Below are 72,089 nucleotides of genomic sequence, written 5' to 3'. Positions count from 1 at the left end.
TTTTTACAACAAGATCAAATAACAATCACCCAAGCCATCCCAAAGGTCTTACTTGGAACTTTATTGAAACAAAAGCTATAAAACATGATTACTACAGTAGCATAATCATGTGAACACACAAAAACAGTAGGTATAAATTTTGGGTTGCCTCCCAACAAGCGCTTTTCTTTAATGCCTTTCTAGCTAGGCATGATGATTTCAATGATGCTCATATAAAGGATAAGAATTGAAATATAAAGAGAGCATCATGAAGAATATGACTAGCACATTTAAGTCTAACCCACTTACTATGCATAGGGATTTTGTGAGCAAACAACTTATGGGAACAATAATCAACTAGCATAGGAAGGCAAAACAAGCATAACTACAAAACTTTAAGCACATAGAGAGGAAACTTGATATTATTGCAATTCCTACAAGCATATGTTCCTCCCTCATAATAATTTTCAGTAGCATCATGAATGAATTCAACAATATAACCATCACATATAGCATTCTTTTCATGATCTGCAAGCATAGAAATTTATTTACTCTCCACATAAGCAAAATTCTTCTCGTTCGGAATAGTGGGAGTATCATAAGAAACTCGAATACTATAAATTGTTTCCACATTAAAGGAGTAATGTTCAGAAAAAGGGTAATCATAATCATGACAAGTTTTATAAATATAATCATCACTACTTTTTATAGCATAAGTATCATCACAATAATCATCATAAGTAGCAACTTTATTCTCATCATAATCGATTGAAACCTCTTCCAAGATAGTGGAATCATTACTAAATAAAGTCATGACCTCTCCAAATCCACTTTCATAATTATCGCAATACGATTCAACACCCTCCAAAATAGTGGGATCATTACTTCCTAAAGTTGACACTCTTCCAAACCCACTTTCATCAATATAATCATCATAAGTAGGGGGCATGCTATCATCATAACAAATTTGCATATCAAAACTTGGGAGGCTAAAAATATCATCTTCATTAAACATAGCATCCCCAAGCCTGGGACAAACATTAATTGCAGCAAATATATTCTCCAACATGTCATTCTCATCAAACATAGCATCCCCAAGCTTGGGCCTTTTCATATCATAAGCATAATCATTCTCATCATTAATAGTATGGATAGCACCAATAGTATAATAATTATCATCCTCACAATGAGTAGTAGGAGAAACATCATTTGGGAGGGATACATTTTTACCTTTACTTCTCCGTCTTTTCTTTTTCTTCTCCACATTATGTGTGGGTTCGATCCTCTTTTTGGAGCTCCCTATTGATGAGATTGGTTGAATAGAAGGCTCCTCCTCGTTACCTGATTCATCATAAGAAATAATAGGAGCATATTGGGAAGCCTCTTCCCTTTCATTAGTATTCTCTTCATCCTCTATTTGTTTTCTTTTCTTTATGTAATTGGCAATATGAGGATTTTCAATGCAATTCACTGCATAATACATAAAAATTTATTCTAGATCAATGTCGAGGAATTTCTCAAGGTTATATTCTGGAATATGCTTAGTTATACGTTTCATTTCTTCATAGCCCAAAAGCAAACTAAGTTCATTATGATGTGCAAGGGAAATCAAATCATCACAATTTTTGGACACGACACGATCATGAAACAATTTACATTTGAGATTTAAATGACCATGTTCATTGCAAAGTTCACAAGTATGGTGAAGAAATTTTAAATTTTCAGCACAAACATCTAGCCTCTCTTGCAACCATTTAGTTTCTAAATACTTATGCCTCTTGCAAAATCTATCTTACCTATTTGGTGTGTACTTGCAAACTCTATGTGACGCCCCCGATTCAATCGTACACCAATCATACACGCAAACGTGTACGATCAAGATCAGGGACTCACGGGAAGATATCACAACACAACTCTACAATTAAAATAAGTCATACAAGCATCATATTACAAGCCAGGGGCCTCGAGGGCTCGAATACAAGAGCTCGATCATAGACGAGTCAGCGGAAGCAACAATATCTGAGTACAGACATAAGTTAAACAAGTTTGCCTTAAGAAGGCTAGCACAAACTGCGTTACAGATCGAAAGAGGCGCAGGCCTCCTGCCTGGGATCCCCCTAAACTACTCCTGGTCGTCGTCAGCGGGCTGCACGTAGTAGTAGGCACCTCCCGAGTAGTAGTAGTCGTCATCGATGGTGGTGTCTGGCTCCTGGGCTCCAACGTCTGGTCGCATCAATCGAGTATAGAAAGGGGGAAAAGAGGGAGCAAAGCAACCGTGAGTACTCATCCAAAGTACTCGCAAGCAAGGAGCTATACTACATATGTATGCATTGGTATCGAATGGAATAAGGGTATCATATGTGGACTGAACTGCAGAATGCCGGAATAAGAGGGGGATAGCTAGTCCTATCGAAGACTGCGCTTCTGGTAACCTCCATCTTGCAGCAGGAGAAGTGAGTAGATGGTAAGTTCACCAAGTAGCATCGCATAGCATAATCCTAACCAGCGATCCTCTCCTCGTCGCCATGTTAGAGAGCGACCACCGGATTGTATCTGGCACTTGGAAGGGTGTGTTTTATTAACTATCCGGTTCTAGTTGTCATAAGGTCAAGGTACAACTCCAAGTCGTCCTGTTACCGAAGATCACGGCTATTCTAATAGATTAACTTCCCTGCAGGGGTGCACCACATAACCCAACACGCTCGATCCCATTTGGCCGAACACACTTTCCTGGGTCATGCCCGGCCTCGGAAGATCAACACGTCGCAGCCCTACCTAGGCACAACAGAGAGGTCAGCACGCCGGTCTAAATCCTGTGGCACAGGGATCTGGGCCCATCACCTGTTGCACACCTGCACGTTGCGTACGCGGCCGGTGAGCAGACCTAGCCTCCCTTATACAAGAGTATGCGTTCTAGTCCAACCCGGCGCGCGTTGCTCAGTCACTGACGTCACGAAGGCTTCGGCTGATACCACGACGTCGAGTGCCCATAATTGTCCCCGCGTAGATGGTTAGTGCGTATAGGCCAGTAGCCAGACTCAGATCAAATACCAAGATCTCGTTAAGCGTGTTAAGTATCCACGAACGCCGACCAGGGCCAGGCCCACCTCTCTCCTAGGTGGTCTCAACCTGCCCTGTCGCTCCGCCTCAAAGTAACAATCGGGGGCCGTCGGGAACTCAGGCCCACCACTACCTGGATGGAGCCACCTGCCCCTTCAGCCCCCATCTCCGAACAATATCATAAATAATGTAACAGTATAAAGTATACAGCATATGCCCGTGATCACCTCCCGAAGTGATCACGGCCTAGTAGTATAGCACGGCAGACGGACAAGAGTGTAGGGCCACTGATGGATCACTAGCATCCTATACTAAGCATTTAGGATTGCAGGTAAAGGTAACAACAGTAGTAGCAAGGACAGGTTATGCATCAAGATAGGATAACGGAAAGCAGTAACATGCTACACTACTCTAATGCAAGAAGTAGAGAGAAGAGTAGGTGATATCTGGTGATCAAAGGGGGGGCTTGCCTGGTTGCTCCGGCAAGAGAGAGGGGTCGTCAACACCGTAGTCGTACTGGGCAGCAACGGCGTTGGTCTCGGTGTCTAGCGAGAGAAGAGGGGGAAGAAACAATAAATATAATGCAAACAAAGCATCACAAAACATAATGAGGCAATACGCGGTGCTAGGTATGCCCTAACGCGGTAGGAGGTGATACCGACGAAGGGGCCCCAGCGCCCTAAAACATATAATGCAAACAAAGCATCACAAAACATAATTAGGAGGGGGAATTAGCACTGATTGGGGGTTATCCCCTAAACTAAATGGGGTCGGGCCCATGGGGTAGTGGCCCAAGCCAGCCACAACCACCAAGCAGCGCTCGATGCCCCCGCAGGCAACGACGGTGGCCCGGGGAGCCGGCGGCCACGGCAGCAAGGAGGAGCGCAGGTGGGAGGCGGCAGGGCGCACGAGGCGGGTGAGGCCAGCAAGGCCGGCGCGTGGGCGTGTGGCCCTGAGGTCGGGGCATGGCCCAGCGCAGCAGGGGAGAGGCAGTTGGGGCACGGCTGGGCGGCGGTGCCGAAGCTAGCAGCGGCAGCAGGAGCAGCTGCTACGAGAGCAGCGGCACGGCCCGGGCGGACATACGCGCGCGAGGGCGCGGCCTGGGGCGCGACCGGTGTGGGAAAGACCTACTTTATTCCAACTTATCTATGGTTTATAAACTATTTTACTAGTCATAGATTCATCAAAATAAGCAAACAACACACGAAAAACAGAATCTGTCAAAAACAGAACAGTGTGTAGTAATCTGTAGCTAGCGCAAGATCTGGAACCCCAAAAATTCTAAAATAAATGGCTGGACGTGAGGAATTTATCTATTAAGCATCTGCAAAAGGAATTAACTAAATATCACTTTCCAAATAAAAATGGAAGCAGTTCTCGTGAGCGCTAAAGTTTCTTTTTTTTACAGCAAGATATCAAGACTTTCCCCAAGTCTTCCCAAAGGTTCTACTTGGCACAAACACTAATTAAACACAAAAAACACAACCTAAACAGAGGCTAGATAAATTATGTATTACTAAACAGGAGCAAAAAGCAAGTAATAAAAATAAAATTGGGTTGCCTCCCAACAAGCGCTATCGTTTAACGCCCCTAGCTAGGCATAAAAAGCAAGGATAGATCTAGGTATTGCCATCTTTGGTAGGCAATCCATAAGTGGCTCTCATAATAGTTTCATAAGGTAATTTAATTTTATTTCTAGGAAAGTGTTTCATGCCTTTCCTTAACGGAAATTGGAATCTAATATTTCCTTCCTTCATATCAATAATTGCACCAATCGTTCTAAGGAAAGGTCTACCAAGAATAATAGGATATGAAGGATTGCAATCTATGTCAAGAACAATAAAATCTACGGGTACATAATTCCTATTTGCGACAATAAGAACATCATTAATTCTTACCATATGTTTCTTAATAGTGGAATCCGCAAGGTGCAAGTTTAGAGAACAATCATCAAAATTACGAAAACCTAACAAATCACACAAAGTCTTTGGAATCGTGGAAACACTAGCACCCAAATCACATAAAGCATAGAACTCATGATCTTTAATTTTAATTTTAATAGTTGGTTCCCACTCATCATAAAGTTTTCTAGGGATAGAAACTTCCAATTCAAGTTTTTCTTCATAAGATTGCATCAGGGAATCAACGGTATATTTAGTAAACGCTTTATTTTGACTATAAGCGTGAGGAGAATTTAGCACAGATTGCACCAAGGAAATACAATCAATTAAAGAGAAATTTTCATAATTAAATTCCTTGAAATCCAAAATATTGGGTTTAGCAACATCTACGGTTTTAATTTCTTCGATCCCACTTTCATCAATTTTAGCATCAAGATCTAAAAACTCTGAATTCTTGGAACGCCTTCTAGGTAAAGGTGGATCATATTCAGTCCCATCATTATTAAGATTCATATTGCAAAACAAAGATTTAATAGGGGACACATCAATAACTTTTAGATCTTCATCTTTATTTTCGTAAGAACTAGAAGAACACGCTTTTGTAAAGGCATCTTTCTTAGCACGCATCCTAGCCGTTCGTTCTTTGCACTCATCAATGGAAATTCTCATGGCTTTGAGAGACTCATTGATATCATGCTTAGGTGGAATAGATCTAAGTTTCAAAGAATCAACATCAAGAGAAATTATATCAACATTCCAAGCCAACTCATCAATCTTAACCAATTTTACTTCAATCAAAGCATTGAAATTCTTTTGCGAAGTAATAAATTCTTTAATATTAGATTCAAAATCAGAGGGAATCTTATTATAATTTCCATAAGAATTGTTGTAGGAATTACCATAATTATTAGAGGGATTACTAGGATAAGGCCTAGGATTAAAATTTCCTCTATACGCATTGTTACCAAAATTGTTCCTACCAACAAAATTCACATCCATAGATTCATTATTATTCTCAATCAAAGTAGACAAGGGCATATCATTAGGATCAGAAGAAACACTTCTACTAGCAAATAATTTCATAAGTTCATCCATATTTCCACTCAAACATTAATTTCTTCTATCGCATGCACCTTTTTATTAGTAGATCTTTCAGTATGCTATTGAGAATAATTAACCATAATATTATCTAGGAGTTTAGTAGCTTCTCCTAAAGTGATTTCCATAAAAGTGCCTCCCGCGGCCGAATCTAAAAGATTTCTAGAAGCAAAATTCAATCCGGCATAATAATCATGTATATAGGCATCACGTCCGAGACAAGTAGACCGACTCCTGCCTACATCTACTACTATTACTCCACACATCGACCGCTATCCAGCATGCATCTGGAGTATTAAGTTAATGAAAAAAAGAGTAACGCCTTAAGAAAGATGACATGATGTAGAGGGATAAACTCATGCAATACGATGAAAACCCCACCTTGTTATCCTCGATGGCAACAATACAATACGTGCCTTGCTGCCCCTACTGTCACTGGGAAAGGACACCGCAAGATTGAACCCAAAGCTAAGCACTTCTCCCATTGCAAGAAAGATCAATCTAGTAGGCCAAACCAAACTGATAATTCGAAGAGACTTGCAAAGATAACCAATCATACATAAAAGAATTCAGAGAAGATTCAAATATTGTTCATAGATAGACTTGATCATAAACCCACAATTCATCGGTCTCAACAAACACACCGCAAAAAGAAGATTACATCGAATAGTTCTCCACAAGAGAGGGGGAGAACATTGTATTGAGATCCAAAAAGAGAGAAGAAGCCATCTAGCTAATAACTATGGGCTCGTAGGTCTGAGGTGAACTACTCACACTTCATCAGAGGGGCTATGGTGATGATGTAGAAGCCCTCTGTGATCGATGCCCCCTCCGGCGGAGCTCCGAAATAGGCCCCAAGATGGGATCTCGTGGATACAGAAAGTTGCGGTGATGGAATTAGGGTTTTGTCTCCGTATCTGATCGTTTGGGGGTACGTAGGTATATATAGGAGGAAGGAGTATGTCGGTGGAGCAACAGGGGGCCCATGAGGGTGGAGGGCGCGCCTGGGGGGTAGGCACGCCCCCCTACCTCGTGGCCTCCTCCTTTGTGTCTTGACGTAGGGTCCAAGTCTCATGGATCATGTTCGGTGAGAAAATCAAGTTCCCGAAGGTTTCATTCCATTTGATATTCCTTTTCTTCGAAACCCTAAAATAGGCCAAAAAACAGCAATTCTGGGCTGGGCCTCCGGTTAATAGGTTAGTCCCAAAAATAATATAAAAGTGGATAATAAAGCCCAATAATGTCCAAAATAGTAGATAATATAGCATGGAGCAATCAAAAATTATAGATACGTTGGAGACGTATCACCAAACATTTTATAGACTTCTTCTTCTAGCATTTGAGCACAATTTTCCTTTCCATCATTCTCACGAAAGATATTAAAAAGATGAAGCGTATGAGGCAAACTCAATTCCATATTTTTTTGTAATTTTCTTTTATAGACTAAACTAGTGGTAAAACAAGAAACAAAAAGATTCGATTGCAAGATCTAAAGATATACCTTCAAGCGCTAACCTCCCCGGCAACGGTGCTAGAAAAGAGCTTGATGTCTACTACACGACCTTCTTCTTGTAGACGCTATTGGGCCTCCAACTTCAGAGGTTTGTAGGACAGTAGCAAATTTCCCTCAAGTGGATGACCTAAGGTTTATCAATCCTTGGGAGGCATAGGATGAAGATGATCTCTCTCAAGCAACCCTTCAACCAAATAACAAAGAGTCTCTTGTGTCGCCACAACCAATACAATGGTAAATTGTATAGGTGCACTAGTTCGGCGAAGAGATTGTGATACAAGTGCAATATGGATGGTAGATAAAGGTTTTTGTAATCTAAAAATATAAAAACAGCAAGGTAACACGTGGTAAAAGTGAGCGTAAACGGTATTGCAATGCGTTGAAACAAGGCCTAGGGTTCATACTTTCACTAGTGCAAGTTCTCTCAACAATAATAACATAATTGGATCATATAACTATCCCTCAACATGCAAGAAAGAGTCACTCCAAATTCACTAATAGCGGAGAACAAACGAAGCGATTATGAATTACTTGTTAGCGGAGAACAAATGCTAAAGGCCGCAGAGGTAGAAATCAAGAAGGAGCATCAAGTGTTGATGGTCAACAAGACCACCAGTTTCAAGAAAAAGGGTAAAGGGAAGAAGGGGAACTTCAAGAAGAATGGCAAGCAAGTTGCTGCTCAAGTGAAGAAGCCCAAATCTAGACCTAAACCTGAGACTGAGTGCTTCTACTGCAAAGGGACTGGTCACTGGAAGCGGAACTACCCCAAGTATTTGGCGGATAAGAAGGATGGCAAGGTGAACAAAGTTATATGTGATATACATGTTATTGATGTGAACCTTACTAATGCTCGCAGTAGCACCTGGGTATTTGATACTGGTTCTGTTGCTAATATTTGCAATTCGAAACAGGGGCTACGGATTAAGCGAAGATTGGCTAAGGACGAGGTGACGATGCACGTGGGAAATGGTTCCAAAGTCGATGTGATCGCAGTCGGCACGCTACCTCTACATCTACCTTCGAGATTAATTTTAGATCTGAATAATTGTTATTTGGTGCCAGCGTTGAGCATGAACATTATATCTGGATCTTGTTTAATGTGAGACGGTTATTCATTTAAATCTGAGAATAATGGTTGTTCTATTTATATGAGTAATATCTTTTATGGTCATGCACCCTTGAAGAGTGGTCTATTTTTTATGAATCTCGATAGTAGTGATACACATATTCATAATATTGAAGCTAAAAGATGTAGAGTTGATAATGATAGTGCAACTTATTTGTGGCACTGCCGTTTAGGTCATATTGGTGTAAAGCGCATGAAGAAACTCCATTCTGGTGGACTTTTGGAATCACTTGATTATGAATTACTTGGTACTTGCGAACCATGCCTCATGGGCAAGATGACTAAAACGCCATTCTCCGAAACTATGGAGCGAGCAACAGATTTGTTGGAAATCATACATACTGATGTGTGTGGTTCGATGAATGTTGAGGCTCGCGGCGGGTATCATTATTTTCTCACCTTCACAGACGATTTGAGCAGATAAGGGTATATCTACTTAATGAAACATAAGTCTGAAACATTTTAAAAGTTCAAAGAATTTCAGAGTGAAGTGGAAAATCATCGTAACAAAAAAATAAAGTTTCTACGATTTGATCGTGCAGGAGAATATTTGAGCTACGAGTTTGGTCTTCATTTGAAACAATGCGGAATAGTTTCGCAACTCATGCCACCTGGAACACCACAGCGTAATGGTGTGTCCGAACGTCGTAATCGTACTTTACTCGATATGGTACGATCTATGATGTCTCTTACTGATTTACCGCTATCATTTTGGGGTTATGCTTTAGAGACGGCTGCATTCATGTTAAATAGGGCACCATCTAAATCCGTTGAGACGACGCCTTATGAATTGTGGTTTGGCAAGAAACCAAAGTTGTCGTTTCTTAAAGTTTGGGGCTGCGATGCTTATGTGAAAAAGATTCAACCTGACAAGCTCGAACCCAAATCGGAGAAATGTGTCTTCATAGGATACCCAAAGGAGACTGTTGGGTACACCTTCTATCACAGATCTGAAGGCAAGACATTCGTTGCTAAGAATGGATCCTTTCTAGAGAAGGAGTTTCTCTCAAAAGAAGTGATTGGGAGGAAAGTAGAACTTGATGAGGTAACTGTGCCTGCTCCCTTATTGGAAAGTAGTTCATCACAGAAATTTGTTCCTGTGACTCCTACACCAATTAGTGAGGAAGCTAATGATGAAGATCATGTAACTTCATATCAAGTTACTACCGAACCTCGTAGGTCAACCAGAGTAAGATCCGCACGAGAGTGGTACGGTAATCCTGTTCTGGAGGTCATACTTGACCATGACGAACCTATGAACTATGACTAAGCGATGCTGAGCCCAGGTTCCCGCAAGATGGCTTGATGCCCTGAAATCTGAGATGGGATCCATGTATGAGAACAAAGTGTGGACTTTGGTTGACTTGCCCGATGATCGGCAAGCCATCGAGAATAAATGGATCTTCAAGAAGAAGACTGACGCTGACGGTAATATTACTGTCTACAAAGCTCGACTTGTTGCGAAAGGTTTTCAACAAATTCAAGGAGTTGACTACGATGAGACTTTCTCACCTGTAGTAATGCTTAAGTCCGTCCGAATCATGTTAGCTATTGCCGCATTTTATGATTATGAAATTTGGCAAATGGATGTAAAGACTACATTCCTGAATGGATTTCTGGAAGAAGAGTTGTATATGATGCAACCTGAAGGTTTTATCGATCCAAAGGGTGCTAACAAAGTGTGCAAGCTCCAGCGATCCATCTATGGACTGGTGCAAGCATCTCGGAGTTGGAATAAACGTTTTGATAGTGTGATCAAAGCATATGGTTTTATACAGACTTTTGGAGAAGCCTGTATTTACAAGAAAGTGAGTGGGAGCTCTGTAGCATTTCTAATATTATATGTGGATGACATATTGCTGATTGGAAATGATATAGAATTTCTGGATAGCATAAAAGGATACTTGAATAAGAGTTTTTCAATGAAAGACCTCGGTGAAGCTTCTTATATATTGGGCATCAAGATCTATAGAGATAGATCAAGACGCTTAATTGGACTTTCACAAAGCATATACCTTGATAAAGTTTTGAAAAAGTTCAAAATGGATCAAGCAAAGAAAGGGTTCTTGTCTGTGTTACAAGGTGTGAAATTGAGTCAGACTCAATGCCCGACTACTGCAGACGATAGAGAGAAAATGAAAGACGTTCCCTATGCTTCATCCATAGGCTCTATCATGTATGCAATGTTGTGTACCAGACCTGATGTGTACCTTGCTATTAGTTTAGCAGGGAGGTACCAAAGTAATCCAGGAGTGGATCACTAGACAGCAGTCAGGAACATCCTGAAATACCTAAAAAGGACTAAGTATATGTTTCTCATTTATGGAGGTGACAAAGAGCTCGTTGTAAATGGTTACGTCGATGCAAGCTTTGACACTGATCCGGATGACTCTAAGTCACAAACCGGATACGTGTTTTTATTGAACGGTGGAGTTGTCAGTTGGTGCAGTTCTAAGCAAAGCGTTGTGGCGGGATCTACATGTGAAGTGGAGTACATAGTTGCTTCGGAAGCAGCAAATGAAGGAGTCTGGATGAAGGAGTTCATATCCGATCTAGGTGTCATACCTAGTGCATCGGGTCCAATGAAAATCTTTTGTGACAATACTGGTGCAATTGCCTTGGCAAAGGAACCCAGATTTCACAAAAGAACCAAGCACATCAAGAGACGCTTCAATTCCATCCGTGATCAAGTCAAGGAGGGAGACATAGAGATTTGCAAGATACATATGGATCTGAATGTTGCAGACCGGTTGACTAAGCATCTCTCACGAGCAAAACATGATCAGCACCAAGACTCCATGGGTGTTAGAATCATTACTGTGTAATCTAGATTATTGACTCTAGTGCAAGTGGGAGACTGAAGGAAATATGCCCTAGAGGCAATAATAAAGTTGTTATTTATATTTCTTATATCATGATAAATGTTTATTATTCATGCTAGAATTGTATTAACCGGAAACTTAGTGCATGTGTGAGTACATAGACAAACAAAGTGTCACTAGTTTGCCTCTACTTGACTAGCTCGTTGAATCAATGATGGTTATGTTTCCTAACCATAGACATGAGTTGTGATTTGATTAACTGGGTCACATCATTAGATAATGATGTGATTGAATTGACCCGTCCGTTAGCTTAAGTACGATGATCGTTTAGTTTGTTGCTATTGGTTTCTTCATGACTTATACATGTTCCTATGACTATGAGATTATGCAACTCCCGAGTACTAGAGGAACACTTTGTGTGCTACCAAACGTCACAACGTAACTGGGTGATTATAAAGGTGCTCTACAGGTGTCTCCGATGGTGCTTGTTGAGTTAGCATAGATCGAGATTAGGATTTGTCACTCCGATTGTCGGAGAGGTATCTCTGGGCCCTCTCGGTAATGCACATCACTATAAGCCTTGCAAGCATTGTGACTAATGAGTTAGTTGCAGGATGATGCATTACGGAATGAGTAAAGAGACTTGCCGGTAACGAGATTGAACTAGGTATGAGGATACCAACGATCGAATCTCGGGCAAGTAACATACCGATGATAAAGGGAACAACGTATGTTGTTATGCGGTTTGACCGATAAAGATCTTCATAGAATATGTTGCAGCCAATATTAGCATCTAGGTTCCACTATTGGTTATTGACCGTAGACGAGTCTCGGTCATGTCTACATAGTTCTCGAACCCGTAGGGTCCGCACGCTTAAAGTTCGGTGACGATCGGTAATATGAGTTTATGTGTTTTGATGTACCGAAGGTAGTCGGAGTCCCGGGTATGATCACGGACATGACGAGGAGTCTAGAAATGGTCGAGACATAAAGATTGATATATTGGAAGCCTATATATGGACATCAGAATAGTTCTGGGTGAAATCGGGATTTTACCGAAGTGCCGGGGGGTTACCGGAACCCCCGGGGGTTAATGGGCCTTGTTGGGCCCTAGTGGACAGAGAGAGGGGTCGGCCAGGGCAGGCCACGCGCCCCCTTCCCTTGAGTCCGAATAGGACAAGGAAGGGGGGCGGCTCCCCCCTTGCCTTTCCCCTCTCCCACTCCTTCCTTCCCCCTCCTAGTGGGACTAGGAAAGGGGAGTCCTACTCCCACTAGGAGGAGGACTCCTCCTCTTGGTGCGCCCTGCAAGGGCCGGCCGGCCTCCCTCCTTGCTCCTTTATATATTGGGGTAGGGGGCACCCCAACACACACAAGTTGATCAGTTGATCTTTTAGCCGTGCGCGGTGCCCCCCTCCACCATAATCCACCTCGGTCATATCGTAGTGGTGCTTAGGCGAAGCCCTGCGTCGGTAGCATCATCATCACCATCATCACGCTGTCGTGCTGACGGAACTCTCCCTCGAAGCTCTGCTGGATCGGAGTTCGTGGGACGTCACCAAGCTGAACGTGTGTTGAACTCAGAGGTGCGTACGTTCGGTAGTTGGATCAGTTGGATCGTGAAGACGTACGACTACATCAACCGCATTCTCATAACGCTTCCGCTTATTGTCTATGATGGTACGTGGACGATACTCTCCCCTCTCGTTGCTATGCATCACCATGATCGTGCGTGTGAGTAGGAATTTTTTTGAAATTACTGCGTTACCCAAAAATGAGTTCCTCTAATGAAGTCCATCTTGGCCATTTATTTGCACTTCATATGAACTTAATCTTGGTCATATTTGGTTTATTCATTGATCCCATTCTGCATGCCTCAAAGTTCTCTTCACTTGGTTCTTCTAGATCATAAAGTATTCTTGATCATAATATCCAAATCTTGTATGCCTAGACTACCTTACTTTATGGGAGTACATAACATCCCCCGTTTAGCCAGTCGAGTGCCTACTTTATAGCCTAATCAAGGTAGTCTAGGCATACAATATATGGATGCTAAAAATAAATGTGTGATTATAAAATAGTTGTTTAATTATATACAAATGAGAATGTATGGCCAGTCGTTTATCCAAATTATTACTTGGGACAAAAAACAATTTTGTTGGTAAAAGCCCTTCCTTTATTTGAAGGATCTAATGCGAGTCCAAGAATCTTTCTTCTATCCTGGCTTATTTTGAGTCAAAGATGGTGAAGCAGTGAGACTTTGGGGTACATGCGACTAGTGGACATACAATTGTGCAATATGTAGCCTATTTGAAATCATCCGAGAGAAACACGACGTGGTTGCTTTCATCACCTGTGTGGCCTCGCTTATTTGTTGTGTCATGGCCACTGGGTGAATAAGTACTTGTGTTCGACTATTTTGGTTAGGGCTACAATAACTTTTGCTCCATTTGGTTACATCAAAATGATATGGTTTTTGGTGGACATAAAAGATCCAATCATGTGCGCAGATGTTGTTCTCATGTACCACTTGGTTATGGTTATGGTCTTACGGACTTTATTACGGCCATCCCAACACAAGGATTGGAAGGTTGACAGAGCTTGGTGCAAGAGCCTCGAATTGCTTGCCAGGGAATTTATATTTCAGTTTGGTTAGTGTGCATAATAGTCATGGCTTGTCCCATTGATAAGGTTACTTATTTATCGATTTGTAGTGAAGTATTCAATAATGTATAGTATACCTCATCGGTGCAAGGGCGGCGGGTGGTAATGGAAGATTTTCCTTTTAATCAAAATCAGTTTCCATCCCTCAGACATCATCATAGGGTGCTCAAGTTTCATCCCAGAGACTGCTTGCGCCACATATGTGCGTGTATTAAGTAAGATGGAGAAGTCCTTGCAACACGGATATCGCCCAAGTGAATAGAGGAGATTAAACACATGCAAATGAGGATACCACCACCTGCATAATGGCGCAGTGTGGAAGGTCCTTGGCACATTTTCATATATTTTTTATGTAAATGCATCATATCTGGTATGTTAACTTAGCCTATTTCCTCCTAATCTTCAGAGACGTTTTGTTCTACTACTAGGACTGTAAGAGCAACCCCAACACATGATGTATATAGGGCACTCAAAAAAAGTTTTAGGACATAAATAAAATTCTGTTGTACAGCCTTTCCCTACATTTCTATAGGAGGCTGTTTTCAGGACTTTAACCCGTGACCTTATGGTCACAAGGCAACAGTTTTACCACTGCGCCAAGGCTCCCCTTACTTATCTCAAACTCATCTCGAATGAATCCAAACCCATTATAACACAAATAGTACTTAATTATTACATACTCCTGATGGGGAACGTAGCATGCAATTTCAAAAAAATTCCTACGGTCACGCAAGATCTATCTAGGAGATGCATAGCAACAAGAGGGGAAGAGTGTGTCCACGTACCCTCGTAGACGGTAAGAGGAAGGTTAGGTTAACGCGGTTGATGTAGTCGGACGTCTTCACGATCCAACTGATCTAGTACCGAACGTACGGCACCTCTGAGTTCAGCACACGTTCAGCTTGATGACGTCCCTTGAACTCTTAATACAGTGCTACCTCTTGAGCATGCGTTGGTTTTCCCTTGAAGAGGAAACGGTGATGCAGCAAAGTAGCGTAAGTATTTCCCTTAATTTTTTGAGAACCAAGGTATCAATCCAGTAGGAGACTACACGTAAGTCACCTAGTACCTGCACAAACAAACAAGAATCTCGCAACCAACGCAATAAAGGGGTTGTCAATGCCTTCACGGTCACTTACGAAAGTGAGATCTTATAGAGATAATAAGATAAATATTTTTGGTATTTTTTGTATAGATTTAAAAGTAAAAATTGCAAAATAAATAGTAAACTAGAATTGTAGATCGGAAACTTATATGATGTAAAGTAGACCTGGGGGACATAGGTTTCACTAGTAGCTTCTCTCAAGATAGCATATATTACGATGGGTGAACAAATTACTGCCGAGCAATTGATAGAAAGGTGCATAGTTATGATGATATCTAGGCATGATCATGAACATAGGCATCACGTCTGTGTCAAGTAGACTGAAACGATTCTGCATTTACTACTATTACTCCACACATCGACTGCTATCCAGCATGCATCTAGAGTATTAAGTTCATAAGAACAGAGTAACGCATTAGGAAAGATGACATGATGTAGAGGGATAAACTCAAGCAATATGATATAAACCCCATCTTTTTATCCTCGATGAAAGAATACAATACGCGCATTGCTGCCCCTGCTGTCACTCGAAAAGGCACCGCAAGATTGAACCCAAAGCTAAGCACTTCTCCCATTGCAATAAAGATCAATCTAGTAGGCCAAACCAAACTGATAATTCGAAGAGACTTGCAAAGATATCAAATCATGCATATAAGAATTCAGAGAAGAATCAAATAATGTTCATAGATAATCTTAATCATAAACCCACAATTCATCGAATCTCGGCAAACACACCGCAAAAATACTTGCATCGAATAGATCTCCAAGAACATCGAGGACAACTTTGTATTGAGATCCAAAGAGAGAGAAGAAGCCATCTAGCTAATAACTATGGACCCAAAGGTCTGTGGTAAACTACTCACACGTCATTGAAGAGGCTATGGTGTTGATGTAGAAGCCCTCCGTGATCGAATCCCCCTCCGGCAGATCGCCAGAAAAGGTCCGCAGATGGGATCTCACGGGTACAAAAGGTTGTAGCAGTGGAAAAGTGGTTTCGTGGCTCCCCTGGATGTTTTCAGGGTATAAGAGTATATATAGGCGAAAGAAGTACGTCGGTGGAGCTACGAGGGGCCCACGAGGGTGGGGGAGCGACTGGCCCCCCTGGGTGCACCGCCCTACCTCGTGGCCGCCTCGCTACTTCCTTGACGTCCACTCCAAGTCTCCTGGATTGTGTTTGTTCCAAAAAAGATCCTCGCGAAGGTTTCATTCCTTTTGGATTCTGTTTGATATTTCTTTTCTACGAAACACTGAAATAGGCAAAAATAACAAAAATTTGCAATGTGTTTTTGGTTAATAGGTTAGTCCCAAAAATAATATAAAAGTGCATAATAAAGCCCATAAATATCCAAAACAGATAATATTATAGCATGGAACAATCAAAAATTATAGATATGTTGAAGACGTATCAAGCATCCCCAAGCTTAATTCCTGCTCGTCCTCGAGTAGGTAAATGATAAAAATAGAATTTTGATGTGGAATGCTACCTAACATAATTTTCAGTGTATTTCTCTTTATTGCGGCATGAATGTTTAGATCCGAAAGATTCTAGACAGAAGTTTAGTATTGACATAAAATAATAATACTTCAAGCATTGCTAACCAAGCAATCATGTCTTATCAAAATAACTTAGCCAAAGAAAGCTTATCCCTACAAAATCATATAGTTTGGCCATGCTTCATTTTCATTACACAAAATGCTCCCATCATGCACAACCCCGATGACAAGCCAAGCAATTGTTTCATACTTTAGCATTTTCAAACTTTTTCAACTTTCACGCAATATATGAGCGCGAGCCATGGATATAGCACTATGGGTGGAATAGAATATGATGATGGAGGTTGTGTGAGAAGACAAAAAGGGAGAAAGTATCACATTGACGCGGCTAATCAACGGGTTATGGAGATGCCCATCAATTGATGTCAATGCAAGGAGTAGGGATTGCCATACAACGGATGGACTAGAGCTATAAATATATGGAAGCTCAAGAAAAGAAAGTAAGTGGGTGTGCATCCAACTTGCTTGCTCACGAAGACCTAGGGCATTTTGAGGAAGCTCGTTGTTGGAATATACAAGCCAAGTTCTATAATGAAAAATTCCCACTAGTATATGAAATTGACAACATAAGAGACTCTCTATCATGAAGATCATGGTGTTACTTTGAAGCACATGTGTGGAAAAAGGATAGTAACATTGCCCCTTCTCTCTTTTTCTCTCATTTTTTGGGCCTCTCTTTTTTTATGGCCTTTCTCCCTTTTTTGAAGAACTTTCCTCACATGGTACAATGCTCTAATAATGAAAACCATCACACTTTTATTTAATTACAACTCAAGAATTACAACTCGATACTTAGAACAAAATATGACTCTATGTGAATGCCTCCGGCGGTGTACCGGATGTGCAATGAATCAAGAGTGACATGTATGAAAGAATTATGAAGGTGGATTTGCCATAAATACGATGTCAACTACATGATCATGCAAGGCAATATGACAATGATGGAGTGTGGCAGAGCCAAGAATTTTGTGAAGCTTGGGCAAGTTTAAACCTAAGTGTCAAATTTGAGAATTGAAATCAGGTGTTTGGGTCAATTTTTTTCTTGCTACCGGCTTTCCCTTTAGGGGCTGCAAGAACCAGTTTAAAAAAATCAGAGTTTTTACCTAAAAGTATTAAATGGGGTTTGAGTCCTCCCTAATACACGACGGCCATATTTTTTAAAATGCTAACAACATTAAAATCAAAATCAGGCTGGCAAGATTGGTAGTCGATCCCATGACCTCGAAAGCACTTTCACCGAGTGAGGCGCTATGTTGTGTTACAATATGCATATGGGTTCTATTTGACACTACCTGAACGTGTATAGCAAATAAAAAGTGTGGTCCGAGAAAATATCTGGTAACTAGTCGGTTTCTAAAAATTTCAAGCAGTAAAAAATGTTGGTTCAGATACACAACATATAAAATAGCACTGAATCCTGTATCACAAATCTACATTAATAATAATGAAGTAAAATGATGAACATAATAGTCATACAATTGTAATTTCAAAGTGAACTACTCCATCCATAGATAAATATAAAATATTTTAGATCTCTAATTTACATTGTTTACAAAGGTAGTAATATATGACCTGATGAGTGATGACCAAGACCCCACGCTCTAACCTCAAAAATTAAACCCTAATAATTCTTTCAATCTTCAAATTAATTAGCAATCTCACCTAATCACCGAGGAGTGAACAAGCAGCGGCCGACCGATGATGCAAGTCATTGCTGGGATGGATCCGCTCTGGCTCAATACACCACCGGCCACGCGCCCAGCCAGGCGAGTGGAGCAGGCGAGCCTCCACTCGCCGCCGCCCCCCGGTCTATCTCCCATCTACCTAGGTGCCGCCGTCTGGAACAGCTGAGCAGCTACATCGTGGGGTTTTCTCAAAAAAAAAAGATAATAAAAGCTACATCGTGGGGAGGTGGAGTGATCCACCGATCATGTGGTTCTTTTCGTCTGGGAGGCAACAACCGAATAGACTGCTTGCTAGGCCAGTAGCCTAGTAGTAATCCAACGCCAGGGAGGCTTGTCTCACCTAACTTTAAAGAAGCCCATTAGCTAATTAACCAGCGATAACTAGCCCAGCTGCCCGGGTAAATCACGATGTGGTGACGATTTTTCCCGCTGTAATGGATCCATCGTAGCTGGTGCCTAGCCAGCGAGCCCGGGCAAGTGCCCAGGCTCGCTGGGCGCTGGCTCCGCCACTGGTCATAATAAAAGGAACGGTGGAAAGTTTCATGGCAATATATCTCGGAATGTCTATGGAAATGCCATAATAGGTAGGTATGGTGGCTGTTTTGAGGAAGATATAAGGAGGTTTATGTGTGGTAGAGCGTATCATATCATGGGTTTTGGATCCACCTGCGAAGTTTGCACCAACTCTCGAGGTGAGAAAGGGCAATGCATGGTACCGAAGAGGCTAGCAATGATGGAAGGGTGAGAGTGCGTATAATCCATGGACTCAACATTAGTCACAAAGAACTCACATACTTATTGCAAAAAATATACAAGTCATCAAAACCAAGCACTATGTGCATGCTCCTAGGGGGATAGATTGGTAGGAAAAGACCATCGCTCGTCCCCGACTGCCACTCATAAGGAAAGCAATCAAAGAACACCCCATGCTTCAAATTTGTCACATAACGTTTACCATACGTGCATGCTACTGGACTTGCCAACTTTAATACAAGTATTTCTCAATTTCATAATTACTCAACTAGCACAACTCTAATATTACCACCTTTATATCTCAAAACAACTATCAAGGATCAAACTTCTCATAACATTTAATGCACTCTATATGAAAGTTCTTATTATGCCCATCTTGGATGCCTATCATATTAGGACTAATTTCATAACCAAAGCAAATTGCCATTCTATTCTAAAAGATTCTCAAAATAATATAAGTGAAGCATGAGAGATAAATAATTTCTATAAAATAAAACCACCACCGTGTTCTTAAAAGATATAAGTAAAGCACTAGAGCAAAATTATCTAGCTCAAAAGATATAAGTGAAGCACATAGAGTATTCTAATAAATTCCGATTCATGTGTGTCTCTCCCAAAAGGTGTGTACAGCAAGGATGATTGTGGTAAACTAAAAAGCAAAGACTAAAATCATACAAGACGCTCCAAGCAAAACACATATCATGTGGTAAATAAAAATATAGCCTCAAGTAAAGTTACCGATAGATGAAGACGAAAGAGGGGATGCCTTCCGGGGCATCCCCAAGCTTAGGCTTTGGGTTTTCCTTGAATTTTACCTTGGGGTGCCTTGGGCATCCCCAAGCTTAGGCTCTTGCCACTCCTTGTTCCGAAATCCATCAAATCTTTACCCAAAAACTTGAAAACTTCACAACACAAAACTCATTAGAAAATCTCATGAGCTCCGTTAGTATAAGAAAACAAATCACCACCTTAAGGTATTGTAATAAACTCATTATTTATTTATATTTGTGTTAAACCTACTATATTCCAACTTTTCTATGGTTCATGCCCCCCGATACTAACCATAGATCCATCAAAATAAGCAAACAACACACGAAAAACAGAACAACATGTAGTAATCTGTAGGTTCCGAATACTTATGTAACTCCAAAATTCCTGAGAAATTAGGACGTCCTAAATAATTTGTATATTGATCTACTGCAGTTCGATTCAGTATTTTATCACTCTCTGGTTAAAAATGAAAATTATTCTCATGAGCGCATACTTTCTGTTTTTTTCAGCAAGATCAAATAACAACCATCCAAGAAGATCCTAAAGGCTTTACTTGGCACAAACACTAATTAAAATAGAAAAGACACAATCATAACAGAGGATAGATGATTTATTTATTACTAAACAGGAACAAAAAGCAAGAAACAAAAATAAAATTGGGTTGCCTCCCAACAAGCGCTATCGTTTAATGCCCCTAGCTAGGCATAAAAGCAAGAATAGATCTAGGTATTGTCCTCTTTGGTAGGCAATTCTTCAATTGAACACTTATAGTCCTTAGTGTTGGGGATCGTAGCAGAAATTCAAAATTTTCCTACGTGTCACCAAGATCAATCTATGGAGAGACTAGCAACGAGAGAGAGGAGTGCATCTTCATACCCTTGAAGATCGCAATGCAGAAGCGTTACAAGAACGCGGTTGGTGGAGTCGTACACGCAGCGATTCAGATCACGGTCGATTCCGATCTAAGCGCCGAACAACGGCGCCTCCGAATTCAACACACGTACAGCCCGGTGACGTCTCCCACGCCTTTATCCAGCAAGGAGAGAGGGAGAGGTTGGGGAAGACTCCGTCCAGCAGCAGCACAACGGCATGGTGATGGTGGAGGAGCGCGGTACTCCAGCAGGGCTTTGCCAAGCACTATTGATCAGGAAACCGTAACCATCTATTGATCAACAAGCTAGTTAACTAGAGGCTTACTAGGGACATGTTGTTGTCTATGTATCCACACATGTATCTGAGTTTCCTATCAATACAATTCTAGCATGGATAATAAACGATTATCATGAACAAGGAAATATAATAATAACTAATTTATTATTGCCTCTAGGGCATATTTCCAACACTTAGGGGGTTCTTTATTTTTGCAAATGATCAAACTCCTAGGTAAGAAATCAAGAAATTCACTTGTAGCAAAAGGTTCCTTAACGGTATCTAAAAAGTTGGGGTGAACACTTATTGATTTTAGATCTTCATTTTTCTTACTAGAAGATTCACCCTTATTCTTAGGAACATAGATAAATTTGGCAACTTTGGTAGGAGGAGGATTTCAGGTGTTTTTAATGGCAGAAAAAGCAGACCCCAAGTTGGCAATAATCTCTTCGAGTTTATCGATTCGAGTGGAATCTTGATCTATCTTTTCATTAACTATGGGTTCCTTTTCCCTAAGATTTTTTAGAGTAACTCCTACCTTAGATCCACATTGAGTAATTTGATTGTGGATCTTTTTATCCAAATTCTCAATTAGCTCTAAAGTGGCAATTTTATTTTTAATAATATCAAGCCTTTGCATCACATGTTCCAAAGTTAAGATAGTTCCATTGACCAAAAGAGGTGGCGGGCCTAACAAATCTATCATAGCATTATAAGAATCAAAAGTATGGCTTCCCAAGAAATTCCCTACGGTGATGGTGTCAAGAACATATCTATACCAAGGAGTGATGCCTATGTAAAAATTGCGAAGAAGAACGGAAGTAGATTGCTTTCTAATAGATCTATTTTGAGCATTGCAAATTCTATACCAAGCATCTTTTAAGTTTTCTCCCTCCCTTTGTTTAAAATTAAGAACTTCATTATCGGGAGTGTTAACAATAATAGGAGAACTAGCCGTGAGGGCAAAATAAACGATCTAACACATGGACACACAAGAGGCAAGCGAAAGGAGACGAACGGAAAAAGGGCAAATGGAAAAGAGGCGAATAAAACGGTAAGGGTGAAGTGGGGGAGAGGAAAACGAGAGGCGAATGGCAAATAATGTAATGCGAGGGGTAAGAGTTTGTGATGGGTACTTGGTATGTCTTAACTTGGCATAGATCTCCCCGGCAACGGCACCAGAAATCCTTCTTGCTACCTCTTAAGCATGCATTGGTTTTCCCTTGAAGAGGAAAGAGTGATGCAGCAAAGTAGCACAAGTATTTCCCTCAGCTTGTGAGAACCAAGGTATCAATCCAGTAGGAGACTACACGCAAGTCACCTAGTACCTGCACAAACAAACAAGAATCTTGCAACTAACACGATAAAGGGGTTGTCAATCCCTTCACGGTCACTTACAGAAGTGAGATCTTACAGAGATAATAAGATAAATATTTTTGATATTTTTGTTGTATAGATTGAAAAGTAAAGATTGCAAAATAAATATTAAACTAGAATTTTAGATCGGAAACTTATATCATGTAAAGTAGACCCGAGGGCCATAGGTTTCACTAGTGGCTTCTCTCAAGATAGCATATATTACGGTGGGTGAACAAATTACTGTCAAGCAATTGATAGAAAAGCGCATAGTTATGATGATATATAGGAATGATCATGAACATAGGCATTACGTGTCAAGTAGACCGAAACGATTCTGCATCTACTACTATTACTCCACACATCGACCGCTATCCAGCATGCATCTAGAGTATTAAGTTCATAAGAACAGAGTAACGCATTAGGCAAGATGACATGATGTAGAGGGATAAACTCAAGCAATATGATATAAACCTCATCTTTTTATCCTCGAAGGCAACAATACAATACGTGCCTTGCTGCCCCTGCTGTCACTGGGAAAGGACACCGCAAGATTGAACCCAAAGCTAAGCACTTCTCCCATTGCAAGAAAGATCAATCTAGTAGGCCAAACCAAACTGATAATTCGAAGAAACTTGCAAAGATATCAAATCATGCATATAAGAATTCAGAGAAGAATCAAATATTGTTCATATATAATCTTAATCATAAACCCAAAATTCATCGAATCTCGACAAACACACCGCAAAAAGAATTACATCGAATAGATCTCCAAGAACATCGAGGAGAACTTTGTATTGAGATCCAAAGAGAGAGAAGAAGCCATCTAGCTAATAACTATGGACCTGAAGGTCTGTGGTAAACTACTCACACATCATCGAAGAGGCTATGGTGTTGATGTCAAAGCCCTCCGTGATCGAATCCCCCTCCGGCAGATCGCCGGAAAAGGTCCCCAGATGGGATCTCACGGGTACACAAGGTTGCAGCGGTGGAAAAGTGGTTTCGTGGCTCCCCTGTATGTTTTCAGTGTATAAGAGTATATATAGGCGAAAGAAGTAGGTCGGTGGACCTGCGAGGGGCCCACGAGGGTGGGGGCGCGCCGCCCTACCTCATGGCCGCCTCGCTGCTTCCTTGACGTCCACTCCAAGTCTCCTGGATTGCGCTTGTTCCAAAAAAAATATCCTCACGAAGGCTTCATTCCGTTTGGATTCCGTTTGATATTCCTTTTCTGCGAAACAGTGAAATAGGCAAAAAATAGCAATTTGCACTGGGCTTTCGGTTAATAAGTTAGTCCCAAAAATAATATAAAAGTGCATAATAAAGCCCATAAACATCCAAAACAGATAATATAATAGCATGGAACAATCAAAAATTATAGATATGTTGGAGACGTATCATCCATCAGAGTGTCGAGGGAGAGTTTCGTCAGCACGACGGCGTGTTGACGGTGATGGTGATGTGATCCACGCAAGGCTTCGCCTAAGCACTACGACGCTATGACCGAAGGAGTAAACTGTGGAGGGGGGCACCGCATACGGCTATGAGAATAACTGTTGTGCTTTGGGGTGCCCCCTGCCCCCGTATATAAAGGAGGGGAGGAGGAGGACGGCCACCAAGGGGCACGCCAAGGGGGGAGTCCTACTAGGACTCCACTCCTAGTAGGATTCGCCCCCCCTTTTTCCTTCTCATGGAGGGGGAAAGAGGGAAGGAGAGGGAGAGGGGGAAAGGAAAGGGGGGCCATGCCCCCTTCCCCTTGTCCAATTCGGATAGCCCATGGGGGGCGAGGGGCGCGTGCCACCCCTTGTGGGCTCTCCTCTCTTTCCACCTATGGCCCATGTTGGCCCATTACTTTCCTGGGGGGGTTCCGGTAATCCCTCGGTACTCAAAACGTCTCAAAACCAATCTGGTGTCCAAATACTATAATCCAATATATCAATATTTACCTCTCAACCATTTCGAGACTCCTCGTCATGTCCATGATCTCATCCGGGACTCCGCTTCGGTCACCAAAACATATAACTCATAATACAAATCGTCATCGAACGTTAAGCGTGCGGACCCTACGGGTTCGAGAATTATGTAGACATGACCGAGACACATCTCCGATCAATAACCAACAGCGGAACCTGGATGCTCATATTGGTTCCTACGTATTCTATGAAGATCTTTATCGGTCAAACCGCAATAACAACATACATTATTCCCTTTGTCATCGGTATGTTACTTGCCCGAGTTTCGATCGTCGATATCCTCATACCTAGTTCAATCTCGTTACCGGCAAGTCTCTTTACTCGTTCTGTAATGCATCATCCCATAACTAACTCATTAGTCACATTGCTTGCAAGGCTTATAGTGATGTGCATTACCGAGAGGGCCCAGAGATACCTCTCCGATACTCGGAGTGACAAATCCTAATCTTGATCTATGCCAACCCAACATACACCTTCGGAGACACCTATAGAGCATCTTTATAATCACCCAGTTACGTTGTGACATTTGATAACATACAAGGTGTTCCTCTGGTATTCGGGAGTTGCATAATCTCATAGTCAGAGGAATATGTATAAGTCATGAAGAAAGCAATAGCAATAAAACTTAACGATCATTATGCTAAGCTAACGGATGGGTCTTGTCCATCACATCATTCTCCTAATGATGTGATCCCGTTCATCAAATGACAACACATGTCCATGGTTAGGAAACTTAACCATCTTTGATTAACGAGCTAGTCTAGTAGAGGCTTACTACGGACATGGTGTTCTGTCTATGTATCCACACATGTATCAAGTTTCCGGTTAATACAATTCTAGCATGAATAATAAACATTTATCATGATATAGGGCATATTTCCTTCAGTCTCCCACTTGCACTAGAGTCCATAATCTAGTTCACATCGCCATGTGATTTAACACCAACAATTTTCATCACCATGTAATTAACACTCATAGTTCACATCTCCATGTGACCAACACCCAAAGGGTTTACTAGAGTCAATAATCTAGTTGACATAGCCATGTGATTAACACCCAAAGAGTACTAAGGTGTGATCATGTTTTGCTTGTGAGAGAAGTTTAGTCAACGGGTGTGCCACATTCAGATCTATATGTATTTTGCAAATTTCTATGTTTGCAATGCTCTGCATGGAGCTACTCTAGCTAATTGCTCATACTGTCAATATGTATCTAGATTGAGACTCAGAGTCATCCAGATTGGTGTTAAATCTTGCATCGACATAACTCTTTATGATGAACTCTTTATCACCCCCATAACCAAGAAATATTTCCTTAGTCCTCTAAGGATAATTTTGACCATTGTCCAGTGATCTACTCCTGGATCACTACTGTACACCTTTGCCAGACTTTGTGGCAAGGTACACAATAGGTCTGGTATACAGCATGGCATACTTTATAGAACCTATGGCTGAGGCATAGAGAATGACTTTCATTCTCTCTTTATCTTCTGACGTGGTCGGGTTTTGAGTCTGACTCAACTTCACACCTTGTAACACAGGCAAGAACCCTTTCTTTGACTGGTCTATTTTGAACTTCTTCAAAACTTTATCAAGGTATGTGCTTTGTGAAAATCCAATTAAGCGTCTTGATCTATCTCTACAGATCTTGATACTCAATATATAAGCAGCTTCACCGAGGTCTTTCATTGAAAAATTCTTATTCAAGTATCCTTTTATGCTATCCAGAAATTCTATATTATTTCCAATCAACAATATGTAATCCACATATAATATTAGAAATGCTACAGAGCTCCCACTCACTTTCTTGTAAATACATGCTTCTCCAAAAGTCTATATAAAACCATATGCCTTGATCACACTATCAAAGCGTATATTCCAACTCTGAGAGGCTTGTACTAGTCCATAAATGGATCGCTGGAGCTTGCACACTTTGTTAGCACCTTTAGGATCGACAAAACCTTCTGGTTGCATCATATACAACTCTACTTTAAGAAATCCATTAAGGAATGCGGTTTTGACATCCATTTGCCAAATTTCATAATCATAAAATGCGGTAATTTCTAACATGATTCAGACAGACTTAAGCATCGCTACGGGTGAAAAAGTCCCATCGTAGTCAACTCCTTGAACTTGTCGAAAACCTTTCGCAACAAGTCGAGCTTTGTAGACAGTAACATTACTGTCAGCGTCAGTCTTCTTCTTGAAGATCCATTTATTCTCTATCTTCCCAATGAACTTTAAAGTAGAAAAAATACTTCTCTCTCATCACACGGTAATCAAGACCAATAGCAATCTACACATGGTCTTCTTAATTTCTACATGCACTTAGCTCATTGGGGGTTGGGTAATTAAAGAGGAGAAAGATGGTGTCTTGCACCTTTCCAATGTATTTTTTACTTAACTCCATAATTTGTCCTAAAATTTCTAGATGTACACTCTTCACAGAACGAAGGGAGTAGTTCATCAATCCACAACATTAAATTCAATACAAATTGTTCATCATCACACATACATGAAACATGGATATGAAACTAGTGGGCTTGTTGCCCATGCCATGCCCACAACTTCTCCATGAAATCTTTTTGAAGATATTTGTGCTTATTAGAATCTCGAATGTCATGTTACACTCAGTGTCGGTTTCGGTCTTCCCTTCTACGCGGCTACACCGGTTGTCCCATGAGTCTATAGAAGGTGTAATCCAAATCTTCCCCACCCTCATTCTCAATGATCGTGTTATGCAAGATCACGCTGGTTGTGATGATGTACCAAAGGATCTCTTATCCCAAAACCTACCTAGCCACTCCTTGCACAATTGCAAATTGGGATTGCAAAATCCCAAAAGGCCCTCTCCACATCTTTCTAGCAGCCGCATGAGCATTATGGAAGTAAAGTTCTTTCTTACCTTGGGCTTGAAATTGGCTTCCAAAGGTAGCCCACTTCGGATATATCTCATCCGCAAGATAGTAGCCCATGTTGTATGTGTGGCCATCTGGTTGAAACTCCACTGATGGTGATTCGTCATTGGCTAATTTTGCAAAGAGTGGTGACCATCGAAACACATTGATGTCATTGCAAGATCTAGGCATCCCAAAAAATGCATGCAGTTCTTCAACCTCTTGTGCATGCAATCAATTGATCCAAGCTTGGAAAACCACGTGTTCTCTGAGTATCCTGAGCATTCGATGCTCTCAAATACTCTACTCCGAACACTTCAACCGACGCCTTTGCAAAAAAAATTGACGCACAAGATTGAAGTGCTCTCTCCCATTGTAAGTTATTGTCAATGAAATCGGCCGTGACACCATATGCCATCATGCACAATGTGGCATTCACCTTATGGATAGTGTTATGGCCAAGATCTCCGATGCAATTCCTCCTCTGCTCAAAGAACCGATCATACTGCTTCACACAATTAGCAATGTGAAGGAACAAATCCCAAGACAACCTATGCTTGCGTCGAAGTATCACTTTGGATACACCACATTTGAAACAAAATTGTTGAGCATCAATCTATTGTGCCCATCTTGCCTAATCCTAGGAATCACCTCACAGCCGAAAACGGAACCACCATGCTTGAGGCTCTTACTTTCTTATGCACCATCAAAACTAAAGCAATGTCCTCCTCTTCATTCATGTCATATTCCTCTTCGAACGAGGAATCATCCCACAAAGAGGGTTCAAATGAACTCATCTACTATACAATAATTTCCATTACAATCTACTCCTTTGTGCAGAACAACAAAATAAGAAGTGAAAAAAATTACCTTCTAGGCAATTCCTCGAACACCTAGCCTACAAGGAGGAGGAATCCGACTGGCAGCTTATGGGAGTTGAGGTGGTCGCCGTGAAGGGTAGAAATGGCTTGAGAGGACCTTGTTGACGCCACGGAGGTCGAGCTTGCAACCAAAAATGGTGATCATGTGCCATTGACGCCATCATGGTCAACAGCGACACTTTGGCGGCCACTAGTCCACGTCTACATCCATCATCAAAGGGGCGGCGACGGCTCGGCCGAAATAGCCTCGAATCAGCGCCGAGGGCGTACTGCGAACTGACAACGGTCGCATTGGCGGACAAGATCAAGCCAGCGGCGGTCGAGGGGATAGGCACGGCACTACGGGATGAAGTTTCATCATGTCAGAGCATCTCCAACCGTTCGGTCTCTTAGGGCGTCGAAAAAGAGCCGCCTAGGACGAGCCGGCGCTAGATTGGTCTCTGGGGCGATCTAGCTCCCAGTCATCGGTCAGGATGTAAGTGGCGCTGGGTCCCATTAGTCCCACATATGCCATCCACCAAAAAAACGTTATGTGGCATTCGTGGACACCCAGAAAAATTAAACGGTGCAAGTGGATAGCCCAGAAAAGCCCATCGAGCCAGCGGCAGTCCACAACCCCCCCTTCGCGTCCTTCCCCGGTCACGTCATGCCCTAGGCTAGGGCGCCATCGCCGCCATCTCCACCGCACCAGTGGTGCGGCACCACCTCCCGCTTCCAATCCCATGGACCCGCCGTCGCCGTCGTGTTTCTCGAAGAGGCCGTCGTCCAAGGACATCGCCGGCGACCGAGCCAAGCCTTGCGAGGATGACTCCTCTGCTCTCTCCCCTATCCTGTCGACGCCCTCTTCAGCTCCTACTCCTCCGCCGCCGTCAAAGGGGATAGCCGGGGACCAAGCTGAAACTTTATCGAAATTTGTAAAAAACACACGAACACATGCAAACTACGCCTGAACAACGCCTAAACTATGCCAAACTACGTCGAGCCGCCACCGTCATCGCCGTCGCCGTCGTCTACATGCCGAAGAGCCTGTAGAAGCGGGTGTAGTCGCCGCCGCCGCCGCCGTCGTTGTCGCGCGGCTGGCTTGGGCCGGCCCCGTCCCTGCTGCAGCCCTGGCCCGGGTCGCCAAGGCGCGGTGGTGCACTGGACGGCCCGGCCTCGCCCTCCTCGTCGCTGTCGAGGACGATGACGCCGCCCTCCTCGCGACCGCGGCGCCAGACCTGGAGCTCCGCGTACGCCCAGCGCTGGCGGCGCACCTGCTCCCGGACGTAGTCCTCCTTCGCCCACTTGAGGGCGGACTCGTCATCGGGGGCCGCCATCTCGACGTGCTCAGACTTCACCCTGAGCAGCCCCGGCTCCGGCTTCGGCCGGAGACAGTAGGATCCACGTGGGGAGGACCGGGCACCCTCGTTGATGACGAGGGAGCCGCTGCGGGTGCGGCGCCCAAGCGGCATCTCCTCCAGCTCAGGTTTGACGGGGCAGAGCGCGGCCGGCGAGCCGGAGCTCGACGACAAGGACGACCTCGACTCCATCCGTCGCGATGTCCAGGAGCTACCACGGCGGCGAGAGAAGGACGGCCGCTGCGGGTACTCGAGCCGCGGCGCGTTGCCGGTCTCGATGTGGTCGAGGACGGCCTCGAGGGTGCAGCCTGAAATGCCCCAGCACTCGCGCCGCCCGTCGGCGTTGTGGCGGCCCCGCGGGATGACGCCGTTGGTGGAGGCGATCTACTCCTCGCGGCGGCGCTGGAAGTACATGGTCTAGAGGCCGTGGCTATCGGCGGCGTAGCGCGGCTCATTCCGCTTTTCCTCCGTTAGGGACGAGCGAATGCAGGCGATCTCGGCCCGCCGCGCCGCCCCTTCGGGCACCGATGGCACCGGGACGCCGTCAGTGCTCAGCTTCCACGTTTCCGGCACCTGCATGTCCGAGGGCGCTGGGTACTCCGCCTCGTACAGCAGCCGCGCCTTCGCCTCTTGGAGGTGGCGGCGACCGAAGCCGTTCGCCGCCGCGTCATCGCCTGGGTACCTCTCGGCCAACTTTCTCGTCGGCGGGAAGAAGGGAGAGTGCTGCTTTCTACGCTAGAGAGGGGGGAAATAAGAGCTGTGACATCCACCGACGGGGAGGTCGCTTTTTATAGCCGTAGCTGGGCGGCGATGGGCTGCATACCCGGCGACGCGCGGTTGGACGCGCGTCGCGGCGCGTTCACTGCGCCGCCCGTGAGGCATCAATGGAGGTTGACCGACGCGACAACGTGGCAGCCTTCACATTAATTCCTACAGGAACCGAGGCGATGAGGCCGACGAAGCGGCGTGTTGCTAACTCAGCGGGCCATCCATTTTCACGCCTAAACGTCTCGCCCTGGCGCCCCTAGCACACCGGGTTTGGTCTGGGTCCACCGGGGCCAATTTCGACCCAAACCGGCAAAAAACAGGCTTCTGAGGACTTGACTGGGCCAATTTTTGGGCGCCGACGCGGAAAAACACCTGGGAAGGACCTGTTGGGGACGCGGCTGGAGATGCCCTCAGTTGGCTCCGGCTAGAAAATTGTTTTACGGCAACAGGCCGGCTGCTACAAATTTGCAGCACTTGGGTAAATTTTAGGGCTGCCCAGAACTTGGGAGCATCATATTTTGAATCCGGCTGTTGAAGATAAGTCGGAAACAGCCTCATCTTTTGAGCATTTGAGATAGAACTGCAGTGGAAATTTACCAGGAAATTTCGGCTAATTCTTTCTTATTGCTTGCTAGTTTACTCAACCTGAACAAAATGAAGGTCTGACACCCCCAAGGCACCTAGGACTGTACTAAGCCTACGATGTGTGTCCTAGCTATCACAACTTATTTGCATAAAAAATGTCACCTTCCCGTAGTCAACGAACATTCACAAAACAGTCACTTCCGTGGCAATGTTACTGATTGTCTTCCCAGGTAGGATTTTCATTTACATTAACCTGCATCACGATGAAGCCCCATAACCATAATGATTAACAGCAACGGTTGCACTTGACCTGTCCCTGCATGGAAAGCTTCTAGTTCAATGCATCTCCTTGTAGTAGAGATAATCCGCAGCTCTGTTCCACTGGGAGAGGCGGTACGGGTTCCTGTTCTTCGCCTGACCCATGTCTATTTACACTAGGTGATCTGCAGCCTTTTTAGCCCTGCCTGCCTTCCTCTTCGTCTGCGTTACAGTACGTGTTAATTGTAAGCTTGTTAGATCAACGTTGATGCAGAACATTATCCAGTAACTATAGAGCGGAGACTTACCTCGGCGTGATGATTTCCAACAAGGCTTGAAATAGGCCTGGAGAGGTCTTACAGGAACAGGAATGAATTTCCCTAGATAAGCCAAAGGCCAGCTGGAACATCACAGAGAAAAGGGAGGTCAAAACTTTACAAAATGACCATGATGAGATTACAGTCGGAAAGTACATGATAAATGAAAGCAAAAAAAAAGATGTTAGAACACCCTGGGAATGTCTCGAGTGCAAGTTAATATGAACCTTAACCTAGTCGCACAGAAAATGGGGGACAAACGGCATCTGAATTCGTAAAATAACTGTATGACACATTGATTACATAACCTTAAAACGTCGGATAGTGTACTAATTGCAAACCTTGCATAAATGATAAATTTTGAAGTGTGTACCTTACGACGCCAATGGCAACTGAAACTAACCATAGACTCCAGTTAAGTCTCACAATTTTAAAGAACTTTCCCAGGAATTCAACTATTAGTATCTGGCAAAGGAGACAGCAACTTTATCAGCAGTTCATGGACAAGAATGATAGGACATTCAGTGCAACAACCATGCATGTCCTGTTACCTGAAACACGGTAGTTACACAAACTATTCCCATGAAGAGGTGGTTCTTTGTTACTCCTTTGAAGACATTCCTTTCCTCAGGCTTACGCGCATTGAACTCATTGAAGATCTGGTATAAAACGCAAATCAAGTTTAAGAAATCTTTGTTCAGAACTACATAAAGCTAATATTAGTAAGTACAGTGTGAGGCAATTTCTTGATTCTTTTTTTTGGTAATGATAAGTTTACATAGATCATAATGCACTCGGGTGATTTACCTCAAACTGGGACCGCCACTGCATTTGACAAGATCGCACTTGTTGATTCCCAAACTGGGACCAAGCTAATAATAGTGTCTAGTAGTATGTATGGCCAAGGTTCCAAAATGGCATCAGACTGCTTATAGGCTGATTCCCAATCAACTATCAGGAGTGACAAACTAACAATACATTTGCGGCCTACACGATGTTTCATAGGACATTAGCACTTGTTGATAATTAATCAATGATATTTCAGCATTTACCCGAGCAATGTTCTGGGCATCCTGCTTTCTCTGGTTTCAGGAGAGAAACATACATAACTAGGCAACTACCGGTGGTACTTAACTAGGGCTAACTTAAATTATACATGTATTGAAACCTTAAGACCAAGCAACTGAAGTGGCTGGTTTAAGAAAAAACCACACGGTAATTGACAATAAGGACATATGCCCCTTTTCACATCATGAAGACTTTTTGAACGACTGGAGGAATTTTATTTCATAAGACCTCGGACCCTTGACACAAGCCCTAGAATAGCATACGCTCTCGCAGTCACAACTCAGAGTTACACCATGGAGCATAAGTAGCAATGCTTTTGTTACCATGTTAGGTCAGATACAAGCTAGCCAGTCACTATTCATGGTGTCAGCTCCACAGCAAGTCTAATATTTACAGAGTGCAGTTTACACTATTATAAGGAGTAACTTAAGTTTACATGGTAGGTCAGTTTATTTAAGATGGCAACCACTGCCACTATACTACCCTTAACATGAACATTTATTAGATAAATCAAATACCAATATTAGTCTATCTAAAGAACAACGTAGAATTTAAGTAACACCCTGTTACAGTTGTAGAATCAGAAAATATCCAACCAACCTGGCAAAATACAAATGTATTGAAGATAAATGTGTTCTTCATTTTCTCGGCGTTATCTGGACTTTCATTCTGCAGCCGTAGAATCTTTTTTCCAGAGAAATTAAAGATAAGAAGGATTGCTATTTGGTAAATGGCCTGCAGAAATTCCATGTAAATCAGAACAGAAGAATATGGAACAACAATTGTATGCTCTAAGAATACAAATGAGTCACGCAAATTCAACCTGGACAAACAAGTTTCTCCACATAATATTGGTCACAAGTGGCTCCCTGAAGTAGAAAACAGGGAGAAATATTGTAAATTATGTAGAAAACAGTTCAACTCATTTCATGAAACATATAATGCAATACTCTAGACAGGTAGGGTGATATTACATGCCTTCGACCAACAGGCTGTCTCTTCATAAGGTTGTCTGTTGGTGGTTCAGTTGCTAAAGCAAGAGCTCCCAGTGTATCCATGATAAGGTTTACCCAGAGAAGCTGCAAATTAGGAACATAGTGCATGAGAGCCAACCTTGGCATACAAGTGTTTGTACTTACAATTAAGATTTCGGCACATCTTTCATGCACAACAAAAGTGGCAATGGCAGTAATGAAAATATTAGAGATTGAAAAATAGTTGGAAGAAAAAAGGAGAGGTCCCGACCTCAACAGCATTTAGAGGCACATCACCAGATGACACAGCTGCAATAACATTAATCACAAGTGCGGCAACATTAACAGTAAGCTGGAACTGGATGAATTTCTGAATATTTGCATAGACAGAGCGTCCCCAGCGAACAACCTAAAAAAGAAAGAGAGATAAGAGGTGTAAGTGCACAAAATCACAAGAAGGTTGAGCAGCCAGAATTTGTGCCTAAGCACAAACTACAAAGGATCTTGCATATACACTATGTTTAAGTCTTAACATGCCATAGCTATTCAGCAGCATAAGGCAGCATATCAGAACATTACGGGCTTATATGTGCTTCTCCATGAACTGTACTCTCTACACACTGTCAACCAATAGCATTTTTTCTCTCTTTTGGCAATGATGAAGCTGATAGCAATTAGCACAAAACATGATATCACTCACAGGTTACTTTGATGGTATATTGCCGTCAAAGCACCATGCCAGTTTGTTACAGAAGAAAAAGTCCATCATGATGTCCCTTCAGGGACATCACGAAAAAAAAACTCCACAATTGCTAAGAACAGTTATCCTTCATAAGAAAGATCTCTTCCAAAAAAAACATAGAAAACACTAACCTTCACAACAGATGTGAAGTCATCATCCAAGATTATAATGTCAGAGCTTTCTTTAGCAACTTCTGTCCCTGACATGCCCATTGCAAGACCTATATCAGCCTATACAACAGATCAAGCATTAGATATAAGAATAAATCAGAAGCTTCTGCAATATCAAAGATAAATGGCCACTAATAGCTTATCATAAGTTACACATGACACCTCATGCAATGCAGGGGCATCATTTGTGCCATCACCAGTGACAGCCACAACATGGCCTTTCCTTTTCAAAGCTTGGACAAGCAAAAGTTTGTCATTTGGAGATGATCTTCCCATGACCTGAAATTCAAAGTTAATTAGTTGTAGAACAATCAAAAGAATGTCAGAAACTTCAAAGAAAATGACTTCCTGAGAAGGATAGAAAAACTAGAAGTTATACAAAAGAATTCACCACTTCAAATGACTTCAAGTAAGTCATAAGAATCATTGTGTTTAGTACAGATAAAGGTTGTTACTTCAACACAGTATAACATATATACACAAGGGACTTAAGAATGGAGAGAGTTACAGTTATCTTGTCAGCAATCTCTCCTCTTGCAATTTCAGACATCTCGCGGAACGCTCTTCCCTCTATTACAAATGGCTCTGAAATAACACCATTTGCATCTAGTATTCCGCACTCCAACGCTATTGCCTTGGCTGTTTCAATATTATCTCCTGTGACCATGCGCACCTACATGTACAAATGTAACAAATATTAAAGCCAACAAAAGAAGCAGTGACATTCAAAATGAGGAAATGATGAAAAAAATCCATTTTAAGGAAAACAAAAACTTCAAGAAACTAACATGTTTTGTAACGATTGAGAAACTAACCAACAAGGTCAAAGTTTACAAAGAGTCATGTTTTATGGATAGGACACAAACAATTGAATGTCCCAAAATACAAAATAAACTATATGAATAGCATCATGGCATAGGAAGTAAAGAAACTGAAAATGGCTAGAAACCTTGCCCAGCTACAAACATGACGAGCCAATCCTGTGAGAAGTAAAAGACTAGACCTAATTGAGAACATGAGGAATACCGTGGAGGATTTAGCTTCACAGTTCATTCCGTCGATGACTAATGTAGATTAGAGGTGAAACATTTCCAATGAGAACAAGAAAAATAAGAACACAAGTAGGATATACCTTTACACCAGCATTTTTGCATAATTGTACAGCATTCCTCACTCCTGGGCGACATGGATCCTACAGGTGAAGAAACTCTTTATAGCAGGAGTAATAGATGGATATTGTCATCAAGTAATGCAGTATGACTAACCAGAAGAAATTATGCTTGCAAATTATGATGCCTCATATAAATACAAAAGGCGATGAATCATTTAGAGATAAGTATGATGCATACTGGTATATTTCATGTTTTAGCAAAAGCCAGAAAGCATGGATAGATTGGAGAGAAGTGCATATTTCAACCCCGAACTCTTGCCCTAGTCTAATTTACAACCCCGAACTTCAATACCGTCTAAACTACAACCCCCAACTCTCAAAACCGGTCAGGATTCAACCCTTCTCTACCTCATGACCGGTTTTGACCAAGTTGACCGGTTTTGACCCGTTGACTGGTTGAACAGTAAATTAAAAAATTATTACTATTATTATTATTTCACCTGGTGACCAGTAATTTAAAAGAAGTTGCAATTTTTTTAGCTTGTTTGGATGATAGAGTAGCACTCAGCAAAAAAGACAAATGTGGGGTCTGAAACATTTAACTGTTCATGCACTGGTCAGGCTGATTTTATTTTTTTGGCTGAGAGCTACTCAGATGTCCGAACGCGATGAAAATTGGCACGGACCTCACGCATTGATACATCTTCCATGTAAAAAATATTATGATTTTTTTACTGTTTAGCCAGTGAAAAAATCAAAATTATTTTTTGAAATTTTACTTTTGTTCCACTTATGATTTTTTTTAATTTATTGTTCACCTTGTGGAAAAAACGAAGTTATTTTGATTTTGATTTTATTTTTTTCAACTTTATTTTTAATTTACTGTTCACTAGTCAACGGGTCAAAACTGATCAACAGAGAGAGAAGGGTTGAATCCTGACCGGTTTTGAGAGTTGGGGGTTGTAATTTAGACGGTATTGGAGTTCGGGGTTATAAATTAGACTAGGGCAAAAGTTCAGGGTTGAAATATGCACTTCTCTCGATAGATTGTGAATCATAAGACGATGAATCAGATCAGCCATATACTATCTGTCTATCTGAGCAGACATATAGCTGCAAGCTGATGCATCAGTGAAACATATGTTTGATTAACTGAATACCCTATGTTCCCAGCACAGGCACTATAGAGCATGGAATAGGACACTGTACACAGGGCTATCCTTTGGGTATCGGAAGCAACCCTAGTTATTTGTGTCAAACTCAAAATTAAGAGAACACAATCAATCTGAAAGTGAATCTACCGAACAATAAGGACCAACCTTTATGCCCACAATACCAAGCAGAGTCAGATCTTCCTCAGGTAACTTCCAATCAGCTATGTCTTCCTTCGGAATTTTTTCAATATCACATAGACAATATGCAAAAGCAACACATCGTAGTGAACTCTTTGCCATGTCTTCAATTGACTTCTTGTACTCATTACGCTGTAAACATTTCAACATTGTAAGAGTGCATAAGAAATTGAGCAGGTGGCAAATTATGCATGGCAGTTACCTTCTGTGCACCCATTGGCTGAACTGAACCATCCAGAGAAAGCCAACTTTTGCAAGATGATAGCACTAACTCAGCTGCACCTTTCCAATGGATGTGGACCTCGGTATCTGACTGCAATCAGTAACCAAACATCCTTGAGGTAACATGAACAAAAACTGGGATACGAAACAATAGAAAACAGGAGTTTTTATCAAAACATCGTACACACTGCGTAATTCAAATCATAGATCTGTGCATACTAAAAGACATAAGGTCCAAGGAACACTCTCCTGATGCTATAATCAGAACAAATGCTCAATGGCATCCAATGCTCATATCGAGAACTACTTGCCAATAACAGTCATCTGTGCCATCAAAAGTAACTGGTCATTACGAAGGGGAATCTCAAAACCCTTCTGGTTGGTATAATATTAGACTTAAACAAGTTTGAGAAACTGTTTGCCACTGGTAGATAACCCTACTTGAGTACTTCAAATGAGAAATTTGGCTGGTCCTTTAAGCCAAGCCCGGGAGATATCCAGCAGGAAAACAAACATCAGCCTACCAGGAGCCAATAGTCCTGAAGCTGTTAAACTTGATAGCGTTAACTCTCACAACTCACAAGCACTGATAACCAAAACATCTATTGCCAACTACATGTGGTAAATTACAAGGGATTGGAATAATGAAGCACCCAAATATAAATAAGCCTGAAAAGTGGTTAAATTCTTCATGGATACACTCGTCTAACTCACGAATTTAGATATACCAATGGTTCTAGATACATATGTGCCTTACTACCTGCACTGCAACACCACCTCGCTTCTTCTCTGAGTTAAATGGAAATACATGAAGAACTGAAGATTTTGACCGAACATTGTTGAAATCCATCCCTATCTGTGCAAGGTGCAACTGTGTTAGGCCAAGCCAACAAAAGAAGCTTAAAGGAGACACTCTGTATGAAGCAAAATCAGTCGTACCTTAAGGCCCCAAGAAAGAATGGCTTTTTCAGTTGGTGAACCTGTAACATCAGCTGCTCCCCCATCCTATACATTGAAAAAAAGACGGATGAAATTTTGTGGAAGCAACTGATATATGTAGATGACAGTTAGCATAGCATTCTCCCTAGACTGCCTCCAAGCATCTGCCCAGTTCTGATTTCTGTCTGGTTAATGGCAGGAAATAATAAAATTGGGGTAATTTTATGAGATCATATCTTAAACTCAGACAGTGCCTTTACAGGTAACCAGCTCGTTACCACCCAATTTCCACACTGCTAAGAACCTCAAGTGAGCATAATTTTCATGGATTTGGTGGAACTGACAAAGTGTTGACAGCTGATACATTATTCTGGACTCCACTGGATCTCATTTGGAATGTGATTCAATCTCCGGTTGCCAGTTTCAGAAAGTAGTTAGTAATCTCCAGCCTGATGCTTTCCCAGTTTATCGACATGCACAAGCAAGTGAATAGGAGTACTGCAGAGAAACTAGAGAACGTGCATGTTTCTAGCTGCAAGTGGAGGCCAGTTGCTTGGAGTCCACTGTTGACCACTTATATTTCAAATATAGCAGGATCACGTGCAAAGTTCACTCACTCCCAGGCGATTAGTACAGAAAGAACGCTAAGTTGAACTCCTATAATAAAAGTAAAAAATCCTGAAAAAACATTAAAAATAAAGATCGGATGGTGAAAACTGAGCTATTACCATCTTCAATGTTCCTCAAATAGCATTATGGACCACCATGTTTTACATAAAAAGTAAAAAAACAAATCTTTACAAAGTGGCTGTAACCAGTCATAACTTAATCAAAATTGCTGATCTTTTCAATTAAATCTAGGCTAGCTGGGTTATACATTACAGATTGGTGACCTGTATGCTATTGCTTTTCTGGACAATGGATAATATAATAGATAATTCAGGTACCTCTAATATAATAGATAATTCAGGTACCTCTAATATTATTAAAAGAAGGAAGAAATAAAGTTGATATTACCTCTGGCAAAAATACAGTTCCTGTAGTGTTTTGTGCAATTCCTTCAATAAGCAGTGCCGCTGAACTGCTTGAGATTGCCCTAACATCATCACAAGGATCCAACCTTGTCCCGATAAAGTGTGCCTCCACAACTGTCATCTACATAATCAATAATATAAAGATTACAAAACGAACCACGATGACAGTCTTTAAAAGGCCACAATTAAAGACAGAATTAGCAGAAGATGTGCTCGTAACTGACAACAATAAAGAAATGTATTATCAACACCCAAAGATCCTGGCATCAAATTGGTGCTGTTTTTGTGTTAATTTTGGTTCTGCGGTGCTGACAGGTATATTCCAAGACTTAAAGTAAATGGAAAGAATTAGCCTCTTGTCAGGGCAGCGTATTGGGACTTGGAATAGCATCATGACAGATCTTCAAACGGTGTTTCATAGCACAAGCACCAGATTGATTCTACAAACCTTATTCAAGGTGAGAGTTCCTGTCTTATCACTGCATATAGTAGTTGCTGATCCCATTGTTTCACAAGATGAGAGCCGCCTCACCTAAATAAAGGAAATAAGGATGATAAAGTTTCCTATCATGTGAATGTTTTATACAGAAATAGGATTGTTTTTTTACCAGCGCCTTGTCTCGCATCATCTTTCGCATTGAATACGCAAGTCTGAAACCACAAAATATAGATAGTCATGTGACTGAAATTTTCATGTAATTTGCACAGTAAGGAGATCCATACGTCAATGTTACTGCCAGTGGAAGTCCCTCAGGCACAGCAACAACTACGATGGTTACCTATAGATAGTATTACACAAAATCAGGTCACCAAAAGATGAAAATGATTCAAGATATTAGCTGTATACTTGTACAAAAAATACATACGGCGATTGTCAAAATTCTGATTGCACCCATAAATCCTTGTTTGAGACCAGTAGTTCCAGCCCGAAATTGAACAGTCCCATCCGGATTCTTGGTATGTCCAGTAAAATATCTGTAGTTCAGTAAGTGGTTATAAAGAGTATATTTGTTTGTGCTGCATTATCATGCAAAATACCTTATCGCAAGCACGCCAAGTACAACACCAGCTACTGACAGACCCACCATGCCAATAAAAGTAGCAACACCATTCAAACGCACCTACTCCATGGTTGAAAGGGTCTCATCAGTATTCATTCATGCAAGAATATAGATGAGCCTGAACAGAGATTAACCTGCAATGGGGTTTCTTCACCATTATCTTCAGAAAGGTTAGCCATCAACTGGCCCCATTCAGTGTTGATACCCACACCTGTTACCTTTGTATTTGATAGGCAAAGTGGATAAATATTATGATATATAAAGTCTAACCATTAAGAACCAAAATATAGAAAAGCACAAATAAGGGAGAGAAAAATGCTATGTGTTGTGACACCGAAAACAGTAAGTTAACCTAACATGTTGCTTAACACTTAAGATAGTGGTACTCACCAACATAGAACCATAGCCATCTGCAACCTTGCAACCAGACATCAAGAACGGAGCCTTTTGATCCTTGTGAACCTAAAAAATAATATGACATCATGAAAATCCGAAGAGGTGTGCTTGAGTCTCGCCGCAAAAAAAGAAGTGTGTTTGAATCGCCACAAGAAAGAAGTTTTGCACCGGAACTCACAGTTTTTGATTCCCCAGTCATACTTGATTCGTCTATTGCAAGAGAATGGCCAGATATCAGGATGCCATCAGCAGGAACCTAAAATGTGAAATAATGAATGTAAGCAAATTATTCTAGGATGAAAAAATAAGCAGAGTTGACAAATAATATACCATCTTACTTGGTCACCAATATTCAGTGGAACCACATCACCGACAACAAGGTCAAATATTGAAGTTCGAAATCTTTTACCACCTCTAAGAACCTAATTAAAAGATATAGTAAATCAGGAATGTAAGCAATGAATGGGAATTCATATCTGGAAGTGCACCAAAATATAGTTACACATGATCATACTCACCTCCACTTGTATGTTCTGTTTCTCCTCATTCAGATGTTGAAACTGAAGTGATTGCCTGTAATCACTGGTTGCTAGATAGATCAAAAAACAAAACAATTAGATCGCAGCAAGCTAAAGGTGAAGCCAAAAACAAAACAAATATAATAGGAAATGTGCAAACTCAATCAATTACCGGTGACAAGTATCACAAGAAAAACAGCTAAAAAAATACTTCCCCCCTCATACCATCCTTCCTCGACACCCTAGATAAGAGAAAAAAAAAACAAATGCAGTTATAGTTATCCTTAAAGCATGACAATTATTCAAGTTCAAAACTACCATGGCTAAGGAAGATGACATAATGAAAGGCTAATTCCAAGGAAACAATTAGTGAAGAGGTAGAAAATACCTCTGTGGCCATGCCCAACGTAAGAGATATGGCAGCAGCTACCATTAGAATGATGAGAGTTAAATCTTTGCATGCATCAAATATAAAACGCTGCAATACCAAAACTCAGTATGGTTAAAATTTGATACCAAATATGTTGAAGCATTGAAATTGATTTGATGTTGTACTGAAAGAAAGTCTCATAGGACTACTTTGTAATCAACTCTTCTAATATGCAGCATAAACGCACTTTAAATTTTCCAATAGTGACCTTAGAATTTTGTAAGGAGCTTATGCCAAAATACAAGTTTTATGTAATTGGAAAGCTTAACCCTGCTCGGACACACAAAAAGCATACACTAAAGAAGGAACGGTGAAGAGATGTAGATACTAGATAATGAAGAGAACAGATGTCCCATAAGGAAACTGAAATTGCAAGTGGCTAGAAACTTGCAAGATTGACCTTGTGCAATTTACTTACAGAAATCTTCTATATCTAAATAGCTAGCCCCCACTAACTATTTCTCTCAACATGCAAGCATGACACATCATCGCACAACATGCATGAGAATAGGCCCACCCCCACTACCATGTCTGCCAACATGCAAGCATGCCACTTCATCGTGACATGCATGAAAAAAAAAACTCATCTCAACATGCAAACATACATGAGAATTTTCATTCTATTATACTATATATATATATAGTTAACATATTATACAACTATATAGTGACCAAACATAATAAATTATATGTATTTTAGTTTCAGTTTTTCATATTATTACTTCAAATATTTATGTTTCATACAATGAATCCCATTGAAATATGTTGCAAAATATTCCCGCAACAACATGCGGAGAATCATCTAGTAACATAAAAAAAGCTATACCAGTATGTTTTTTCTTTTCTTGCGTGGATATGTATTTGCACCGAAAACATCCCTCCTTTGTAACAATTCATCCTCAGTTGGATTAATTCCCATTTCCAAATTACTCTTTAATAAATCTGACAGCCCCTTAACCTGAAAAGAATAGTGTCATTACACACAAATGAATAGCAGCAGGTGACAAGGTTAAGAAATAAATTCTAGCTCAGTGTTAACTTACTCCTCTAATTTCCTGAAGAAGAACACTATCATGATCTCTGTTTAAAGTTTTAAGCTTTTCCATTTCAATTGGAAAACTTCGAGAGGCAGTTGGAAGTTGTATACCAGTATAAGCTTCTGCTCAGATGAGGAACATTGAAAATAGCACAAGAATATAAATTACATTGTATGCAAAATAAGCACGGATACAATAGATAGATTAATTGCAAGTATAAACTGAAAAGACAGCCCTTTAAAAAAATACAACTGAAAAGGCAACAATAAGACAAGCAAAATGAGCAGGGAAAATGTGGAGAATAGGCTGGTAAGACAAATAAAAGATAGCAGCTGCATTGCACAAAATAAATGAGCTGGAAATTTTGCTGTAATATTGCACATTCAGAAGTAGTGATCAATTTAAAGAAGGCAAATCAGAGACATGAATGACTACGGCTACCAATGAAATTTGGGAACTGCTTTGTTTCATAATGTTTGCATATAACCCCACCATTTGGTACATTGTGGCTAAGAGGCACATATGCAGTCTAGGAAGGAAATGTAGAAAACCAAAGTTATTCTACCAAAACACAGATACAATGTGTGGCTATTTGCAGCTTTGGCGGCCGCTTAGCCGCCACCAGGACCGGGACGCCATCAACATCATCGTTGCTGATCTTCGGACGATGGCTCTTCGCTTGGCGCCGCCACTCCCTCCTCCACCACCTGAGCCGGATTAGAGTCTTCACTTGCGGTGCTACCGCCTTTATTTTTTAATTGCAGGGCTTGTTGAGCTGTGCCCTCAGCAGAACCCTCCCGTACTTTGTTGTGCTACCATGTGTGTGTGTGTGGACTCATGTTGAACCTTGTGGCTGTGGTGGTTTGCTTTATATATAAAGCAGGGCGAAAGCCTTTTTTTGGTAAACATGGCATAAAAGAAGCACTTGGGTTAATGGTATGAATGAGTACCTCTGGGATCATTTTCTCCGGCTTCTTTGAAAAGAAATACTGCCTGGAGAATTCAAAATTAGAATGAACAAAAGAAGACAGCCGAAAGAGAAATAGGGTGCATAAGGTGCAAAACGACACGTTACCCGTATCACTTGTGCATGTGATCGGATCGTTCTTCTTATTATCTCTTTCTCTTCCTCCTTTTTAAGGTCTAGAGTGTATCTAAAACGACGTGAAGCATTCAGCACAAGAGCAGCTTGCTGAAAGGAGAGAATAACCATATTTATCAGAACTAAATAATAAGTAAGGCTTATATTTGTCTACCCCGAAGGGTCCTTCACCTGTAGCCACAGCAAACTGTAATGAACCCAACTCACAACTATTATGCAAAACAAGTGCCTGGTTAGCTGAAGTATAAGTGTGGTTTTATAGCTGTAGTAAAAGTATTACTGTTTGCTTCTTTCTGTAATGTCCCCCAATACATGAAGGATACATGAACTACCCAAACCTGTGAATACCACAAAGACCAGTATTGTTTGAATGAATGAATGACAGACCTCTGGTTTCAGTACTTTGCTTGTGTTTTCAGTTTTATTATGAGAAGTTGTCTGCCGCTCTGTGCATGTGCACGGCAGTAAAAAAGGTAGTGTCGCCAAACAGACTCCAATGCCTTGACTTAGAGGAAACGCGGACAAAAAATGAAGGTAATATGTAAACCATCGGGTCAATGACATGTCAGTAAACCTCAGTGCAGTGTATCCACTAGACCAAAAACATTAGTGTTTGATTATTCCTCTCCTACCCCCTCTTCTTCCTAGCACGTCCCGACTCCAGCCAGGACGGAATCAACACCAGAATGGCGATATTTTGGGCATTCTGCGAACCAGCAGAGCCCTGCCTAGATCACGGTCTGACGGGAAAGGGTGAGTGGAGGAAGGATCCCGTACCCTCCATCGGAGCAAGCTGTCGTGGGATGCGTTCTTATGGGGTATATCGAAGGCGTCACCGAACTCCTCCTCCTCCTCCTCCCCCTCCGCGCCCGCCGCATCCTCCGGCCTGTCCCGCTCCGGCGAGCGGATCTCAGGCGGCGTCGGCGAGCTCCCGACCGCCATGCCCGACAATCAGACACCAGCCAGCCGCCGCGTCCGCGGCAGCGCTCGCAGGAGAGATGACACCGACACCGACGACGACGACGACGACCAGAAACCCTGCAGGCACACACACACACACACACAGGAGCACTCAGACAACCAAATCACCACGGGATGGATCGATCGAACACCTCAGGGGTCACTCGCCTCACCTGCCGCCCCAGCCGTCAAGACTCTAGAAGGTTCCACGGGCGAGGCCGGCGCAAGTACGTTGCGGCTTCGCCACTGTGGTGCGGTGCGGAGCGGAGCTTGGTGATTTGTTTTGTTTTTTCTCCCTCTGCGGCCCGGATTTCGGTCGCGAATGGGGACTCGTTCTCGAGGATATTGTTCGGGGGAAGCTTCCACGAAGCTGCGGCCGCCCCGCGAGGTCTCTCTCTCGCTTCCACGTGGGCCCGGAAGAAACCTCAGAGCGGCCGAGCTCGTACCGGCCTGGCGGGGTAACGTGGTGGGAGCCCGGCTGTCAGTGAGAGCCGCGGCTCGGCGCGGGAGGCTCGGATCGGAGGAGGAAGGCGGGGTTTGGCGCGGGCGCGGCGGGGCGTGGGCCGGCCGGTTTGAAATGAGAAGGGGAGGGGTCACCGGGAGCCGTTGGATCGAGCCGATAGACGGCCAGGATGTGACGAGCCTTCGTGCGTGTCAACAACTTGCTTGACACGTGAGAGTGGGAGAAAGATGTGATGATTTTATGCCTTGGTTGCGGTGTGTTGAGTCCAAGGGAAAAGTTAGAGATGATTGTTGCCTCTTGCATCTCCGAGTGGCACAAATTAAGACACAATCATTTTTGTATGATTTTGTATCTTGGTTATTGATAAGATGGTTCTGAGTTCAAAACAGATATGAAATCAAAGAGACGACACGACACCCTTGCATCGCCCCTAATGACTTCCCAATGTAGGAGTAGGTGGCATGTTCTTCCTTTTCTTTCTTTTTGAAAGGGGGCATGTTCTTCTTCCTTATTCCTTAAGCTCCATGCATAGTCGCCACACTGCTAGTTGGCCACTAGGCGCTCACAAACGAAACATGCCGCGGGATACGATGGATCTGTGGTCAAGTGGCCAGCGTGGGTCACGGGCAGCTTGTCACCTTCCCAACAGGAGAGTTGGCCGGCGGGAACGTGGAATTTGTTACCCTTTCCCCGATAGATTCGTTGCCGGTCAACAATAGAGACCGGGGCCTGGCGAGTACAGAGGGTCGGACACTGACGCGACGGCCGTACTGTATGTAGTAGTAGTATTTTCCCTCAGAAAAAAAAAGCGTACTGTACTGTATTGTTTGTTCGTACGCCCAAGTCCACATCGCACGTTTTCTGTTGCATACGACGCAGTCCACGTCGCTTTGTTACCAACTACGCTCCCAAAATCTCGGCCCTACGCTAAAAAAACACTCTTGGTCAGAAGCCCTGATGATGAGCCGGCCAGTGTTACTAGCCCGTAGCGCAGCGGCCGTCGATCTTGCACGTCGACGACTGCGGATATATTACCTGAGTTTACCGTGGATTCAACGACCCTGCAGAAGCCAGTAGCTCTCTCGCGCATGTCCAGAGAGCTGCACATGGTTTTCCAGATTCAGGCCAAAGCGTACAGACTGGAACGGTCCGGAGTTCCAGGAAACACAGCTTGTGAGCAGTTTTGACCAATCAGGGTTCCATCTACCAACAGTTTTCCTGTATATAAATTACAGATTGCATGCACGGTGAGGAATATCTGGTCTGGAATTCTGGATACGGCAGCAGAGACCTCTACTCTCTCTCTCTAGATGGTGAAATTTTTGAAAAGCTAAAAAATTCTGTTGGAAATACACACTCCACAACCGTGCTTTCAGTGCGCCAGTTGCTTTGATTTCATGTGGTTCAGTTTTAGAAGCACCAATCAGTATAACATAGCTCACGGGACGGAGCACCGCAGCCGTGTTCCTCCGCCACGGTCAAAACTAATGGAGATGAGCAAGGTCCCGTTGCGGTGGTGGTATCGTCCACGGCTTCAAAGATTAAAAGGTCGTACAGCACACGCCTACAGGCTCCGGTAGTCCAAAACGGTCACTTCATCTCCAGGAGCGTCGAGATCTTGATAGCTGCAGGTGAATGACTGAAATAATGAGGCAATGGGCAGGCAAAAGGGACGGAACTAGTACTAGGAACATGGTTTACAATGTTTCAAACTGCAGATGCTTAATTTAATGTAACCCTTGGTGACCTTCGTCATAATTCTTAAGGTATGCAAAGTTACAAACTCTGAACTGATCTGAAGTTAGATAAACGTGTGAACTTTGTTGATCAGCTCAACTGTGCTAAAAAATCAGAATAATTCCATACTGAACTTCAGAGAACAAGATATCAGAACATGCACATCAAGACAATGAAACATAATGACGTGGAAGAGAAATCCAGAGATAAATAGCAGTGACCATTATTGTTTAAGATATATCATAATCCTTTTTTTTATTTCCACGTACATATGTAAATCTAATATTTTTAAAAATATGCAGTACAAATTCCTACTGTTTCTCACCAAGATCATTGAGTATTATTTAACAACAAGCATTTATTCTGTCGACAGCTTTTCAGAACGTCGAAAATAAACTGCTACATATTCCATGGCGAGAACCATTAGGGAACAAAAACGCAACGAGATTGAGATTCAAAACTTTACCTTCGTATTTTACGGGGATCCTGCATGCGTGGATCTTGCATACGTGGATCATGCATTATAGGAAGTGGAGCATTAAGGATTGGTGATGGACCACCCAATGGGGGACCACCACCCCTTCCTGCTTTCCTAGGACGCGGACCAGCATTCGGCTCAAAAGGTGGTGGCCCACCTTGCTCCCTCAACATACGCATTGCAACTTCCGGTGGTGCAGGAATAAACGGCCCAAGTGGGCTGCAATAACAAATGAAACAACAATAAGAACAACATTATGCAAAATAAACAGAAATTGCAGACTACTTACCCAGCACCAGGCACAGGCATCAGCATTGGAGGAGCAGGAATATCTGGAGGAAAGGCACCATGTACAGACGGATCACCATAAGAATCATACATTGGATCATCAGGGTTTTCACTGGATCCATCAGGGTTTGATGAATCAGCATTTCTGTCAAATCTACGGCCACGTTCATCTCTCAGCCGACTCTCAATTGGTGGCCGCTGTCTGCCCTTTTCCCTCTGTAAAATTGACCAATACAAACAAAAAGACATGAGCTTAATTGCTGGCTTGCTGCCGATTTGCAAGTGAATATAAACCAGGCAATGAGGCTTACTGGAGCAGATTGTTGCATGATCGGTGTCCCCCCAGGCGCCTTGGGATCACTGCATCCAAGATAAAACACTCCATAATCTAATTGCAATGTGAAACATTATTTTGCTAAAAAAGAACCAAGATGCAGAAAACGTACTTCATGTAGTTCTCAAAATAAATATCCTCTCTCACTTTTGAAGTCAGCTCCACCACAAAATCAGTATGCTTGAGTTTGAGATGCTTCGTGACGAACTCAGAAGCATGGAAAAGCTTTGTGCACCCCTTAGCTCCACAACCATATTTCCATCCATACTTCTCATCCCTTATTTTCCTGACATGTGGATCCAACACTTCACTAGCAGCTGCATCAATCTTGTCCTTTGCTTTCAATATTTCCAATGGATCCTGACCTTGAATCCTGTCTTGCCAGAATGAATCAAGTTTCTCCTCCCATTCAGCTGTATTTGAGCTAGGCCCATCATATGTCCTTGAGTCTGCTTTCACATGCCTTAGGCCTTTTGGCTCATTTGTCTCAGACATGCCATAATAATCCACACCATGGATACGCCACAAATAAGTGACAAGAGTGTCCAGCAACTCAACACCTTCAAGACCCTTCACAGTAGATGCACCCCGTATTATTACAATTGGGCCCATTGAACCATGTGATCCGCTGCCTGCTTTGTCATCATCACTACTAGATAGAACATTGTTCTCAATACCCTTCTCAGAATCAAGTTTACAGATGAGAGCTTGAGCTTGTTCAATGTCAATGCTAATTCGCCGAGGCTCAGAACTGACTGGATGAGCCTTGGGAGCAGAATAATATAAATCATCAGGGTCCTTTCCAAGTTTCCCCTTTTTTCCATTTACATTCACGTCATTATTTCCAGATTTGTTCGCTGCCGAACTCGTTAATCCTGGACCACTGCACGATGGGAGAAACAGAAGGTAAAACACATACTTTCAAAGGGAGGAGGGCATGGGGTTGGGGGGTCTTACGTGTCAAAATTTCCGCTCTGCAAATCTTGGAAGAATTCATTTGCAGTAGCTCTCGCAAGTTCGTTCCGTCTGCTTGTGCAAAGAAAGATAATAACTATCACCTAAATGGATTCCCAATAAATAGTAACAAAGGAGATAGTTCACTACATAATTGTGGAAGTATATTAAGAAACTAGCTAACCTTTCCATAACAGATTCAAGGTTAGTAGGATGGTACTTGTTTCTCAACCTACAACAGAATGAAGAAATGGGCCAGTAAAATGTCTGGAAAAAAAATGGTCACTAGAGGGCACATCAAAAGGATGCAATGGAAAAAAAAAAGTAATACCAATCTTCATTCTTATGAAGGTCAAAGTAAGCTTTCTTCTGAGTTGTGATGTACTCTGACTTGTACTCCTCATATCTAGTAAAATGAACAGAATTATGTCAGATAAACCCTACTGAAAGTATACTGCACAACAAAATTGAAGTTCTATCACTATAAAGGAGATAGACTAGTTGTAGTTGAATTATAAGTCTGACACCACGAAGAGCGGTTCAGCATAGCAGACCTGCTTTGAGCTTCAACAGGAGAAACGTCATCTTCAAGCTCCTGCATGAACTGCTTGTAAGACATCAGACCTTCCCTGTGAAGCATCAATGTTGGTCATGTCAATACAAGGAAAAGGAAACACAAGTACGGCCAAATATATCTAAGGAAAAATGTAATCATCCCTGTAGTTTACCAATGGGCTCGTTTCGCCCCTCTGCTTTATAATGTTCAAGTTGGTTCCTATAATTTCAAAACTGCTCACAGTTGGTACTCTTCAAAGAAAGATGGATACGGACAAATTAAGCACAACATAGTGCTGCTTATACTTGAAAGGAGATGGTGTCAAGAATTACGAGTCGAGGAGTCAATGAGTCGAGCCGAGGTTGAGACTCGTAGACTAATCGTGACTAGTCTAGACCACTGCTGGACTAGTCGACATGGTACTGTAGTACTCAACTTACAGTAATCAACTACTAATACCTAGTAAGTAATTAAAAAACAGTATAACTAAGCGACCTACAAGCCTCCACAGCGATTTAACGTTCTCGGCCGTTCGATCACAATATTGGACGTTCCACGATCTATCCACCGTACCATGAATAGCCTCTGCCCGTTTTTCACCTCATCACCTGCGAGGCCCGCCTGGATCCGGGCCGCTACTCCACAGGCCGACCTGGGGATCCGCTTATTAATCGGACCAACGAACCATGATAGCCGTATACAGGCCCATGGTTTCTGGCCCGTACTGTGCATCCCCTGCCTCTCTTGCATCCGTCGTGGGTTCCTCACCGCCGCCGCCGTGGCGTGCAATGTGGCAGTCCTACTTCCGCTTCAACGCTTCCACGCTGCTTAGTTTCATCCCTTCGGTAGGGGCACGTGCCGTCAGCGTCGTCGGGCCTCCATTTCGTTCCCTCTCCTACCCCTTGCTTGCTTGAAGGCCATAATGAGCGACCTGAAACTGCCGTCATTGCCATAATCATGGTGGGGTCGACCGTCTCCCTCTTGCAACAATTGTGATTAATTTTGCCATCACGGCGTTACTTCCTCGTCCCTCGTCCCATTGCTCACATGCATTATGTTGCACACAATTATCTTCCTCTCTATCTTCCGTCTCATCTCCAATATCCAGTTCATCAGCCATGTTTCCTGCTTAGTTTCGTGGTAAGCATGAGGGTAAGGATTAAGGAACCACTTGATTTGTTCAATTCGATTAGGTTACCAAAAAGAACAAGTATGTCAATAGTCGTCTGTGTGTGGACCACTGCTGGTTCGTGTTAAGCATGATTGTTTCGATTAATGAACCACTTATGTGATGACAAATAGTTTCGTGTTAAGCATGATTGCTCGTTGTCTTATCTACTTGTTTTTCGTTCCCTTGGTGGCCCCTGCTGTGTGCTGTCATACAAAATACGAGATGAATTCTTCCATGTATACTCTGTCGTCTAGGAGCTGGGAGTGCCTTGGTGATGAAACAACGAGCAGCAAAGCGGTGAGCGACATGTCCACTTGACTTCCCTCCCTTATTTTATTTTCTTATGTTGGTTCTTCTCCGTTGCTTCACTGCCCATTGAGCTTTTTCTTGTATTATCTCAGTCCCCTCTTGGATCTTCAAATGCGCCTTTTTGCAGGTTTCAGGAGACGCTTAATAATATAATTTTCTCTGTAAAGATGGTAATGTTGTTTACATTGTTCATTTTATTCTACAGATTCTTACTTACAAGATTGGATAATGAAACTAGGAAGGGAATCGAAAGTTTGTTCTCCTGTTTCTTGAATTAGTTGGAATTCTGAATGAAAAAAGCCATTCAAGGGACATAATCATGGAAACTAACTGTTTCGCAAAGGAATGAATGGTAAGCTACGTATGCATTTCCCATATCTGTACTAGCTCCATTTAAACTAGAACCAGATGACAGGTTATACAATTAAGTAAAACTGTAATTTACATTTGTATATCTTTGAAATATATGAATGGTTCCGTCATTTTTTCTGACTTTGATTAATTTAGAATTTATGATTTCTGTCATTATTCACCCAATCACTTTGTTTCCATGCAAAAAAACATATACCATCAAGCAGTTACAGAACAAATTTATAAACTATAGTGAATACCTTTTATTGCCACAGTAAATTGTTTTATCTCTTTCTGAATTGGAATATTTATTTATTACTTAATGAAAATTCATGCTGCAATTTCAGAGTTTAGGTGAGGATGAGTTGATCATGTGGCGAGGATTTGGGAATCTCTGGTGCATTCTAGCCTGTAGTGTAAGCTCTTTGTGCTTGTCACTTAATATATCATGTTGCTAATAAACTGCAAGTTACAAGAAGTATAACTGCTTGGATTATTGACCATTTGAGGATTACGCCGGTGAAGAGGGATCTGGTACATCTCTACCTAATATTAAAGGGACGATTGTTTCTCCACTATTTTTTGTCATCAGGTTTTTTGTTTTTCGTACGTCGTCCATTTATGACGTGTTTCCGTTTTTGTTTAAAAAGGAAAAAAAAAACTGTGCTAATGAGGCCTCGAACCATGGTGGCCGGGAATTGAGCCTAGCAGGCTAACCAACTCCACAAACCAACAACTTTGCTTGAACAAAGGAAACTGCCTCTATATTATAGGATGAGCGGTTTTTCAATAAATAAATAAATTGAAAGGCAGACCGGACCGCTGCTCACTTTAAATGCAAAATACTAATCTCCGCACAATGGCTGCCCCATGCACGTAAAAAAAAGGCTGCCCCATGCACATAAAAAAAAGGCTGCCCCATGTGTAACGGATGCCCCATGGACCTAAAATAAAGGGCTGCCCCATGTGTGGCTGATTTAGTTGGGCCATGCATTACTGTTTTGTTCTGAACTTCTGATGATTTTTTTAGGGGTAATGACTTCTGATGATATAAGGGAAGTAACATAGATGCATATTTTCATCATACTTGCATCCTTTATAACAATGATTTTATTATGATAAATTTATTTTAGTTGATGGGAACCCTTGCTTCTGTTCTGAAACATACTTTGATTGAAAATATGCATCTATGTTAAGAGATGATGGATAACTAACATTTGTGTTAATATTTTTATTAGTTTGTGCTATTTATCAGTAAAAAAAGTTAGCCTTTATTCATTAATTTCCCATAATAATTTTTTCACCAGGATGACAAGAAATGACCCAGTTCGAAATGCGCTTCTGGTCTGATCCATAATGTGCAAAGTTTTAATGGGTTCATATGGATTTAATTAGAATCAACTCACATTGTGGAAGTTCCATCAATGATTAAAGACGGTTGAACTCACTGACCATATTACATATGCTTATTCTTTTTTTCCGTTGCAACGCACGGGCATATTTGCTAGTATTTACTAGATTGAGAAAAAAAAAAGGCACAACGACTGCCTCTTGAAGTGCTATCTTTATGTACGAAGTCTGCTGGACGCATGGAACATGCCCAAGGGTCCTGATCTTGAGTACTGTTTGTGGTCTGCTGCAGCATGCCCATTTTATTTGAGAAGATAACCAACTCTATGGAGACATTCCACTGTCGAACTCCTCTGGGAGAGTTGAATTATGTGCAAAGATCAGACAAGGCTAGCCTCCGGAAGATAAAATGTTGTACAATTTTTTGTTATGTGTATTTCTCGATCATCTCTTCGGATGAACGTGCTATAGGGAAAATGTGAACACAAAAGGATTTTTGTGATTAGTGGATTGATTCTAATTAACAGTTGACAGTTATGCTGCACCACTTATATTAAAAGATTGTAGTTTGAATCGGTCAATATTTAATCAAATGTATTTATTATCCAAATTTTCTTAATATTTCTATATATTTTGTTTAGTATGAACGGGTGTGGCAACGCGCGAGTATATACAACTCCCTCTAACTCTAGTACTAAGCTTGAGACACTTATTTTGGGACGGAGGGAGTATATATTATACAATAAAAATTGAGTTGATCCAGAGGAGGATCATATCAGCATAGGAGAGCATCAAGGGAGGAGCTCAACAGCAGAGGGGTGGATCCAGGGAGGAGCAGAACCAACAAAGGGAGAGCATCGTAATGCTCCTGGCCGCCGCCGCCGCGGCGGCAGTGGTGGGTAGCAGCGGCAGTGGCGGCGGCCTGGTCCCAGGTGAGGCGTCTCGTTGTGGAGCAAGCCTAGAAAGCTAGGGTTGCAATTTTTTCCCTCCCACGGGCTGAGCTCTGCTCACTTATGCCTCCCAAATTGAGTCGATGGACTCAAACAACCAGACTAGTCTAGACTAGTTGATGACTAGTCGCTCCACCGTTCGACTCAACAAGCTAGTCTACACGAAGAAGCTAGTCGACAATCAGACCGAGACTACTAGACAAGTCACAGTTTAGACTCGTAATCATTGGATGGTGTGCACTTGTTTTCCATCTCTTATCTGTGGAAGCATTTATTTATATGCTAATCAAGCAAAGTAACCATATCCTTTTACATATTGTACATAATTGCCCAAGAGATCCAGGATGATTGCATCATTTTCAATTATTTAATCCTCACATTGATTTAAGAAGAAAATCATAAGTGTATTACTTCAAGTGGTTTGCAACAATGGTTGTTCTTTTATCCCTCAACATTGAGCACTTAGTTCAGGTCCTGTATAGTACAATAATCTTTTCAGTTACAATGCTTGCACAAGGAAACAGCAAGTACTTGGAAATACGACAAGCTTGAATGCTCTCAAGTTTGTAAATGGACCCCCACAAAAACTCAAAACAGAATGCAAAGCATGCACTCATAATCATTTCATTTAGCAGGTATAATTAGTCACTGATTTCATCTTAGCAGGTATAATTAGTGACTTAATAACGTCCAACGTGCATCACCAAAATGAATGAAGGTTGTTCGGAATTACGCCCTCCATTGCAGAATGTAAGGCATATTATGTGACACAAAAGTTCTATCATTAGAAAATACATTCAAATACAAAAGCAATGATATGTTTTTCTGTTACAATGAACCACATTTTATTGACCAAATCGTTTGGTCGAACTTGAATCTTGGGATGTTCAGGCACGTTACATTTTTCAATGGAGGGAGAACATGCATACCTACGGGAGTTCCCTGATCCTTCATTCCATCCACCATGTCCAGAATCATGCCAATCTATAGAATATGTTGGACGCAAACCAAAATGCACGCCATTAACAAACAATTACATCCATAAGATACTAAAGTAGACAAGAAATAATTTATGTGCCCATATGCCATTCATTTTTTAAATGACTTCTCTTCATACTCTGCTACTCCCTCCCCGTCTGGTTTTTTATTAGGCCCATCGACCGGATTGGCAGGACCAAGGCACCCACACGCTTTACAGATATCAGTAATTGCTTTGGAAGGAAAGTAATTTAATGACATTCATTTACCCCAAAACTATTGGGCTAGCTAATGCCACCCCAGGCCCACGCCTCGTGCACTCGGAAACTGCATGAACAATCAGAAGGCAGTTTCCATATCATGCACGCCTCTGTTTTAATCTTTGTGCATGCTAACCGTTACCTAATTAATAGCATCGAAAACGAAATGAAGAGAGATGATCGAGACAACAGCGGCCAAATTTCGAGCCATTTCCTCGAGTGGCCTTAGAATGAAGGACGTCGCTGTGTTGCCCTCCAGCCTAATAAACCCGGACAGAGGGAGTAGATCCTAATAAGGTTAAAAAAAATATGCCCTGTCTTTGCTTTGATTCATGGTCCAGTATGATGACTACATTAAGTATGGCTCGCTCATAAGTCTTGACGTAACTCACGAGGCAAATGAACTCAAGCCAGACTTTCGATCTATCTGGAACTTAAAGCTACTAGTTTTAAATATGATAGCGACCGTACCATATGAATAATTATTGAATACTGCATGACCCTCCTCCACTAATGCATACCTGGTGCACGATTGTTGTGTCGACCTTGGCCACCATGATCATTCCCAAACCTAGGAAATAGAAGCACAGAAATTTTAGAATCTGCAGCAGCGCTCAACCAAACTTGTAAGCACAAAAACCAGACACTGGTAGACACCCAAACAATCAGATAAATGCATCCTTTATGTTCATTATTTTAACAAATAGCAACTCGGGGGTCAAAACAAAGTGCAGCACCTAAAGCCACTTAATAAGCTCAGTCAGTGTATGAGTAGCTCAGGATTTTTATGGTGTTACTGGGATTCAGGAACTAAGAAGCAATTGCGAGACCATAACCAACCTCGACGTCTTCACTCACTTGGAAAACCACAGTTAGAAGAAATACAGCAGCATGCCTTGGACAGGCTTGTTGCGCACTGCAAATCCACAACGCTACACCTAAATAGTTCTAACCAATACGGCGACACCAATCTAAGACCGCGATCTCTAATCAGCAACGAACGATCTCAGTGACAGCAACAAAGCAAGGGTCCAAGCAAGCTCTGATTTGTTTGGTCCGGCTACCAAGCTCGCTGAACTCCCTCCATCCCTGCCCCAACCCCGCACCAAACTTTCGAAAGGCTCTCACCTCCTGTCGTCCTGCCCGCCACCAAGACGGCGCCGGTCGAACCCACCTCCTTCTGTCCGGTGCCGCTTGTTTTGCGCCGCCGGCGGAGGGGGGCCGGGGGGAGGCGGCGGGAGCACGGGCGAGGAGCGGCCGCGCTTGCGGTCGCCGCTGCCGCCGGCGGAGGAGGGGGGAGGGGGAGGGGAGGAGGAGGCCCCAGGCGCCGCGCGGCGGGGCGCATCGGCGACCTCGGCCATGGGTGGTGGGTGGGTGGCAGCGTGGCCCTAGGCTAGGCGGCTTGATCTGGAGGATCTCCCGGTTCGGGTCGTGTCGGGTCGGGAAGGGGAAGGTGCGCGAGGAGGGAGGAGAGATGGTTGGGTGAAAAGAGGAAACGTCAAGGGAAACGAAGAAAATGTGTGATGTGTGGGACCGGTTTGACCTGTCATGCGGATGTATGTTTTTTTTACAGAAAAAAGCCATGAAAAATACTGTGATTGTATAAGAGTGATGAAGTACTCACAAAGGATTTGTACTTCTACCAAATATTGATTGCATACCATATATTTTTTCTCTATAGATCACTTCTTCTTTATGAAAAATGGTGTTTCCAGAACAGGAGACGTTTGTGGAATGCCGCTCATGCTCGCCTCTCCTCTCTGTTGCGCCGCCGAACCACTACTCCCCGCTGCCCCCGCCCACCGCCACTGTCGTCGCCTCCGGATTGGGATCTTCCATCCCGCCCCTACGCTTTGTGCCCACTCCTCGCCTTGGCGTTGAGAGAAAAAGGAAGCATGCATGCGAAGCAGAGGAGGACTCCAGATCCAGTTCAAGCGTGAGCCCGGAGATGGGATCTTGGCGGTGGTGGAGGCGCATCGGAGAGCAGTCTCCAACGCCGCCATCGGGTGCATCCATATTGGTGTCGCACCCGTTGGCCCCGTGGGCGGAGACCACGGCGGAACGTGCGGAAGAGATCATGGCAAGAAGACGATGGACGGCACCTCGGTGCTCGATGGGAAACTCACGCTCCACAATTACACGTCTGGACATGCTACGGGAATCAAATACGATGGCTGCCCTTCGGGAGAGATTCAAGTGGCACCAAATTGCTGCAAACATGGCTGAGCTCAAGGCAATCACAGAGCGAGACTTGCTCGCGATAAAAGATCAGATCCTTCAAAGCACGTGTGCGAAGTCGAGGCAACCGAAAGATAAGCACAATCCCTCTCGCCAGTGAGAGATCAAATTCTCGATTGTTAGCGACTGAGGTTTGTCTGCTCTAGCCCGTGAAGACTGTTCAGATTCATCCCGTGATCCCTTGGATTTTTCTACTCCTGTTCTAGATGTTTGGCCACCTACCGATGTTGCGGAGACTCACTCCACTACATGAGTGCGTGTGTGCAGTTCCATCCAGACTCCCCCTACGAGCCATCCTCCTCGCATGAGCCTGGGGCGCACGAAGATCGCGTACTACAAGCTTTTGACGTCGAAAACACGTGCCCAAAGGTCGCGCCGTGGAGGCCAGGCTCGTGCCCCGCATTATGACCGACCTTCCTCTGACCTCGGACGAGGAGGGGGAGCCACACGCTCAAAGGAGGCAATCTTGGCAGTTGATCCAACCGGCTTTGGGTTGGAGATGGCGGGTGCCGCCGTCGGTGGGTGTCGGTGTCAAAACCGGCGGATCTCGGGTAGGGGGTCCCGAACTGTGCGTCTAAGGCGGATGGTAACAGGAGGCGGGGGACACGGTGTTTACCCAGGTTCAGGCCCTCTCGATGGAGGTAATACCCTACTTCCTGCTTGATTGATCTTGATGATATGAGTATTACAAGAGTTGATCTACCACGAGATCGTAGAGGCTAAACCCTAGAAGCTAGCCTATGGTATGATTGTTGTTGTCCTACGGACTAAACCCTTCGGTTTATATAGACACCAGAGGGGCTAGGGTTACACAGAGTCGGTTACAAGGGAGAAGATCTACATATCCGTATTGCCAAGCTTGCCTTCCACGCCAAGGAGAGTCCCATCCGGACACGGGACGAAGTCTTCAATCTTGTATCTTCATAGTCCAACAGTTCGGCTGTCCGGAGACCCCCTAATCCAGGACTCCCTTAGTAGCCCCTGAACTAGGCTTCAATGACGATGAGTCCGGCGCGCAAATTTGTCTTTGGCATTGCAAGGCGGGTTCTTCCTTCGAATACTCCATAGAAGATTTTGAACACAGGGATAGTGTCTGGCTCTGCAAAACAAGTTCTACATACCACCGTAGAGAGAATAATATTTCCACAAATCTAATTTGCTGACACGTTTGACAGCATGACATCATACCACGGCCCGGTCATTATTCGAACCGTTTTTTTCCAACCAGCTACTGCACATATCGCGAGGTGGTTTCCTTGGCACATCTTGTCGAAGCAGAGATCGTGTCCCCTTATCACGGGATTCCCATCAATACGGATGTGGGTAACCCAACTGTGCCATCAATTACGACGCTTGGGGAATGAGAGGTTTTACCAGGTGAGTGGGGAGGCGCATCGCCTCTTCCGCCCTTATAAGGGGACAAGAATTCACTCTTTTCACCCACGCCTTCTTCCCGATTCATTCCCTTCTGCTCAGGCTCCAGCGCCCAAGCGTTCACCTTCTCTGCCCCACAAAAGGTCTTCCAAAGATGCCCGGATCCGGAGCAAGAGGCAAATGGATGGCCTTTACCGTCCGAGAGAAGGATATCAAAAAGCTTCGGGAAGCCGGCTATCTGGCCAAGAAAATCAGCCACCGTCTCTGACGGCGGGACAGATCGTCCCCACTCCGGAACCCCACGAGAGGGTTGTATTCCTCCCTCACTTTGTCCGCGGGCTAGGGTTTCCCCTCCACCCGTTCATTCGCGACATCATGTATTATTATGGGATCGATATTCATGATATGTCCCCTAATTCCTTCCTCAACATCTCGACATTCATTGTCGTGTGCGAGGCTTTTCTCCGCATTTCGCGGCACTTCGGTTTATGGCTGAAGGTTTTTAATGTGAAGCCTAAGGTGGTGGGCGGCGAGCACGTCGAGTGTGGGGGCGCTATGGTGAGCAAGATGCCCAACGTCATATGGCCAACGAGAACCTTTAATGATTCTGTCAAGGTGTGGCAACAGCAGTGGTTTTGCATCACTGAGCCGTGCGGCAAGGAATGGGCTGCCTCTCCCGATTTTAGATCCGGCACCCCTCTGCGGCTTACATCCTGGGTTAAGAAAGGCCTGCACTGGTCCTCGTCCGATGAACTGTCGGTGCTCCGGACGCGCGTTAAAGATATGGGAGATAAGAACATTGAACTTGTCAACGTAGTCCAAGTGATGTTAGTCTACCGGGTACTGCCTTGTTAACACCAGACTTGCAATCTATGGGAATTCGATCCGGCCAGGCACCAAACCTTGCGAGGGTTCTTTGGCTCCTCGCACAAGGACATTCGGAAGGTGCTTTTCAAGTCTAGCAAATCATGGCCGGACTCCGCCGAGGACCGCGGGTACCAACTGTCCCGCCCTGCAAGTTCGGTGAGTTTATCCAACTTTTCTATCCGCATGACCCAAAGGAAGCGCTTAACGCGTGTTACTCAACTCTCCCAGGGCTGGACGAAGAAGGCGGAGCGGATCCATTGTCCGGCCCCGCTACCCGAAGACCCAGCCATCCCACTTCTGACGAAGATGATGGTCCCGGCGCCTTACAAGGTGCCGAAGAAGACGACTGAGAAGGATGCCAAAAAGACCCGGGGCGGCCTTCGTGCCGTGGCACTTCGGACACAATATCCGAAGGTTCTGATGCCCATTCCACCTCCGAGGAGGACGAAGAGGAGGAGGAAGATGAATCCCCTGCGGGGGGGAAGAAGGAAGAGGACAGCCTCCGCACCCTTGGAGGCTGAACTACCCAAAAGGGGAAAGGCTCCTCTTCCAGAGGAGTCCACTGCCGCTGCCGATAGCGGCCCGACATGGGATCCCAGGGCCCATCCCCTGGTGAACTCATAAGTATATAAAATCCGAGTACGTTTAAGCGTCCAGACTCATCGTGGCTTAGTATTTTAACCTGAGCATATATTTTTTGTAGTCCGGCGAGGTCCTGTACCAAACAATCCTCATTAGAGGACCTGCTGAGCTCAAATGCTATGGAGAGCGGGACGCCCCCAAAGGCCCCTTCCTCCAAACAGGTGCATAACACCGAGGCTTCGTCCCAGAAGGACCCCGACCAAGGAGGAAAGGAAGAAACCGTGAAGGCGGCGCCTGAAGGTCAAACCGCAGGGGCCGGACATGTGGGGGAAAAGATTCCCATGGGGTCTGACGGCGGGGGCGATCCTGAGTTCGGCTCCCCACCGGATGCGATTCCAGAGACCTATACAGCTCCAGAATCAAGAAGGCAGCCTCCTTCGGCTGGAGGGGGCGTGCCTATTCCGCCGGCGACCTCTGTCCATCCAGAAGTGTCGGATGCTTTGTTGGTGGCGTTGCAAGATGCCTCCATCGTTGATGAACACCGTGCCCTTATGGGTGCGGTGATTGAGAAGATTCAGTCAACTGAGAGTGGACTGAACGAAGCCTGTATCAGCCTTATAAGAGGCTTTGAGGTATGTTTTATGAGTTGTCGAAGAGTGTCATAGTATAGATAGTAGCCCATGATACACTGTTCGGTGAAAGAAAGAACCGGACAGGGGATCAAATTGATGATCGCGGGAAGACTCATTGAATGACATTGATTTCTCTTCTATTTCAAGCAGGTACCTGTAGCGGCTGCTGCCTCTCGTACTGCGGAGATCTCCGAACTGAATCAAAGTCTGGAGTGGGCCATAGAAGAACTTGGCCAATTGAAAATGCAGTTGAGGGATAAACAAGGTATGCACAAGCGTTGCGCGCATTTATTGTGAAATAAATGTTCAGTATGAAATAAGTCACATAATTTGCGCTAGGGGTTATGACCGAAGTCGAGGCCCTCAAAAGGGTCGTTGCCGAGGCCGAGAAAAAGGCGGCCACAGAGCGGACTCTTCGTGAGAAACACGAGGCCAGAGTTATTAAAGCTGAGCAGGAGCTGCAACAGGCCGTAAGTAAATGCGAGACCTTGGAGCAGAGTTTAACGGAGAAAGAGTCTGAACTCACCAAGGCACGTCAAGCCACGAGCGATGCCCGGGGGGAACCCAAAGCGCCCTACAGTGGATCCAAGAGACGAGAAAGATCGCGGCGGGTAAGGCTTTTCCCATGTAAAGCAAGTATTTGAAGGGAAAACTGTGTTTTTGATTTTGAATCCAGATTTCTCAGGTGTATTTGCCGAGCTACCTTGCAGCATATCAGATGCCGCCCAATTCTACCGAGCCGAAGAAAGGAACACCGCAGATAAGCTCTTCTGGTCACAGTATTTGGCGCCGAATTATCCGGTGCCTTTTGCCGATCAACTGAAACAGCTGATCGAACTGCATAAGGTGGCAGAACTAGCCATGAAAGATATGGTTATCCGGCTATGGCCTGCCGAGCCGATTCCAAGCAGCTACTTCGGGCTCGTGAGGCGGCTTGTAAGCGCTTGCTCTCGACTTGACGTCATCAAGCGGTCGGTCTGTATAGAAGGAGCGCGAATGACCTTCGCCCGCGCAAAGGTGCACCGGGGGAAGATGGATGCCAAAAAGCTGATGACCAGAGGACCACCAAAGGGGAAGGAGCACCGCAAGCCCGAATTATATTATGAGAGTGTCCTGAAAGGATCCTACCTTGCAGCGGAGCTATGCACCAAGGACATTATATTTCCATGAGTGCCAATCATGTTGTCCTTTGTAATGTTTGAACAAGGTCATTTATTTGTCGCCTGTTATATAAAAGTTTACCCTCCTGTGCGGCCGTTTTTATATTAAACCTGAGAGTTGGCCAGTCGTCGGCTTCTGCCCTACATAAGAAGTATGGGGGTGTTCGGGATAAACTTAAGCACTCTTTATCCCAGTTTTGGGTCCTTCGAAGGAGGTGCTCAGCACAACGAACCAGGCAATCGGACTATAGGGCTTTATCACTCTCACTTAGCCATAGGAGCTTTAGTATGGTCGGCGCAGCCCCTTGTGTTTGGAAGACCGTACTAGGGGCTCTATAAGCGCCTGATCGGAGAAAAAAACGATCCATCACACGCTGCATTGGTTATGGCATTATGCGGGATAAATCCTTAAAGATTTTGTAACCGCTCGAATAGCTGACCAGCTCTCGCCGTATCATGACAGTTAGTTTTCGGCTTTTTCTACTAAGGTGCTCATCCGGAAGAACCGGGACACAATCGCAGTAGTTCTCCCAGTGCTACCTTAGCCGATATAGCGGAACGTAAGGTACCAAAACATGGGAGCCGGGCAAACCCAACTATTGACCCAAGACATGATTCGGAGTTGATGCATATAATGCTATAGGTTCAGGGTGCCGAACTTCCATGAAGGTGTTCGGACTTTTATTGCCGTGTTACGGGAAAAACGACGCCCCTGGCATATTTAAGGCATATCGCTGTGTACGGATGCCACTTGACAAAATGATTTCGATAAGAAATAATCAGCAGGTAAACGTCATATAAATCCACATGTTGTATTTGAATAATACGCCTATGCGTATGGGTACAAGTAATGTGATAAAAAGGGGTTGTGATAGCCAAACCTGCCGTGACCAGGGGGAAGAGGTTGAGTGCGGATCCGTAATATAGCCGGACAGTCATTGCGGGGAATATCTAAGGATTCCCTAACGCGTTCAAGTTGCCTCCATGTAGTCCGTCCTGGTCGGTGCAAAGGTGAACATGCGAAGGAAATATAAGAAATGTTTACGTGCCGGAGGGCGGTTGAACCGCTGAGTTCGGCCTGTCATGGCCTTCGCCGGAGTGTTTAGCTGAGCTCTGGACGAGCCGAGGTATCCTTCCGTGAAGTAGTTCGGAGCCCCTTGACGGTGTCCGGGAGCCTGGACGTCGACTCAAGGTTCAGCTGCACGGTGTTGCTCGTTGTTTCTGCTACTAAGGCAGTGGTGTATTTGTTGGTGCCGAAGGAAGGTTCGGCCTTGCCATGAACCGTGATTACGCCGCGTGGACCGGGCATCTTGAGCTTATGGTAGGCATAATGTGGCACCGCGTTGAATCGAGCGAACGTGGTTTATCCGAGCAGTGCTTGATAATCACTGGGTATGATGCCTCTAAAAGTGGCTTTAGTGGGTTTGGTCGCCGAATGATCGATGCCCATCTTGCGCACTGTGTCCTGGTAAAGCAGATTTAGACTGCTACCTCCGTCCATAAGGACTCGAGTGAGGTGGAACCCGTCTACTATTGGGTCGAGGATTAGTGCGGCTGGATTGCCCTGATTGGCGTTAACTGAATGATCCGTGCGGTTGAAGGTGACCGGCCCTAGTTTATATTGTGGGACGGCTAGTTCCGTTGAGTCGCCATCCCTAAAGGTGCATATCTGGTCCGAGTTGGCAATTTGGGTGGTATTTACCACATTCGCCGATTGAATATGGGGGGGGGGGGATTTCTTTTGCCCTCCTGTGTTCGGTGATTTGGGCTCTTCATCGCTATCGTCGCTTTGAGACCCCTCTTCGTCTTTGGCGCCTGCCTTGCCGGCTTGTTTGAAGACCCAGCATCCTGTGTTGGTATGGGTGGTTGGCGTTTCTGTGGTGCCATGATTTTGGCATTGGCGATCGAGTAAGCGGTCCAGACTAGATGGACCCGGATTTTTATTTTTGGGTGACCCTTTCCGCTGACCGGACTTTGAGCCCCTGAACCCGGCATTAACTGCCGTATTTTTGGCATTTTTACCATATTTGCGGCGCTTGTGTTTGTTGCGTCGTGGTTTGCCGTTGCTATCCCTGGCTTCTGATATGCCAGGTTTGCTTGCCGTATTGGTACTACGAGCCAACCAGCTATCTTCGCCCGCACAAAAGCGGGTCATAAGTGTCGTGAGGGCTGCCATGGATTTTGGCTTCTCTTGGCCGAGGTGCCGGGCGAGCCATTCGTCACGGATATTATACTTAAATGCCGCTAAGTCCTCTGCATCCGAACACTCGACAATTTGGTTCTTCTTGGTTAGGAACCGGGTCCAGAATTTCCTGGCCGATTCCCCTGGCTGCTGAGTTATATGACTTAAGTCGTCAGCGTCCGGCGGTCACACATAAGTGCCCTGGAAATTGTTCAGGAATGCCTCTGCCAGGTTCTCCCAACTTCCGATGGAGTTTGCTGGCAAGCTATTGAGCCAATGCCGAGCCGGACCTTTGAGTTTTAGCGGGAGATACTTGATGGCATGTAGGCCATCCCCGCGGGCCATGTGAATGTGGAGGAAGAAGTCTTCTATCCATACCGCGGGCTTTGTAGTACCATCGTATGATTCAATGTTTACGGGTTTAAACCCTTCTGGGAATTCGTGATCCATTACTTCATCAGTGAAGCATAAGGGGTGTGCGGCGCCTCTATGCCGGGCTATATCACGATGCGGTTCATACGAGTATTGTTTGCCGTGTTCGGCTCGTCCGGATTTGCTTTTAGTGTATCCAGCGTAACGATCATCGTCGCATGTTGGTGCGCGCCCCCGTGATCCGTAGATCGATCTTGCATGTTTTGCCTTGTTTTCCAATACGTCTCGCAGGTCCCGCATGTTGCCTCAGGCCTTGGCATTTTTGTTTGATTGGCGTCGGGGTGCGGGCTGGACTTTGGGCTGAAATGCCTCTCTGTCTCGGCCACGAGGTGGCCCGTCAGCCGCATCATACGCTGGTGATGTAGGTTTCAATGCTTCCTCCTCGAGGTGAGGTAGCAACCTGCGCTTTGGGTAACTCTTGGAGGGGCGCTTGAGTTCGTACTCCTCGGCCGCAAGGACTTCAGTCCATCTGTCTGCTAGCAAATCTTGATCAACTTAAAGCTGTTGTTGCTTTTTCTTCAAGCTATTTGCTGTGGCCATAAGCCGGCGCTTGAAGCGCTCCTGCTCGACGGGATCCTCAAGCACGATAAATTCTTCATCGCCGAGGCTCACCTCATCTTCGGAGAGAGGCATGCAATTGTCCTCCTCCGATTCTCCATCTGCTGCCCGCTCTGGAGGGCTAGCTTGTTCACTCTCCCGCTCTAAATCGTGTTGGAGGGGATTGTTGTCGTCTTCGGCACTATCCGGAGTGTTATTGTCTCTTGTGTCGGTATCACTACTATTGCTATGGCGGGACTTAGAGCGGCGCCGCTGACGTCGGCGCTTGGGTTGCTTCTTGGAGGGGTCATCCTCCGCTGTCTCGTCGCCATTGCCTTCTTTGGGGGTGTCCACCATGTATATATCATATGATGAGGTGGCGGTCCAGCGCCCTGTGGGCGGTGGTTCCTGTTCGTCTCCTACATCGTCGTCCATACCGTCGATGTCTTCGGAGTTGAAGTTGAGCATGTCGATTAAATCGTCGACAGTGGCTACTAAGTGGGTGGTGGGCGGGGAGCGAATTTCTTTGTCGTCCGCATCCCATTCTAGCCAGAGGTTCTCCCGACAAGGAGAAAGACCTTAATGAATTTAGCACGTTGCCAAAAGGTGAGTGCTGAAAGATATCCGCGGAGGTGAACTCCATGATCGGCGCCCAATCGGATTCGATAGGCATGGACGTAGGCGGCTCGGAGTCCGTGGCCGGAGACAAATCCAGTGGTTCAGCAACACGGCTCTCGTAAGGGGTGAAGTCAGTATCCGGCTCTATCGCCACTGAGAGTGCGGCCTCCATGGCGGGTCTATCCACCCATCCTCGGATGGCGCAATTTTCTCCAGATTGAAGGCCGGAGTAGTTGCAGGTGTGATCTCTCGAACACTGTCCGACAACAGAGCTAAATCATGCTCGTGGTGATTGTGCGGCACACCTGGTATAGGCTCGAATCCGTCGAAGATCAAGTCTCCACAGATGTCGACAGTGTCGTTCGAGTTTCCGAACCTGACCTGATGGCCATGGGCGTAGCTCTCGATCTGCTCCAGATGGCCAAGCGAGTTGGCCCGCAGTGCGAAGCCGCCGAATACGAAGATCTGTCCGGGGAGGAAAACCTCACCCTGGACCGCATCGTCACGATGATCGAAGGAGCCATCAAGCCTTACGGTGACGGCACAGTGGAACTCTCAATGAAAGCACCAATGTCGGTGTCAAAACCGGTGGATCTCGGGTAGGGGGTCCCGAACTGTGCGTCTAAGGCAGATGGTAACAGGAGGCGGGGGACACGATGTTTACCCAGGTTCAGGCCCTCTCGATGGAGGTAATACCCTACTTCCTGCTTGATTGATCTTGATGATATGAGTATTACAAGAGTTGATCTACCACGAGATCATAGAGGCTAAACCCTAGAAGCTAGCCTATGGTATGATTGTTGTTTTCCTACGGACTAAACCCTCCGGTTTATATAGACACTGGAGGGGGCTAGGGTTACACAGAGTCGGTTACAAGGGAGGAGATCTACATATCCATATTGCCAAGCTTGCCTTCCACGCCAAGGAGAGTCCCATCCGGACACGGTATGAAGTCTTTAATCTTGTATCTTCATAGTCCAATAGTCCGGCTAAAGGATATAGTCTGGCTGTCCGGAGACCCCCCAATCCAGGACTCCCTCGGTGGGGTCGACGTCATCCTCCACCTCTCGGTGGAGGAGGCACCGAAGTAGTTCTGCATATTGATGGAGGAGGATCACCTCACCGTGAAGGTACATCTTAAGGCGAAGCGCGCAGACGTTATCACCCTTGCCGACCCGGACCTCATTGTTGAAATCGTGCCATCCTTGAGGCCATAGAGGATGAGCAGGTGGTGAAGGAAATATGCCCTAGAGGCAATTATAAAGTTATTATTTTATATTTCCTTATTCATGATAAATGTTTATTATTCATGCTAGAATTGTATTGATCGGAAACCTAAATACATGTGTGAATACATAGACAAACACTATGTCCCTAGTGAGCCTCTACTTGACTAGCTCGTTGATCAAAGATGGTTAAGGTTTCCTAACCATGGACATGAGTTGTTATTTGATAACGGGATCACATCATTAGCAGAATGATGTGATGGACAAGACCCATCCGTTAGCTTAGTATATTGATCGATCAGTTCTATTGCTATCGCTTTCTCCATGTCAAATACATATTCCTTCGACTATGAGATTATGCAACTCCGGATACTGGAAGAATGCCTTGTGTGCTATCAAACGTCACAACTAACTGGATGATTATAAAGATGCTCTACAGGTATCTCCGAAGGTGGCATAGATCGAGATTAGGATTTGTCACTCCGAGTTTCGGAGAGGTATCTCTGGGCCCTCTCGATAATACACATCATAAGAAGCCTTGCAAGCAAAGTGACTAATGAGTTAGTTACAGAATGATGTATTACGGAACAAGTAAAGAGACTTGCCAGTAACGATATTGAACTAGGTATGAAGATACCGACGATCGAATCTCGGGCAAGTAACATACCGATAGACAAAGGGAATTGCGTATGTTGTCATAACGGTTCGACTGATAAAGATCTTCGTAGAATATGTAGGAGCCAATATGAGCATCCAGGTGCCGCTATTGGTTATTGACCAGAGAGGTGTCTCAGTCATGTCTACATAGTTCTCGAACCCATAGGGTCCGCACGCTTAACGTTCGTTGACGATATAGTGTTATATGAGTTATATGATTTGGTGACTGAATGTTGTTCGGAGTCCCAGATGTGATTACGGACGTGACGAGGAGTCTTGAAATGGTCGAGAGGTAAAGATTGATATATAGGATGATGATATGTCACCGTCATATCTACTTTTCCAAACTCTTTTGCCCTTGTTTTGGACTCTAACTTGCATTATTTGAATGGAACTAACCCGGATTGATGTTGTTTTCAGCAGAATTGCCATGGTGTTATTTTTGTGCAGAATAAAAAGTTCTCAGAATGACATGAAACTTCACGAAGCCAAGTTTTGGAATTAATAAAAAATTGGTGAAATAATCAACAGTAGGGGGCCCACACCCTAGCCACAAGGGTGGGGGCGCGCCCTCTGACCTTCTGCCCCCCTGGACCTCCACCGACCTCAACGCCAACTCCATGTATTCTCTTCCGGGGAGAAAAAACCAAAGAGAAGGATTCATCGTGTTTACGATACGAAGCCGCCGCCAAGCCCTGTTCTTCCTCGGGAGGGTAGATCTGGAGTCCGTTTTGGGCTCCAGAGAGGGGAATCCGCCGCCATCGTCATCAACAACCATCCTCCATCACCAATTTCATGATGCTCACCACCATGCATGAGTAATTCCATCGTAGGCTTGCTGGACCGTGATGGGTTGGATGAGATTTAACATGTACTCGAGTTAGTTTTGTTAGGGTTTGATCCCTAGTATCCACTATGATCTAAGATTGATGTTGCTATGACTTTGCTATGCCTAATGCTTGTCACTAGGGCCCGAGTGCCATGATTTCAGATGTGAACCTATTATGTTTTCATGAATATATTTGTGTTCTTGATCCGATATTGCAAGTTATAGTCACCTACTACGTGTTATGATCCGGCAACCCCGGAGTGACAATAGTCGGGACCACTCCCGGTGATGACCGTAGTTTGTGGAGTTCATGTATTCACTAAGTGCTAATGCTTTGGTCCGGTTCTCTATTCAAAGGAGGCCTTAATATCCCTTAGTTTCCATTAGGACCCCGCTGCCACGGGAGGGTAGGACAAAATATGCCATGCAAGTTCTTTTCCATAGGCACGTATGACTATATTCGGAATACATGCCTACATTATATTGGTGAATTGGAGCTAGTTCTGTGTCACCCTATATTATAACTGTTGCATGATGAATGCCATCCGACATAATTATCCATCATTGATCCATTGCCTACGAGCTTTTCACATATTGATCTTTGCTTCGTTACTTTTCCGTTGCCACTGTTCCGATTGCTACAAAACTGTTACTGTTACTTTTGCCACCGTTACCGCTACTTCCATACTACTTTGCTACTAAATACTTTGCTGCAGATATTAAGTCTTTCAGGTCTGGTTGAATTGACAACTCGTCTGCTAATACTCAAGAATATTCTTTGGCTCCCCTTATGTCGAATCAATAAATTTGGGTTGAATACTCTACCCTCGAAAACTGTTGTGATCCCTTATATTTGTAGGTTATTAGACGATAGTATTCGGACACCGGAAGTGTTCCGGAGTGTATCGAGTATTTATCGGAGTACTGGAGGGGTTACCGGAACCCTCGGGGGGAATATATGGGCCATATGGGCCATGAGAGGGGAGCACACCAACCCACAAGGGGTGGAGCCCCCCCTATGGCAGGAGGCCGAATTGGGAGAAGGAAAAAGGGGTCCCCCCCTTTCCTTTCTCTTTTCCCCCTTCCCTTTCTTCTCCGGTGAAATAAGGAAGGGGCGCCACTTGGGAAAACCCCAAGTAGGATTCAGATCCTACTTGGGGCACACCCTAGCTGCCTCCCCTCTCCCTCCCACCTATATATATGTGGGGGCGCCCCTAGCACACCCCAGACAATTGCCTAGTCGTGTGCGGTGCCCCCCTCCACAATTTACACCCCTGGTCATATTCTCGTGGTGCTTAGGCGAAGCCCTGCGAGGATCACTTCACCATCATCGTCACCATGCCGTCGTGCTGATAGAACTCATCTACTACCTCGACGTCTTGCCGGATCAAGAAGACGAGGAACGTCACCGAGCTGAACGTGTGCAAAACTCGGAGGTGTTGTATGTTCGGTACTTGATCGGTTGGAGCTAGAAGAAGTTCGACTACATCAACCGCGTTGTCAAACGCTTCCGCTTATGGTCTACGAGGGTACGTAGACACACTCTCCCCTCGTTTCTATGCGTATCCATGGATAGATCATTGCGTGTGCGTAGATTTTTTTCATGCAACGATTCCCAATAGTGGCATCAGAGTCAGGTCTATGCATAGATGATATGCACGAGTAGAACACAAAGAGTTCTGGGCGGTGATAGTCATATTGTTTACCACCAACGTCTTATTTTGATTCGGCAGTATTGTGGAATGAAGCTGCCCGGACCAACCTTACATGTCCACGCAGATGAGACTGGTTCCACCGATAGACATGCAACTAGTTTTGCATGAAGGTGGCTGGTGGGTGTTTGTTTATCATACTTTAGTTGAATCGAAATTGACTACAGCCGGTCCTTGAAGAAGGTTAAAACAACAAACTTGACGAAACACCATTGTGGTTTTGATGCGTAGGTAAGAACGGTTCTTGCTAGAAGCCCGTAGCAGCCACGTAAAACTTGCAACAACAAAGTAGGGGACGTCTAACTTGTTTTTGCAGGGCATGTTGTGATGTGATATGGTCAAGACATGATGTGATATACATTATTTTATGAGATGATCATGTTTTGTAAAAGTTATCGGCAACTGGCAGGAGCCTTATGGTTGTCTCTTTATTGTATGAAATGCAAATGCCATATAATTGCTTTACTTTATCACTATGCGTTAGCGATAGTTGTAGAAGCAATAGTTGGTGAGACGACCATGACGCAACGATGGAGATCAAGGTGTCGAGCAGGTGACGATGGAGATCATGACGATGCTTTGGAGATGGAGATCAAAATCACAAGATGATGATGGCCATATCATGTCACATATTTTGATTGCATGTGATCTTTATCTTTTATGCATCTTATTTTGCTTAGTACGGCTGAGGGAGTCCTGGATTAGGGGGTGTTTGGATAACCGGACTATACCTTCAGCCGGACTCCTGGACTATGAAGATACAAGATTGAAGACTTTGTCCCGTGTCCGGAAGGGACTTTCCTTGGCGTGGAAGGCAAGCTTGGCGATACGGATATTCAGATCTCCTACCATTGTAACCGACTCTATGTAACCCTAACCCTATCCGGTGTCTATATAAAGTGGAGGGTTTTAGTCCGTAGGACAACATACACATCAACAATCATACCATAGGCTAGCTTCTAGGGTTTAGCCTCTCCGATCTCATGGTAGATCTACTCTTGTACTACCCATATCATCAATATTAATCAAGCAGGACGTAGGGTTTTACCTCCATCGAGAGGGCCCGAACCTGGGTAAAACTTTGTGTCCCTTGCCTCCTGTTACCAACCGGCCTAGACGCATAGTTCGGGACCCCCTACCCGAGATCCGCCGTTTTTGACACCGACATTGGTGCTTTCATTGAGAGTTCCTCTGTGTCGTCGCCGTCAGGCTCGATGGCTCCTACGATCGTCAATAGTGATGCAATCCAGGGTGAGACCTTCCTCCCCGGACAGATCTTCGTCTTCGGCGGCTTCGCACTGCGGGCCAATTCACTTGGCCGTCTGGAGCAGATCGAAAGCTACGCCCCTGGCCGTCAGGTCAGATTCGGAAGTTTAAAGTACACGCCTGGCATCCGTGGAGACTTGATCTTCGACGGATTCGAGCCACTGCCGAGCGCGCCGCACTATCCCGACGAGCACGATCTAGCTCTACCGCCGAACAGTGCCCTGGAGGCCGCACCCGCATCAGCCCCGACCCTTAATTCGGAGCCAACTGCACCGATCGAGGATGGGCGGTTGGACGCCACCTCGGGGGCTGCGATCCCAACGACGATTGAGCCGAACACCAGCCCCGTACTCTACGAGACTCGTGACTCCAAGGAGCCGGACTCCTCTCCGGACTCCGAACCCCCCGCGCCCTTACCGATCGAATACGATTGGGCGCTGATCATGGAGTTTACTGCCGCAGACATCTTTCAGCACTCGCCTTTCGGCGATATCCTGAAGTCGCTGAAGTCTCTCTCTTTATCAGGAGAGCCCTGGCCGGACTACGGTCAGCAAGGTTGGGGTACGGACGATGAAGAAATTCAAAGCCCACCCACCACCCACTTTGTAGCCACTGTCGATGACTTAACCGACATGCTCGACTTCGACTCCGAAGACATCGACGGTATGGACGCCGATGAAGGAGATGATGAAGAACCAGCGCCTACTAGGCCCTGGAAAGCCACCTCGTCATATGACATATACATGGTGGACACCCCAAAAGAAGGAGATGGCGATGGAACAGCGGAGGATGACCCCTCCAAGAAACATCCTAAGCGCCGGCGTCAGCAGCGCCGCTCAAAATCCCGCCAAAACAAACACGACAATTCCAACACGGGAGATAATAATACCCTGGAAAGTGCCGAAGAAAATCCCCTCCAGCAAGATTTAGCACATGA

General features: G+C 44.0%; 2 protein-coding genes across 5 annotated transcripts; both read right to left on the bottom strand.

Moving 5' to 3' along the window:
* Positions 1 to 30,977: 30,977 nt before the first annotated feature.
* Positions 30,978 to 44,985, bottom strand: LOC119332235 (calcium-transporting ATPase 5, plasma membrane-type-like). Of its 4 annotated transcripts, none has more exons than XM_037605419.1 (35): positions 44,835 to 44,984; positions 44,479 to 44,739; positions 43,675 to 43,791; positions 43,550 to 43,592; positions 42,606 to 42,721; positions 42,389 to 42,520; positions 41,521 to 41,610; positions 41,305 to 41,374; positions 41,133 to 41,203; positions 40,953 to 41,036; positions 40,793 to 40,870; positions 40,609 to 40,680; positions 40,353 to 40,436; positions 40,196 to 40,278; positions 40,024 to 40,132; positions 39,881 to 39,936; positions 39,766 to 39,808; positions 39,606 to 39,689; positions 39,141 to 39,278; positions 38,124 to 38,189; positions 37,945 to 38,040; positions 37,165 to 37,275; positions 36,930 to 37,094; positions 35,632 to 35,691; positions 35,008 to 35,172; positions 34,662 to 34,778; positions 34,461 to 34,559; positions 33,859 to 33,996; positions 33,592 to 33,692; positions 33,437 to 33,482; positions 33,214 to 33,348; positions 32,097 to 32,204; positions 31,919 to 32,010; positions 31,537 to 31,628; positions 30,978 to 31,450 (listed from the first exon to the last, which is right to left on the bottom strand). In XM_037605419.1, exons 2-35 carry the CDS (start codon positions 44,641 to 44,643, stop codon positions 31,425 to 31,427), a joined length of 3,252 nt encoding a protein of 1,083 aa, XP_037461316.1. In that variant the 5' UTR covers positions 44,644 to 44,739; positions 44,835 to 44,984; the 3' UTR covers positions 30,978 to 31,424. The 4 variants fall into 4 exon arrangements, with proteins under 4 accessions (XP_037461316.1, XP_037461317.1, XP_037461319.1 ...); XM_037605420.1 differs by having other exon boundaries at positions 44,830 to 44,971; XM_037605422.1 differs by lacking the exons at positions 44,479 to 44,739; positions 44,835 to 44,984 and having other exon boundaries at positions 43,550 to 43,588.
* A 1,294-nt stretch (positions 44,986 to 46,279) lies between these two features.
* LOC119332236 (serrate RNA effector molecule-like) lies at positions 46,280 to 56,272 on the bottom strand. The gene is made up of 12 exons (XM_037605423.1): positions 55,969 to 56,272; positions 55,362 to 55,411; positions 54,532 to 54,586; positions 49,470 to 49,544; positions 49,247 to 49,321; positions 49,100 to 49,147; positions 48,919 to 48,987; positions 48,074 to 48,844; positions 47,939 to 47,987; positions 47,629 to 47,843; positions 47,328 to 47,558; positions 46,280 to 46,749 (listed from the first exon to the last, which is right to left on the bottom strand). Exons 1-12 carry the CDS (start codon positions 56,199 to 56,201, stop codon positions 46,689 to 46,691), a joined length of 1,932 nt encoding a protein of 643 aa, XP_037461320.1. The 5' UTR covers positions 56,202 to 56,272; the 3' UTR covers positions 46,280 to 46,688.
* Between the last annotated feature and the right edge of the window lie 15,817 nt (positions 56,273 to 72,089).

This window comes from Triticum dicoccoides, chromosome 7A (genome assembly GCF_002162155.2).
Source record: "Triticum dicoccoides isolate Atlit2015 ecotype Zavitan chromosome 7A, WEW_v2.0, whole genome shotgun sequence".
Taxonomy (NCBI): domain Eukaryota; kingdom Viridiplantae; phylum Streptophyta; class Magnoliopsida; order Poales; family Poaceae; genus Triticum; species Triticum dicoccoides.
The sequence above is the reverse complement of the archived record's forward strand: the minus strand, read 5'-3'. Positions and strand labels throughout refer to the sequence as shown.

What these genes read in the sequence shown, in the direction of transcription:
- LOC119332236 (XM_037605423.1), bottom strand. Translation starts at nt 56,201, where the DNA reads ATGGCCGAGGTCGCCGATGCGCCCCGCCGCGCGGCGCCTGGGGCCTCC. An exon ending in GGCGGGCAGGACGACAGGAG is followed by an intron (nt 55,412 to 55,968) that starts GTGAGAGCCTTT and finishes TCTATTTCCTAG; the next exon opens with GTTTGGGAATGATCATGGTG. An exon ending in ATGCCTGTGCCTGGTGCTGG is followed by an intron (nt 47,559 to 47,628) that starts GTAAGTAGTCTG and finishes TTGTTATTGCAG; the next exon opens with CCCACTTGGGCCGTTTATTC.
- LOC119332235 (XM_037605419.1), bottom strand. Translation starts at nt 44,643, where the DNA reads ATGGCGGTCGGGAGCTCGCCGACGCCGCCTGAGATCCGCTCGCCGGAG. An exon ending in AGCCAATGGGTGCACAGAAG is followed by an intron (nt 37,095 to 37,164) that starts GTAACTGCCATG and finishes AAATGTTTACAG; the next exon opens with CGTAATGAGTACAAGAAGTC. An exon ending in GTTGCCATTGGCGTCGTAAG is followed by an intron (nt 31,629 to 31,918) that starts GTACACACTTCA and finishes GTGATGTTCCAG; the next exon opens with CTGGCCTTTGGCTTATCTAG.